Genomic DNA, 65,019 nt, shown 5'->3' with positions numbered 1-65,019 from the left:
TTATGGATTATATGCAGGAACACTCCAAAATTAATAAATGTATGTGCACAACTTTTAAGATATTTTGCTTCTGTACTCTCAAGACAATACCGACAGATTTGCAAAAAATGTTCACTTTATGTCGAAAACCTTAATGTGCATTTAATGTTCATATGTCATGAGAATGAGGCAAACCAAGTGAAACTGTGTGAGTCTGTGCTGGATTCGTGTACCATTGATGCCTTTACTGAACTAATAAGGTATCCAATTGAGGAACAGTGTGTTCGCATATTTAAACTAGCGACTGAGAACGATGGTGAAAAATTAAATAATGTCAGGGTGGCATATTTCCTGAAACAAGCATTAAATAGAAACGTGGCGAGTGTGTTATAGCTTAAATAATATATTTTTTTGACATTGTGTATTTAATGTCTACTGAGCATTAATTATTGCAGCTATTGTTGTGTTTCACTACAGTATATACATGAGCTTGTTGATAAAATATAAATTCAGTTGCATGTACTATATTTCTATGACATGCACACTCTAATTGTTTTTGTTGTTGCGTAAATGCTTTATTTATCATTGAAATATGTGTTGTAAATACGTTCTGGTCTTCATTACTGGAGGAAATAAAAGTATATCATGCCAGTGAAAAACTACGATCAGAGCAGATGGTTGCTTTTTAAACAATGCTGAAAAAAAATCGAAACGGAAATAATTGAATGTAGTGACTCGATCTGTTTATTTATATCCTCTACGCTGGGAGCTATGAGAAACCTTACAAACTCTCTTGTTGGCAGGAAAACGGAGGTGGAGGATAAAGTGAGGCATATGGAGGTATTTCTGGATAATTAGAAAATTATCACTTTCGCCGCTGTCTCAACCAGAAATGACGTCATGGTGCTCGACGATGTGCATATCCCAGACGACAGATTGGTGCTAGATGACGATTGCCTGGAAAATGTAGACACTGAATCTCACATTGAAGGAAATCCTATCCATGTGTTAGTGACACATCGCAGTGACGACAACTTCCGCTTAGTTGAACGCAAGCGCGTGTAACGATACTGCAGTTATAGGTTAACGTTAATACTGATTGACCAACGTGATTGAGAGTAAAGGACCTGGTCTTAAATCTATTTTGGTGTTTCCATTAAGAGACAATCGTCTGCGTGGCCTAGTGGTTAAGGCATCCGCCTTCGGAGCAGGAGGTTGTGGGTTCGATCACTGGCCGCGTCATACCGAAAGACCCTTAAACTTGGTACAAGTAGATCCCTTGCCTGGCGATTGGCAATTAAAGGGTAGTGCATGGAAAGGCGGTGTTCTCAGTTCTGGTTCAACCGAATAAAATTATATCCCGTGTATCAGTGCTTTACACCAAGCACGTAAAAAACCCCAAGAGGTCTCATCGCAAAGGACTAGGCAATCACACTCGGACCTCTTGTATCTCACTCTGTTTCTTCAAGTCTTCCAATGTCTGGATTCGACTGCGAATTGCTGTCACATCTATATCATGTCACTTAGGCCACTACTTTTATATAAATTGGTTTACAAAACCGGCGGGTCTATTTTTCCGAAAAGTACAAAAAAAAAAAAAAATGAATTTCACTTTTTTTCCAAATTATTTTCCCGACCGTATTGATTTTGGTGCGAAACGAAAGAAAAACGAACGGTAAGAGTACGAATGCAGTCGATTTTGACTGGTTTGTTGTTCCGTAGCCGTATTCGCCAATTTATAGTGATATTATGTGAGCCAGTCAACTGTTATGGCAGCGCCGTTGGCAATGGCGGAATTGACGATAGCAGTCATTCTTTGTATGAAATAATTAATTAAAATATGCAGGAGCTGTTAAAATAACAACAGCAATAAACATTGGCAAATTTAACAGCCGACACAAACAATAGCTGTCACGTGATTGTTGTTTTTCCCCGCAAATTTAGGTCATGAAAATATTGTTGTTTATAGATAAAGAATAAAAGTGTCAGCGGCTGCCATCGAATTAGTGGACACAAATATCTGTAAATTATGTGTGAGAAAAACATTTTATAACATTTTATGGTTAAATATCAAATAACAGTGCACTAAGTGGGAATGGTGAAATCGAAAGTTAATTTTCTAAGTTGACACCGGTGACCTAGATTCACAAGTTCGGTCGGTGGTGTTTATGGATTTTAAATCACAAAATGGTTTGGAAATACTTGTCATTGAGTCAATGTAAAGCTTGTGTTTATTTTAGATTACATGTTTATTCATGTTTGGGTTAATAGTAGAGTAAACACAATGAAAGAGTTGAACACATGTGTCAATGCCAGGAGTTTTGTGCAAAACCTTTAGATAAAACAACACGGAAAACTATTTTGAATAAGTCCATTTCAATTTGTAATGAACTTGATATTTCACTATAAATGAGATTTGTTGTTGTAACCAAGGAATACTCTTTAAAATGAAAAATAAACAAGCATGAAGTATAGATAGATGCACTGTGAACGCATGTTTACACAAAATGGCGGAGTTGGGAGAAGATGAAAATGTCCTATACATAATTATGGATTTCTCTGTTACTATCATTGGTACATAAGGCCACTCCTTTTTTATTTTTTGGTTTACAAGAATTTTTGGAAAAAATGTCCACTGGGTGGTCGAAAAAAAAAAAAAAAAAAAAAGGAAAAAAGTCACAAAACATACTCTTAAAAGGGTGAAAATCAGAAAACAACATAAACACAGTAAAAATTTATATCATTTACTTGTCATTTTAAATCCTTAAACTGCTATTAATGCATGTTTTAATACACTCAAAGTTTCAAAGTTCTTATTAAACACACAGTTTAAATCTTACATACTGTGCATATAAAACATCAATGATATTGACTATAAAACATGTTTACATGTATAAACTACACTTTTAATCAAAGATACATTGAATATCACTCAGCAAGACATTTGTTTAGCTTTAAGAGTATGCTAAAGCAAAAGTGAATGCAGAACACTTAAAAACTTACCAATATTAAATTGAAAAAAACGAGGAGGCGAATTTTACGCATTAAAATACACAAAAATTGCGCTGTATTAAAACAATACATAACATTTTCTAAACATTGTTTAAGTTATTTTGATATTGGATTTTGTCAATAAAGTGAAATAATTACCAATTTTGTTAATAAGGAGGTAGCATTTTATAAAGACATTTGAGCTTTAATATTGCGAAAACAATTCCTGAAAAACTAAAAACCAAACTAGACCTAGATTTGAGTATATATAACCTATACCATGAGGGGTCCTAGTTGTGTGTAACCCGATCCATGCTAAGTCCGGATATTTTCGGACCGGGATATTTACCATGGGATGTTCACCAAATCCATTTCAAATTCAAATCTTGCAGCAAATTACCACATCAGTACATAAAAAAACACATAGCAAAATATTAAATCTTGCATGTGACTTAACTTTATGTACCAATGATAGTAACAGAGAAATCCATAATTATGTATAGGACATTTTCATCTTCTCCCAACTCCGCCATTTTGTGTAAACATGCGTTCACAGTGCATCTATCTATACTTCATGCTTGTTTATTTTTCATTTTAAAGAGTATTCCTTGGTTACAACAACAAATCTCATTTATAGTGAAATATCAAGTTCATTACAAATTGAAATGGACTTATTCAAAATAGTTTTCCGTGTTGTTTTATCTAAAGGTTTTGCACAAAACTCCTGGCATTGACACATGTGTTCAACTCTTTCATTGTGTTTACTCTACTATTAACCCAAACATGAATAAACATGTAATCTAAAATAAACACAAGCTTTACATTGACTCAATGACAAGTATTTCCAAACCATTTTGTGATTTAAAATCCATAAACACCACCGACCGAACTTGTGAATCTAGGTCACCGGTGTCAACTTAGAAAATTAACTTTCGATTTCACCATTCCCACTTAGTGCACTGTTATTTGATATTTAACCATAAAATGTTATAAAATGTTTTTCTCACACATAATTTACAGATATTTGTGTCCACTAATTCGATGGCAGCCGCTGACACTTTTATTCTTTATCTATAAACAACAATATTTTCATGACCTAAATTTGCGGGGAAAAACAACAATCACGTGACAGCTATTGTTTGTGTCGGCTGTTAAATTTGCCAATGTTTATTGCTGTTGTTATTTTAACAGCTCCTGCATATTTTAATTAATTATTTCATACAAAGAATGACTGCTATCGTCAATTCCGCCATTGCCAACGGCGCTGCCATAACAGTTGACTGGCTCACATAATATCACTATAAATTGGCGAATACGGCTACGGAACAACAAACCAGTCAAAATCGACTGCATTCGTACTCTTACCGTTCGTTTTTCTTTCGTTTCGCACCAAAATCAATACGGTCGGGAAAATAATTTGGAAAAAAAGTGAAATTCATTTTTTATTTTTTTTGTACTTTTCGGAAAAATAGACCCGCCGGTTTTGTAAACCAATTTATATAAAAGTAGTGGCCTTATGTTTTGAAGATGTTGACATGCACTTAGATGAAATTGATGAAATTTCTAATTGTATTAAGTGGAAAAGGTAAATTTAGACCACAGACAGTTGTATGAATATGCGTTGATGACTGATTTGGGGTGATTGGATAAATCATTGCTGGCTTCAAATGGTGTAGATATGTTCTATGATTCACAAGGTTATTAGTGAAAATGCAAGGAACACATTGCCTTTTAAGAAGTTTAGGTCATTCCTAAAACCATATTGAGATGGGGAACTGGCCTTTTTACATAATGATATGCAGCGGTTACGTGATGCATGGTGTAGGGCAGGGCGGCCCCGTGATACAGCAGACCATATATATGTAAAATATAAAACTGAGAAAGCGTTATTTAGAAAGAGACACAGATTTTATGTGGAATACTATTTACTTGCTTTAAACAGTAAACTAGAATTTTCAGCTAAGAAGGACTCGGATTACCTTTGGAGAACTGTTGCTTAAAAGATACCATCAAGGCTGAAGTAATGGGGTGGACTGAAATTCAATGGCTTTGTGTATAGAAACCGGTAGGACATGTTCGAACAGTGGGGATACTACTTTATACTACTACTGACACAGACTGTCAGATTAAACTAGTTTTGGGTGTTTATATGTATGAAAGACTAATCTCTACAACCCATCCGGCTATTCAGTATTGTCCTAAATGTCTAAAAAACGTTTACTAGTAACTAATACTTCAATACATGTGTGAATACCTTTCACAATAAAGTTATATTTCATAATTGAATTATATTTCGATTAACTAATATTTGTCAATGTCTTACACCTCTTATATGTCATGAGCCTTTAGTTTGATTCCCCTTGGTGAATTTCTAAGCCTGTCAGGGATGTGTAACAACACGGTTCCCCCCAGAGAAAGTGTGACGCTGTCATGATGTAACGGGATTGCTCCTATATAATGTTTGTAGTCCCGTAGTGGTATTTGTCGAATTGTCTGGTCGTTTCCTTTGTGACAGATCTTTCCTGTCCATACCCATACTATTTCGGACTCTTGTATGGTCATTCAAATAATACCGAACACAAGCTTATTCATTTTTGTAAGGTCCATATTATGTATATAGGGGTACCTTTGAGTTCCTTTCGCCGTTTCAGCAACTCCTTTTTTTCATTCGTGAGAAATATTTCATATTGATTGGCCTTGATCTTTCTCCATGTTTCCCCCGGTCGATGAACTATATCAATGTTACTTTTCGACATACTAAGCCATTTTATTTTATCATTCAGGGTGTAGACTATGAGCTTTTATCTTTCAATCGGTGTTACAGGGCTCTGCATTAGTGTTTCACATCATTTGTTCTAACAAATAAGTCATGTTAACCTCATATCGCAATCACATCTTCAATTCTTTGCGTCATCGAACTCATGTCTCGACACCTATTTTACCATTCCCACTGTCTCTCAGCACTTTCAGTGCTTTGATTACATCAGGGATCACCATTGGAGGTTGTCAGTAAATTGACATATGTAGTCTTAAGCTCAGGTGGACCGCTTGTGCATGCTACAACAACGTTGTCTGGTCAAGAATATAAGGCATTTTTTAAAGTAAGAAAATACTTGAATAATTTTACTAATCTAGCACCTTTTTAGACCTTTTTATTATATGGTTAAAAGTTTTGGGATTTTCAAAATGATCGGCAATTGAAAGGCTACAAGCCCAATTGATAGAATATGTACTCTTTGTTAAAACAACAATACAGAACGACTCTGTATATGACGAGACGGGCATGCTAGATCTATTGACGTATTGTTTTATAAACATTGATAAATACTAATTTAAAGACTTAAGCATGCCGAATTATAAATATGTAAGAGTTATCTACAATGTAAAGCTTGATGGTGGTTGTACATTTTCCAAACATAACAAACTGGGAAGTAAAATTTTAAATAATGTTGACTTATATCAGGATTTTATCACGTGTGACTTGACAAGGAGTTGGTGATTTTAATGTAACTTATTAAGCGATGAATACGAGATGTTAATGATTAAAATTTAAACAGGACCTGGATTGTTAGACTCTTTAAGAGCGTTATTTTACAGAAATATTTCTAATTCTGAATTCAAAGCCTACCCTAAACCAGTTGAAATTATCGTCTAAATTTAGTAGTTTGTAGGTGGAACTATACAACGTTTGAACAAAGAATTCGCCCACTTTGTAATTTCTTAGAAAACGGGTTTCATTCCTTGATGGAATGCAATCTATTTAAAAGTGTAAGATCTAAATATATTCCATTATTTGTTACACTCACCCCAATATGTATTGAATATAATTGTTGAATAAAAAAAGCTAAAGACTCTTTCTATTTTCGTGTAAAAAGCATTTGCTCAGAAAAAAAATAATTTCGTTTCCTTCATAATGATTTATTATATAAGTAAGGCTCGCAAACTTAACAAATTTTCGTTGAATAACACTGCATTATATGAGGACTCGTGACAGATCCTATTGATTATTTTTACTTTTACTAACTTTTTGTTCAACACGGACATCACAGTACAGTGTATTGCGGTTGATGTGGGAGAACTACTGGTAATTATCTTGGGGTTTCCAGTCCTTCGTAAATTTCCTAGTGTCATCTTCTCGTGAATTTGATCAACTATGTGATGAAGCTACATTTTAGAATTGGCTAGTGCATACATATTCATTAAATTGCATTAAATCCAATAGTTTTCGACTATTGATGCAGACAATGAAATGAAACAAAGGGCAATAACTCTGTAATAGTAGTAAAGGGGGTATCAATTTTTAAATTGTTACCGTTCCATTATTTAGGTACGCTGTAATTTTGTATGTAAAGTAACTTCCGCCGTGGTGCGAGATAAATCGCTAAACCTAAAACTAGTCTTTTCCTCTCTTTTTAGGTAAGTTGTGGCCCAATTATTAGTTAAATCAAGAGTGTGTTGTTTCTTTGGTTCATGCGATATATTGATTTAGAATTACATTACCAAATATTGAATCTCTGATCGCTTGTTTTACTGTGTCATATATTTCCGCGACCTGTATACGGGTACATTATTTTCAGTTAAGAATGGTCACCCATGATTGGTTTAATGAGGGAATTGTTTGTTTAATTAGTGTTTGTATGAAGTTGAGTTCTCAAAATTGTAGTTGTCAAGTTGTACATTTTTGTAGAATGTGGAATATTCAATTTTGGTTATTAATCTTTATTACATTGTCTTTATGTAATGATGTGTTACTTTGATATCTTAAAACGTAAACAGAAAGTGCCATATATGTTTCTTATGTGCCATATATGTGTCTTTTAGAAATTCTATGGAAGCCCGTAAGGACCATACAGTATATTGTTATTACTATATACAATTTAAAGTAAAGCGATACAACACTTCCAAATTAATTTGAGTTTGTCTAGTCAATTTTTGAGATTGTTTCGAATTAACTAGTCTTCAGGTTGTCAATTTTTAAGATTGTTTCGAATTAACTAGTCTTCAGGTTACCATTATTTAGGTGCTAATGGAACAAACTATTCTATTATAGTATGTGTGTTTTTGTTGTAAAATTGTGTATGAAAAGTAACTTCCGCCGTGGTGCGAGATAAAACCGCCAAACCTAAAACTAGTATTTTCCTCTCTTTTTAGACCTGGCAACAGTTACCGTTCACTTCAGTTTTATTTATCATGTCCAACTAAAGAAAATGAATTGAGTAATTGTGACGTTATATTGCTGAGAAGAAAAACTAACAAGGGTCAATGAATTATAGAAGACAGAGTTAATGTTCTTTTACAACGCACTTCCTTTAACTGTGCGTTACCATTCCACAACTACCATTCCTTAAATAAACGGCCCTTCGGTAATTGCGAATATTTTCCATGAACGCAACATCCTAAGTTGATTTTATAAAGTTTTTTAACAAGTCAAATACTTTTAAATGTCACCAAGACTGAAATGTGATCAAAATTTAACGACTGATCACTTTTCAACGATTTTTGGATCAAAACTTAATGTTGATTTGTAGGCAGGGTCAATTCTCAACGTTGACTTTGTGGTTACAAATTTATATTGCGACCAAGTTTAGTAAAGTAAATAAGAAATGATTATGCGGATATGACGCTAAGGACGACGACGCAGGAAAAATATGAACGCTACAGTCTGCCATGGTACGAAGGATGACATGGAAACATAGTAAGTATACATTCTTATCGGAGAAGGGGTAAACAATGGCATGGATACTTTAATTATGTATATTAATTAAATCAAATGTTTTCACCAGCTTTGACCGTTACTGCCTACCTGCGATTGTTTCAATCATATATTTAATTTAAAAGATATCGTGTTGAATTAAAATATTTTATTACATGATTTTTATACATAATCAATACATTAGAAATGGACAGTAAATGATACTGCTTTAATAAGAGAAGTTATTGGTCCTTTATAAATTCCAAACCCTTATATTAGCTTCTTGCACAGCGTGAAGACTGTATTATTTATTATACAGACTGTGAAGGCAACAAAACTTAAACCGGGCTTGGATGAACGACTTAAAAGCACTTATGTATACAGGTAATGTATATCATATATAAGTATTGCACTAGTTCCCACCAGCTGAGTATCTCTGAAGAAGTATTTCATGACAGGAATCACAAACTCGCACCGGTTTGGATGAGGAAGGGTGAGGCATTTTATTGTCAGAACACTCCGCGCAGAATATCTCTCCACAGTTACGGCAGTGGTGCTGAAAAATGTACAAGATTTAAGCGTTGTTGTAAATACCCAATAATAGTTTCGAATTTAAAAATCAGATGATAGCAAAACTAATCATTCTATTTCAATGAAAGCAATCTTAGATTAAAATGACACTTAACAGGACGGGGAGGCGTGAGAATGTATGTTTTGTTTTAATCTTAAACCCGTTTCTTGGTTAAAGATATAAAACCATGATTGTGAATCACTTATATGTGGGTATGGATACACACCTTTCTCCTGGCTACAGAGAAGGCCTTTTCACATTGTTTACAGTTGGTCACCTCCTTGTCGCTAGCCCATGTGGCCTCCTTGTTCACCTGCTGTAGCTCGCGCAAATCTTCCACTCGAAGCTTAGACCTGCAGATTAGTTTTATTGTAAAGGCTTAAAATGTTTAATTATATTAAATATGTTATAGCGTTTAACTGCTTTGCTTCAATCAATTATGTTTTATTTAATCAAATAGGGCCAATCGTACTGTAACCGGGATGTCAATTTCGACTCAAATGAGTATGTGCATATACAGATTTCTTGAAGCGAGTGAATTTTAATCTACAGTAATTAAATACAATGCACAGCATCAATCACTCTTTAGGTATTTTATACGTTTCTGGTTAATCTCATTTACAATATGTATAACATGTACTTTCCGTTCGTATAGAACAAGCGCTTCTCGGGAAATTTACAGTCTAGAGCGTACTGCACGAGCGAACGAAAATACGTTTAATCTTTATGTTAACATTTTGCTCTATCTGCTATATATATATATATATAATTTTATTTTGTTTATTTTTAATTTTTTCACCTAAAGTTAAGAAGATAAATCTGATATCTGCATTTAACGCTTGTGGAAAGCAAAGGTTGACATTTAAAACGTCGTTAACAATTGCCTTTGCAATGACGTCGCATACGCCTACTCTAGTGCAGCAATGAACTATTTTGACAAAAATGTCGCAACAATATATTGATACATTATTTCTATTGTCTGCTCTATTTGAGTATGACCTCGAACAGGGAAATCGTAACCAATATGACGTTCATTGCGAACGCGCTTCTGAGTAGCCACCTCACTTGATAGTAGCTGAACACTGCAACACACGTGCACATAGTCCAAGTGATGCTTAATCTTACTCGCTAAGATGTGAGCCAAGTTCGGCCAGAGTCTTTTCCTGTTCTTCACACGTGCGCTGTAACTGCCTGTATTCCCTTTGAAGTGTCTCGTGGGCTTGCTCAACCTACCCAGTGAAATCAAAACAACTTTCAAAGTAATTGGTATTTTCCGTGCTATTTATGGTCAATACGTGTTCTAGATATATAACAATCAGGGCGTCAACATGCATATATTTAATCAATAGTACGTTCTTATAAACGGCGCAAATTCTATTTTTGTTAACGAAGTCTCTTCAGTAATTATACAATCATTTTATTATGCATGAAAATATTTTGATTGTTCAATCTGTCAGATGATACTGTACCAATGTATACGCACAGTGAAAAAATAGCGTTTCAGACGGTATAAGTTGTGAGTAAATTCGGGATTGTTTCGAGCACAGGAAACACGCATACGAAATGCTCGCAAAGGTTTGATTTGAAACTCCAACATACTGTTATGAATATATTTCGATGCATGTGTGATATACCTGTGATTTTGCATGCAGTAAATCTTTATTTGTATGTGGCATGTCCGTGCTGCTTTGCATGTGGTATGTCTGTGTTGATTGGTATGTGGTATGTCAGTGTTGTTTCGTATGTGGTATGTCTGTGTTGTTTTGTATGTGGTATGTCAGTGTTGTTTCGTATGTGGTATGTCTGTGTTGTTTTGTATGTGGTATGTCAGTGTTGTTTCGTATGTGGTATGTATGTGTTGTTTTGTATATGGCATGTCGGTGTTGTTTCGTATGTGGCATGTCCGTGCTGTTTTGTATGTGGTATGTCAGTTTTGTTTCGCATGTGGTATGTCTGTGTTGTTTCGCATGTGGTATGTCAGTGTTGTTTCGTATGTGGTATGTCTGTGTTGTTTCGTATGTGGTATGTCAGTGTTGTTTCGTATGTGGTATGTCTGTGTTGTTTTGTATGTGGTATGTCTGTGTTGTTTCGTATGTGGTGTATCTGTGGTGTTTCGTATGTGGTATGTCTGTGTTGTTTCGTATGTGGTATGTCTGTGTTGTTTTGTATGTTGTGTGTCAGTGTTGTTTCGCATGTGGTATGTCTGTGTTGTTTCGTTTGTGGTATGTCTGTGTTGTTCCGTATGTGGTATGTCTGTGTTGTTTCGTATGTGGTATGTCTGTGTTGTTTTGTATGTGGTATGTCTGTGTTGTTTTGTATGTTGTGTGTCAGTGCTGTTTCGCATGTGGTATGTCGGTGGTGTTTCGTATGTGGTATGTCTGTGTTGTTTCGTATGTGGTGTGTCTGTGGTGTTTCGTATGTGGTATGTCTGTGTTGTTTCGTATGAGGTATGTATGTGTTGTTTCGTTTGTGGTATGTCTGTGTTGTTTCGTATGTGGTATGTCTGTGTTGTTTTGTATGTTGTGTGTCAGTGTTGTTTCGCATGTGGTATGTCTGTGTTGTTTCGTTTGTGGTATGTCTGTGTTGTTCCGTATGTGGTATGTCTGTGTTGTTTCGTATGTGGTATGTCTGTGTTGTTTTGTATGTGGTATGTCTGTGTTGTTTTGTATGTTGTGTGTCAGTGCTGTTTCGCATGTGGTATGTCGGTGGTGTTTCGTATGTGGTATGTCTGTGTTGTTTCGTATGTGGTGTGTCTGTGGTGTTTCGTATGTGGTATGTCTGTGTTGTTTCGTATGAGGTATGTATGTGTTGTTTCGTTTGTGGTATGTCTGTGTTGTTTCGTATGAGGTATGTCTGTGTTGTTTCGTATGTGGTGTGTCTGTGATGTTTCGTATGTGGTATGTCTGTGTTGTTTCGTATGAAGTATGTCTGTGTTGTTTCGTATGTGGTGTGTCTGTGGTGTTTTGTATGTGGTATGTCTGTGTTGTTTCGTATGTGGTATGTCTGTGTTGTTTTGTATGTTGTGTGTCAGTGTTGTTTCGCATGAGGTATGTCTTTGTTGTTTCGTTTGTGGTATGTCTGTGTTGTTCCGTATGTGGTATGTCTGTGTTGTTTCGTATGTGGTATGTCTGTGTTGTTTTGTATGTGGTATGTCTGTGTTGTTTTGTATGTTGTGTGTCAGTGCTGTTTCGCATGTGGTATGTCGGTGGTGTTTCGTATGTGGTATGTCTGTGTTGTTTCGTATGTGGTATGTCTGTGTTGTTTCGTATGTGGTATGTCTGTGTTGTTTTGTATGTTGTGTGTCAGTGTTGTTTCGCATGTGGTATGTCTGTGTTGTTTTGCATGTTGTGTGTCAGTGCTGTTTCGCATGTGGTATGTCTGTGTTGTTTTGTATGTTGTGTGTCAGTGCTGTTTCGTATGTGGTATGTCTGTGTTGTTTCGTATGTGGTATGTCTGTGTTGTTCTGTATGTTGTGTGTCAGTGTTGTTTCGCATGTGGTATGTCTGTGTTGTTTTGTATGTTGTGTGTCAGTGCTGTTTCGCATGTGGTATGTCGGTGGTGTTTCGTATGTGGTATAGCTGTGTTGTTCTGTATGTTGTGTGTCAGTGCTGTTTCGCATGTGGTATGTCGGTGGTGTTTCGTATGTGGTATGTCTGTGTTGTTTTGTATGTTGTGTGTCAGTGCTGTTTCGCATGTGGTATGTCTGTGTTGTTTTGTATGCGGTATGTCAGTGCTGTTTCGCATGTGGTATGTCTGTGTTGTTTCGTATGTGGTATGTCTGTGTTGTTTCGTATGTGGTATGTCAGTGTTGTTTCGTATGAGGTATGTTTGTGTTGTTCTGTATGTTGTGTGTCTGTGTTGTTTCGTATGTGGTATGGCGGTGGTGTTTCGTATGTGGTATGTCTGTGTTGTTCTGTATGTTGTGTGTCAGTGTTGTTTCGCATGTGATATGTCTGTGTTGTTTCGTATGTGGTATGTCTCTGTTGTTTCGTATGTGTTATGTCTGTGTTGTTTTGTATGTTGTGTGTCAGTGCTGTTTCGCATGTGGTATGTCTGTGTTGTTTCGTATGTGGTATGTCTGTGTTGTTTCGTATGTGGTATGTCTGTGTTGTTTTGTATGTTGTGTGTCAGTGCTGTTTCGTATGTGGTATGTCTGTGTTGTTTCGTATGTGGTATGTCTGTGTTGTTTTGTATGTTGTGTGTCTGTGTTGTTTCGTATGTGGTATGTCTGTGTTGCTTTGTATGTTATGTGTCAGTGCTGTTTCGTATGTGGTATGTCTGTGTTGTTTCGTATGTGGTATGTCTGTGTTGTTTTGTATGTTGTGTGTCAGTGCTGTTTCGTATGTGGTATGTCTGTGTTGCTTTGTATGTTGTGTGTCAGTGCTGTTTCGCATGTGGTATGTCTGTGTTGCTTTGTATGTTGTGTGTCAGTGCTGTTTCGCATGTGGTATGTCTGTGGTGTTTCGTATGTGGTATAGCTGTGTTGTTTTGTATGATGTGTGTCAGTGCTGTTTCGCATGTGGTATGTCTGTGGTGTTTCGTATGTGGTATAGCTGTGTTGTTTTGTATGCTGTTTGTCAGTTTTGTTTCGCATGTGGTATGTCTGTGGTGTTTCGTATGTGGTATAGCTGTGTTGTTTTGTATGTTGTTTGTCAGTTTTGTTTCGTATGTGGTATGTCTGTGGTGTTTCGTATGTGGTATATCTGTGTTGTTCTGTATGTTGTGTGTCTGTGTTGTTTCGCATGTGGTATGTCTGTGTTGTTTCGTATGTGGTATGTCTGTGTTGTTTTGTATGTGGTATAGCTGTGTTGTTTTGTATGTTGTTTGTCAGTTTTGTTTCGCATGTGGTATGTCTGTGGTGTTTCGTATGTGGTATAGCTGTGTTGTTTTGTATGTTGTTTGTCAGTTTTGTTTCGCATGTGGTATGTCTGTGTTGTTTCGTATGTGGTATGTCTGTGTTGTTCTGTATGTTGTTTGTCAGTTTTGTTTCGCATGTGGTATGTCTGTGTTGTTTCGTATGTGGTATGTCCGTGTTGTTTTGAATGAAATACGTCTGTGTTTTACATACATGTGTATGTAGTATGTCTGTGTTGTTTCGTATGTGGTACGTCTATGTTGTTTCGTATGTGGTATGCCTGTGTTGTTTCGTTTGTGGTACGTCTACTTTGTTTCGTATGTGGTATGTCTTTGTTGTTTCATATGTGGCATGTCTGTGTTGTTTCGTTTTTGGTACGTCCTCTTTGTTTCGTATGTGGTATGTCTGTGTTGTTTCATATGTGGCATGTCTGTGTTGTTTCGTTTGTGGTACGTCTACTTTGTTTCATATGTGGCATGTCAGTATTGTTTCGTTTACGCCATGCCTGTGTTGTTTCGAATGTGGCATGTCTGTGTTGCTTTGTATGTGGTATAAAGATGTGATGTTTTGTATGTGGTATAAAGATGTGTTATTTCGTATGAGGTATGTCAGTGTTGTTTCGTATGAGGTATGTGTGTGTTGTTTCGTTTGTGGTATGTCTGTGTTGTTTCGTTTACGACATATCAGTATTGTTTCGTTTACGGCATGTCTGTGTTGTTTCGAATGTGGCATGTCTGTGTTGCTTTGTATGTGGTATAAAGATGTGATGTTTTGTATGTGGTATAAAGATGTGTTATTTCGTATGAGGTATGTCAGTGTTGTTTCGTATGAGGTATGTGTGTGTTGTTTCGTTTGTGGTATGTCTGTGTTGTTTCGTTTACGACATATCAGTATTGTTTCGTTTACGGCATGTCTGTGTTGTTTCGAATGTGGCATGTCTGTGTTGCTTCGTGTGTGGTATAAAGATGTGATGTTTCGTATGTGGTATGTCTGTGTTGTTTCGTATGTTGAGTTTCCTTGTTGTTTAGTATAGTGCATGTCTGTGTTGTTATGTATATGGTCTATCTGTGTCGTTTCGTATGTTGTATGTCTGTGTTGTTTAGTATATGGTGTATCTGTCTTTTCGTATTTGGTATATACGTTTTGTTTCGTTTCTTTGTTGTTTTGTATGTGGCATATCTGTATTGATTCGTATGTGGTTTGTCTGTTCTGTTTTGTGTGTTGTACGTCTGTGTTGTTTTGTATGTGGTATGTCTGTGTTGCTTCGTATGTGGTATGTCTGTGTTGTTTAGTATGTTGTATGTCTGTGTTGTTTTGTTTGTATTATGTCTGTGTTGATTGGTATGTGGTATATCCGTGTTGTTTTGTATGTGGTATTTCTATGTTAATTTCTTTGTGGTATGTCTGTACTGTTTCGAATGTTGTATGTCTGATTAGTTTTGTATGTGGTATGTCCGTGTTGTTTCGTATGTGTTATATCCGTGTTGTTTAGTATGTGGTACGTCTGTGTTGTTTTGAATGTGGTATGTCTGTGTTGTTTCGTATGTTGTTCGTCTGTTCTGTTTTGTATGTTTTATGTCTGTGTTGTTATGTATGTGGTATGTCTGTGGTGTTGCGCATGTAGTATGTCTTTGTTGTTTTGAATGTGGTATGTGTATGTTATTTGGTATGTGTGTGTTGTTTTGTATGTGATATGTGTGTGTGTGTGTGTTTTGTATGTAGTATGTCTGTGTTGTTTCGTATGGTGTATGTCTGTATTGTTTCATATTTGGTATGTAAGTGTCGTTTTGTATGTGGTATATCTGTGTCGGTTTGGTTGTGATATGTCAGTGGTGTTTTGTATGTGGTATGTCTGTGGTGTTTTGTATGTGATATGTCTGTGGTGTTTTGTATGTGGTATGTCTGTGATGCATCGTATGTTGTATATATGTGGTGTTGTGTATGTTGTATGTCTGTGTTGTTATTTATGTGGTATGTCTGTGTCGTCTCGTATGTTGTAAATAAATATGTGGTGTTGTGTATGTTGTATGTCTGTGTTGTGTATGTTGTATGTCTGTGTTGTGTATGTTGTATGTCTGTGTTGTGTGTTGTATATCTGTGTTGTGCATGTTGTATGTCTGTGTTGTGTATGTTGTATGTCTGTGTTGTGTATGTTGTATGTCTGTGTTGTATGTTGTATGTATGTGTTGTGTATGTTGTATGTCTGTGTTGTGTGTTGTATGTCTGTGTTGTGTATGTTGTATGTCTGTGTTGTGTATGTTGTATGTCTGTGTTGTGTATGTTGTATGTCTGTGTTGTGTATGTTGTATGTCTGTGTTGTTTTGTACGTTCTGTGTCCCTCGATTTATGTCTTTATGGTTTTGACCTTGTGCATTTGAACGCATTCATCGTTAATTTTCAGGTTGTAAGGTATGTCTCTATAGATTTCTTTTAATTATTAGTTTATATTCCATTTGAAAGTGACACAAGCCCCACTGTAGATAATAGCGTAGGGCATGAAAGCTCGTTAAGTCGAAAAAGCTGTAAAGGTTCTTTTATGAATTCCTTATACATATATAACAGTATTCATCTGCCAATCAACTCATTACTCCCACCTGCCGGAGCTGCTGAAGCTCCTTCTGTTGCGCTGTATATTTGGCCTTCTCTGTATCGAGATTTTTCTGCAGATTTCCGCGCCACTCTCGTTCAATCCTCAGGTCGGTCTCCAATGCTGTTCTGCCAATCATTTGAGAGAATATCACACCTTAGTTACAATATGTGGAATAAAACAAAACCGAATTGTAAATACTGAAAAAAAATCAAACATTTGGCAGATATTGCGTTATGCCGGGCATTGGGTGTTTAAGAATCATAGAAGGCCTACATGTAAAGCATGTATTGAGTCAAGTTTAAATATTTTAGCTCTTCCGCATTGCACTTCCTGTAATTGCTATACATCTTAATGTCTGTATTCCAACTTGCATTTTATATTTGCAATACTTTTTTATTAATGGTTCGGACAAGCACCTTCCGCGCTAATGAATATTGAAAGTGAAAAGGGGTGATAATTCAGCAGTGACTCAAGGTAGGATTACGGTATAGTTCTTGTGCACTGAATTTGTACATTGCCCTTATTCTTTGTCTCCAGTTTCAATGAAATATCAGGAGTAGTTTTAAAATTATTTTCCGAAGCAGGGTGTACCGGACAGACTTAGGGACGGGCGGACAAAGGGGCAACTTACCATCTGCCATCGGGAAGCATATACACCTATTGTACAGTTAAAACTAGGGATGGCAACGAGTAGTAAAATTGGTACTCGAGTACTCGGACAATCTTTCGATCGAGTACTCGGGTACTCAATTACTCGGATACTCAATCACTCGGATAAAATGAATTAGTTTTTTGGGAAAGACTAGATCGTGTATACATGTATCATTCATGACGTATATTGTGCGTTGGTCTTATTATTGGTCATTTTCATCTTTAAATAAGACTTTCATTATGTATTTTAACAGAAAATATAAAAGGAAAACAAATGCTGTTTCATGGTTTTAATTTTGTCGTTTTCGTTTCACTTTAATGATTTTATATATAAGTATGCACTCAATCAGAATTACAATGATCGAAAATTATAGCATACATAAAAATAATGAACAGTACTATTGTTGTTTACCTCATTAATATTCATAATTCTTGATTTAAGATATCAACCATTCAATTGTGATAATCATTGCAAAAATAGTTAAAATACGCCCATTAAGAAATCAATGCTCGTAACGGTTGCTACTCGTTTGCTTGTAAGCGCCCATTGTTTGGTGAAAGGTCTCTAATTGGTATACAATAGAATTGTGTAGGTGAAAGTTCCGCTATTAAAACTTCGCTAATTGACATCAGTGCTAATTGGAAATTGGGGCCCTTTGTTGACAGTTTGCAACTTACAACTAACTTATTAAGGTCAATCTGTGTACACAGTGGGGATTAGAGGGACCGTAAATATTCCTCTTGGTAACTAACCAGATCTGTTACTTCGTCTGTAAATCATGTATTTTGTGATTTTTATAGATTTTTTTGATTTTTTTCCGAGTACTCGAGTAGTGATTTGGTACTCGAGTACTCGGACGCTTGATCGAGTACTCGTTGCCATCCCTAGTTAAAACACTTACTGCAATTTCCGTTAAATAAACACATTGAAATAATAGCCATTTAACAACCAGATAATAACTAGACGCCTTATAGAATTACGAATGACAATTTTCCTCCCAAGTATAACACATTCGCACATACCATAGAACATACCATAAGGCGTCGACCAAACTCACACATCAACACTATCATGTAAACTGGTAAGTGAGAATATGATATATCACCATTAATTGTGCCCACTGAACGACTATTCTGAATACTGCCCTTCAACACTGGGATTGGAAAACCTTGACAAAATATTTTACTTTACCACAATTATTTCAAAGAACAAACCCACCAATCCTATATAGTCTTACTGTCCTTCGGTATCCCCAGATATCCTATATAGTCTTACTGTCCTTCGGTATCCCCAGATATCCTATATAGTCTTACTGTCCTTCCTCACCACCACTATATAGTCTTACTGTCTTTCCTCACCACCAGATGTCCTATACAGTCTTACTGTCTTTCCTCACCACCACTATATAGTCTTACTGTCTTTCCTCACCACCAGATGTCCTATACAGTCTTACTGTCTTTACTCACCACCAGATGTCCTATATAGTCTTACTGTCCTTCCTCACCACCAGATGTCCTATTCAGTCTTACTGTCCTTCCTCACCACCAGATGTCCTATTCAGTCTTACTGTCCTTCCTCACCACCAGATGTCCTATACAGTCTTACTGTCCTTCCTCACCACCAGATGTCCTATTCAGTCTTACTGTCCTTCCTCACCACCAGCTATCCTATGTAGTCGTGCTGTCCTTCCTCACCACCAGATATCCTATATAGTCGTACTGTCCTTCCTCACCACCAGATGTCCTATATAGTCTTACTGTCCTACCTCACCACCAGATGTTCTATATAGTCGTACTGTCCTAACTTACCATCAGATGTCCTATATAAACTTACTGTCCTTCCTCACCACCAGATGTCCTATATAGTCGTACTGTCTTTCCTCACCACCAGATGTCCTATACAGTCTTACTGTCCTTCCTCACCACCAGATGTCCTATATAGTCTTACTGTCTTTCCTCACCACCAGATGTCCTATATAGTCTTACTGTCTTTCCTCACCACCAAATGTCCTATATAGTCTTACTGTCCTTCCTCACCACCAGCTATCCTATATAGTCGTACTGTCTTTCCTCACCACCAGATGTCCTATATAGTCTTACTGTATTTCCTCACCAACAAATGTCCTATATAGTCTTACTGTCCTTCCTCACCACCAGCTATCCTATATAGTCGTACTGTCCTTCCTCACCACCAGATGTCCTATATAGTCTTACTGTCCTTCCTCACCACCAGATGTCCTTTATAGTCTTACTGTCTTTCCTCACCACCAGATGTCCTATATAGTCTTACTGTCCTTCCTCACCACCAGATGTCCTATATAGTCTTACTGTCCTTCCTCACCACCAGATGTCCTATTCAGTCTTACTGTCCTTCCTCACCACCAGATGTCCTATTCAGTCTTACTGTCCTTCCTCACCACCAGATGTCCTATACAGTCTTACTGTCCTTCCTCACCACCAGATGTCCTATATAGTCTTACTGTCTTTCCTCACCACCAGATATCCTATATAGTCTTACTGTCCATCCTCACCACCAGATGTCCTATATAGTCTTACTGTCCTTCCTCACCACCAGATGTCCTATATAGTCGTACTGTCTTTCCTCACCACCAGATGTCCTATATAGTCTTACTGTATTTCCTCACCAACAAATGTCCTATATAGTCTTACTGTCCTTCCTCACCACCAGCTATCCTATATAGTCGTACTGTCCTTCCTCACCACCAGATGTCCTATATAGTCTTACTGTCCTTCCTCACCACCAGATGTCCTTTATAGTCTTACTGTCTTTCCTCACCACCAGATGTCCTATATAGTCTTACTGTCCTTCCTCACCACCAGATGTCCTATATAAACTTACTGTCCTTCCTCACCACCAGATGTCCTATTCAGTCTTACTGTCCTTCCTCACCACCAGATGTCCTATTCAGTCTTACTGTCCTTCCTCACCACCAGATGTCCTATACAGTCTTACTGTCCTTCCTCACCACCAGATGTCCTATGTAGTCTTACTGTCTTTCCTCACCACCAGATATCCTATATAGTCTTACTGTCCTTCCTCACCACCAGATGTCCTATATAGTCTTACTGTCCTTCCTCACCACCAGATATCCTATATAGTCTTACTGTCCTTCCTCACCACCAGATGTCCTATATAGTCTTACTGTCCTTCCTCACCACCAGATGTCCTATATAGTCGTACTGTCCTTCCTCACCACCAGATATTCAATCCATTTGGCACGAGTCGTTTCACAGGTGAAACATCACTTTACACAGACCGAGAAATTCGTTTTATTTTCTTTGTCAGTAGTGCCTTATTAGCGGTACAGTTGTTTAAAAAAATACATACCTTTTATATCAAACACAAGAAAGAATATTTTTGAAACGGTAACATAGGCATGCATGTAGCAACTTGAAGTCATATAAGGAAGATCCTAGAAAAGTCATCATTATTTACAAAAGCGTATTTACAAATTTATATACATTCTTTAAAATCAAGTCGATGCCTTCGTAAGTTAAATACTTAAGCTGAACAGTTATTATATATGTAGCAAAAAAAACCTTTTTATAAAAACACACAATAGCTGTAGATTCTATTAGATATTTGCATTGAGTAACAACAAAGTGAATTAAAGTTACTACTTTTTCAATGTCCTTCTTATTTCAAAAGTTATCACAACATATTGTTCATGGATTGTCTAAAACATTTGGGCCATAAAACTAACCTTTTGGCATCTTTATCCGCGAGGGTTTGGCCGAGCTTTCGGGCAGTTTCTTCTGCTGCATTCTTGTCACTCTCACATTGTTTCAGTCTAAAATCACAAAAAATACATCAAGGATCACAACAGTTCGCTTACTTTGTCCACATTGTTGGCGACTTTTTATGAATATAAAACACAGACGTGCAAACAATAATAGAAATTTATGAATAAAAATCAAAGGCCGTCTGTTTTGTTAAAAATTAGAAAAATTAATGGTACAAAACATATTTAAATTGTATCATTATTGAATAGTACTCTTACAGAGTGCGCTTTTGATAAAAGGACTGTTGCTTTGTACGCAGCGCTCTTCAGCTATCCTACCGAATAACGCTTTTTTGCTGGCCTACCGAATAACGATCTTCAGCTGTCCTACCGAATAACGCTCTTCTGCTGGCCTACCATATATTGCTCTTCTGCTGTCCTACCGAATAACGCTCTTCAGCTGGCCTACCATATAGTGCTCTTCTGCTGTCCTACCGAATAACGCTCTTCTGCTGTCTTACTGAATAACGCTCTTCTGTTGGCCTACCATATAGTGCTCTTCTGCTGTCCTACCGAATAACGCTCTTCTGCTGGCCTACCGAATAACGCTCTTCTGCTGGCCTACTGAATAACCCTCTTCTGCTGGCCTACCATATAGTGCTCTTCTGCTGTCCTACAGAATAACGCTCTTCTGCTGGCCTACCGAATAACGCTCTTCTGCTATCCTACCATATAGCGCTCTTCTGCTGGCCTACCGAATAACGCTCTTCAGCTGACCTACCGAATAGCGCTCTTCAGCTGACCTATCGAATAACGCTCTTCTGCTGGCCTACCATATAGTGCTCTTCTGCTGTCCTACCATATAGTGCTCTTCTGCTGGCCTACCATATAGTGCTCTTCTGCTGGCCTACCATATAGTGCTCTTCTGCTGGCCTACCATATAGTGCTCTTCTGCTGGCCTACCATATAGTGCTCTTCAGCTGACCTACCGAATGGTGCTCTTCAGCTGTGCTACAGAATAACGCTCTTCTGCTGTCTTACGGAATAACGCTCTTCTGCTGTCGAACGGAATAACGCTCTTCTGCTCTCCTACCGAATAGTGCTTTTCTGCTGGCCTACCGAATAACGCTTTTCTGCTCTCCTACCGAATAACGCTTTTCTGCTGGCCTTCCGAATAACGATCTTCTGCTGTCCTTCCGAATAACGCTCTTCTGCTCTCCTACCATATAGCGCTCTACTGCTGTCCTACCAAATAACGCTCTTCTGCTGGCCTACCGAATAACGCTCTTCTGCTGGCCAACCGAATAACGCTCTTCAGCTGACCTACCGAATAACGCTCTTCAGCTGACCTACCGAATAACGCTCTTCTGCTGGCCTACCATATAGTGCTCTTCTGCTGTTCTACCATATAGTGCTCTTCTGCTGGCCTACCATATAGTGCTCTTCTGCTGGCCTACCATATAGTGCTCTTCTGCTGGCCTACCATATAGTGCTCTTCAGCTGACCTACCGAATGGTGCTCTTCAGCTGTGCTACAGAATAACTCTTTTGCTGTCTTACGGAATAACGCTCTTCTGCTGTCTTACGGACTAACGCTCTTCTGCTGTCGAACGGAATAACGCTCTTCTGCTGTCGAACGGAATAACGCTCTTCTGCTGTCTTACGGAATAACGCTCTTCTGCTGTCTTACGGAATAACGCTCTTCTGCTGTCGAACGGAATAACGCTCTTCTGCTCTCCTACCGAATAGTGCTTTTCTGCTGGCCTACCGAATAACGCTTTCTGCTCTCCTACCGAATAACGCTTTTCTGCTGGCCTACCGAATAACGATCTTCTGCTGTCCTACCGAATAACGCTCTTCTGCTCTCCTACCGAATAACGCTTTTCTGATATACTGTCGAATAGCACTCTTCTAATGTCCTGCCGAATAGTGATCTGATGTATTACCCCATTGCGCTCTTCTGCTGTCTTACTGAATTGCGCTCTTCTGCTGTCTTACCGAATTGCGCTCTTCTGATGTCTTACCGAATAGCGCTCTTCTGATGTCTTACCGAATTGCGCTCTTCTGCTGTCTTACCGAATTGCGCTCTTCTGATGTCTTACCGAATTGCGCTCTTCTGATGTCTTACCGAATAGCGCTCTTCTGCTGTCTTACCGAATTGCGCTCTTCTGATGTCTTACCGAATAGCGCTCTTCTGATGTCTTGCCGAATTGCGCTCTTCTGCTGTCTTACCGAATTGCGCTCTTCTGATGTCTTACCGAATAGCGCTCTGCCTACCTAACTCTCCCTTGGTATCATTATATATTATATAGGATACCAGTAGAACGGCCATACTTGAAGCTTTTGTATTAATGTAACTGGAACTTAACAGTAATACAAACAAGAAAAGAAGCTCACTTTTTCTCATTTTCCTTGAGAACGGATACAAGATGATTGGTCTTCTCCTCCAGTTTACTGACCATCTCAGTTTTGTGTTTTAGGGAAGTATCACAGTGCTGAAAAGAACATACCGGCTGATGAAATCATTTAACATAGTTACACCTGAAAACAGAAAAATACACAAGAAATTGTCGTTTGGCGAAAGCTACAGGCACCAAGAGGCAAGCCACTTTTTGGTTAATCTAGATTTCTACTCACTCTCTTGCCGATAACGAGCACATCTGATTACCGCTGACATTGAATAGTTATCACACGTTACCCTACATGGCGATTTGGTTTCTGTCTTCGCGATTTTTCAAATTTTGGATAAAGATAAACGCAATTTCATTTTTAATATAATATTAAAAATGAAATTGTGTTTATCTTTATCCAAAATGTGATAAACTAATAATCTAAAATAATCTAAAATCATTCGCCTCATTTAAAACCGATTTAATAACTTGACATTCAGGTCAAAATAATGTGTGTAAAACGTTTTTTAATGACGTCATCATTGAGACATACCTTTCAACGAGTTCAGAAAATGTGTTTGTAAGCGAGCCGTTTGCGAACAAATATGAGCCGAATCAAAGCAACCCCATTTCCCTCGCTACATACATTGCAATTTTGTACCGAAGTTGTTCGTAAAGGATGTGGACAGAAACAAATTCATTCCATTTACAACATGTCGTACAATGTTTGGAATTAATGAAAAATGAATCCAAACAATTCTAACTTAAAACTTTTCTATGTGCAGTTTCCATCAACCGCCCACTCGGCACGGAGCACAAACATTTCATGGCACCGTGAAATATTTAATGCAATTTATTTTGAAAACAGCTATCTGCCCATTTACTATGCTTTATCCTAGTGTGCGTTTACTTCATCATTGTTTATTATGAAACAATAAAGATCAGTTTATTGTTGCGCAATGTTCATGAAAACCCTCTAAAGTGCATCTACAAACAGTTTCAAACTGAAATTTATGATCTATATTAGAAGATAACATATGCACATCCCTATCTCATATAGCAATATAGCGAGAATATCGCTGGAAGCGATGGATTCTCCCCTAACGCTCATTTTTTTTTAAAGGCAGAAATCGTAATACGATGTACTGGAAGAAGAAAGATAGATGGTTGAAGCATTATGCACGCAGATTAACAACAAAAACACCCACAACATCAGATTCAAATTAATACGCGTCTGAATCATCGAGCTCAAAGGTAGACTTCTTTTTGTAACGCATGCGCAAAGGATGCATGTCAGGCAATATTCAACGTGTTTTAGGGGGGATTTTTCGTAGTTCTCGTACCTCTCCTTTGTTTTGTAATTTCCATTTTCAGTGTTGAGTCTGCGCATATCGTAAGAGTTGTAGCTGGAGTTGTCGTAAGAGTTGTAGCTGGAGTTATCACAAATATTATGATTTACTTGTAGCTTAGTCTAAATAAAAGTATTACCTTTTTAACAATAAATGACTGAATGGCCATATTTAAGTTTCCGAGCTATGTGACGAATACCTGTGATTCAACTTGGAAATATGTAGTACTATGGATGAACCACTGGCCTTAGATAACAAGGCCCGATTACTATGGATGAACCACTGACCTTAGATAACAAGGCCCGATTACTGCGGATAAACCACTGACCTTAGATTACAAGGCCCGATTACTGCGGATGAATCACTGACCTTAGATAACAAGGCCCGATTACTTTGAATGAAACACTGGCCTTAGATAACAAGGCCGGATTACTGTGGATGAACCACTGACCTTAGATAACAAGGCCCGATTACTATGGACGAACCACTGACCTAAGATAACAAGGCCCGATTATTTTGGATGAACCACTGACCTTAGATAACAAGGCCCGATTAATATAGATGAACCACTGACCTTAGATAACAAGACCCGATTACTGGATAACAAGGCCCGATTGTTACGGATGAACCACTGACCTTAGATAACAAGTCCCAATTACTATGGATGAACCACTGACCTTCGATAACAAGGCCCGATTTACATAGATCAACCACTGACCTTAGATAACAAGGTCCGATTACTGTGGGTGAACAACTGACCTTAGATAACAAGGCCCGATTAATATAGATGAACCACTGGCCTTAGATAACAAGGCCCGATTACTATGGATGAAGCACTGACATTAGATAACAAGGCCCCATTATTATGGATGAACTACTGACCTTAGATAACAGGGCCCGATCAATATAGATGAACCACTGACTTTAGATAACAAGGCCAGATTATTATGGATGAACCACTAACTTAGATAACAAGGCCCGATTTCTGTGGATGAACCACTGACCTTAGATAACAAGGCTCGATTACTGTGGATGAACCACTGGCCTAAGACAACAAGGCCCGATAACTTAAGCGTGTAGAGTGGAAATAGGTGTGCCACAAGAAGTCATGGTAGCAGTATAATCATATGATAAAAAACAACACTCAATGGACACAACTGATCATCGCCGTTCCGATAAATACGTCGTTCTGTGAATGATAAATTAGTACATTATTGAGTAACAAGTTACGTTCTTAGGCTATGCTGCCAATGCAAATTCATTTCGGTAGGTCTAAGCCAAGACTGACGGAAACAGTAGGGCCCTAGGGAAAATTAACAGTCGGTTATGAGTTCTGTTAGACCTTGTATCAAACATAATCATCTAAAATAAACAAATATGTTTAAAAAACAGCTATCACTGTTATCGACCTAAGCCCCCGAAGTGCCAGACTGATAAAAGACAAGAGTTAACATAAACTATAAGCATATATGCAGGACCAAATGAATGCCTCAAGTGTGGTGGAGCGATAAACTAGAGGTTAAGATCTGTGACTTGCACGCGACACATCCACAGGTAAGCACGTCAGCACCTGCGTCTTCATCCTGATATGTCGCCTTTATGTACTGACCATCTATGTCATGTTATTTCACCCCCTTACATAACAAAGATACAGTCCGGACATGAAACTCTATATGCTATTGGCATATAACCTTTAAATGTCACCTTGACCTTCAATGTAATGACGTTGGTCTTGCGCGTGAACAAACGATTGTGACATATTATCTCCGAAATCCCTTCTGCCTGACAATGTTACAGCCCTATGTATGCATCATTACATTATTATTATTATTAGCCACTTAGAGTGACCTTCAACCTCTAGGTAGGGAATTGGGTCATGCACGTGACATTTCTTATTTTTGTGACAAACATCTGTGTCAGTTCTGTTTTACAAAATCCCTCAAAAAGTTACTGTCTGGACACGACCATCTATCCTCTTTGTGAATACATGTTTATACATTATTCCAGAACGATTAAATTAAAAGGGTGACCTTGACGTTAGGTAGAGGGACGTGGGTCTTGCGCCCGATATGTCGCACAGAAAACGGTGCTGTCAGATTTAGCATTCTAATTCATACAATATTTCATGTGAATATATTATATATATGATTTAAGCAATTCTTGACTTTAAGTCTGTGCCAAGTGGTAACAGTGTTGCATTCATCAACACTGCCAACTATCAATTTGAATTAAACAGAGGCTACAGTGTTCATACGCTGTATGTAGTATGTGTTTTCGATGGTTCGCTCTTCCAGGATGTTTTAACTGAAGACCGAATTCTTACTGCATTTAAATCATCTACATGTCTATCAATAAGTTGACCGTGAATTGAAGGTAAAAAGGCAAGGCACACTGCTATACATTACCAGGATGTATTTGTAATTTTAAACCTTCTAGTATTTTTCTGTTGCTTTGACATCTAAACCAAGTCCATGTGACCAAAATTATTTATAATAAGGTCGGTTTCACTTTTAAAGGAATTTATGTAATTAAAATGTACACAATTTGGTGTCAAATTTTATACCACATATGAAACAATACAATTGTGTTCCCTTCACTATAGTTCTCTCTTAGTTTTCATGAAATAAGCACTATTTAATACTTTCAAATCTAAGAGCTTGACGTGATAAAGTTTCGCCGAAAGCCCCCCAGTTTGTTCAAGAAACAAATACGGTTTAAATTGTGAAGAAAGGAGTAGGAGTATGCTTTTGGCACTCAATAATTGCTGCTCCTCTGTTTTCGATCACATTCAACATGCAACAAGTCACTTTACAAGTGTTTTAAGCCTTAGGAGTGGCGCTACCAGTAATATGTATCGAAACTCATAATTTATAAGGCAATTTAATTCCCAGGGGCCACATTGTGATGCGTAGCAATTTCCTAAAACATTGTAAAATCATTTTGAGGCAGATGTTTTGTCTGTTGAAGGAAATGCAAGATGAAGACTATGGACGTGTCGCTACTATATAAGACCAAATGTTGGGTATTCGGTGGAGTTTAAATCAAATAATTCGGTGTATCTGAAGCTTTCAAAGGTAAGAAGTTTTGCACTTCATAACAAAAAGTACTTTACAGATTTAAATCAACAAATTAATAATTTCATTTGAAAAAAAATCATTTGGTAATTCATCTGAGAACTATATCATAATATTGAACACTTTAACTTTTTCGGTAATATACTACACGTTGCCTTTGATAAATTCCTATTGTGCTGCCTTGATATTATTGTGATAGAGGATATCTTTGTATTTAACAATACATTATTACGAGTTCTGCATATTTCCTTTTAAACAGCAGGTAATGAAATGCATCAATAAGCCCGACGTGCTAAACGAATAGGGGACTAATTGATAGAGCCGCGTGTTTTAACGATCATTTAATTTCACATTTCACACGTGAAAGGGATGGGCAAGACAAGTTGCTCAGTTAATTAACTTATTCATGAAAAGTTCGCTGCACACCTACGATAGTATCGCACATTATTGTTACATGTTCACGTATAACAGAAAAACTACTGATCACAAATCGCTGCAATATGATTTGTTTGTCATTCGATGTTAGCACGTCTTACAATTTAAACCGTAGCGCTGTCTAAAATAACGCTTGCGACAACAGAAAAAGTAGGGAATGTCGAGAGATTTTTGTACAGAAGAAGAGAGGTTGCTAAGTTAATTAACTTATTCATGAAAACTTCGCTGAACTCAGTATTATCGCATATTAATATTCCATGTTCAAATGTGAAAGAAAAACTAAACCTGGTCTCAAATCAATGTAACATGATTTGTTTGTCACTTGATGTTAGCATGTTTGTGTAACGCTGTGTAAAATAACGCTGCGTCGACTATAAAATGCGTCGAGGTTTCTTCCAAATCGGATTCTTTATCGCAGAGTTTCTCATACCAGTGTTTTAAGAGTTAACAAGATTTTAAACTAACCATACTTCACTGTTTGGAAAACGGGTTTTTGGATTTCTAAATTTTAAAGGGTGGGTGATATGAATACAAACTACATATAATTAGTAATTAGTTCAAATAATTATTTTAAAATTCAACTTTAATGAGTTCCTGCAGAAGTTTCAGGGATAATAAAATATAACAAACGGGCGGCATTCACGTTCTCCGTAATCTTATGCCTTATTCTATTAAGAAAGTGTAATGGTGAAGGCTAAAATACGATCTAATTATATATTAAGTAAATAATGTCTTATAATTATATTCCAAACATTAAAACCATGCACTTTGAAGCAATAATAATTTCTTTGAAGAACTCAAAACAAAATTGTTTTCTTTAAATAAAATGTGTTGTTTTCTTCCTAACAAATGGTTCCTGTGCGATATTAATAACACTTCTTAAGTCACTTCCTAACTCAACTCACTTTCCTAATTGAGTATCGCTTTAGTCATATGAAATAAAAAATCAAGAATTTCCAAAATACATTATTCTCAGTGACCTTATTGAAAAAAGCATACATAAATGTTAAAAACACTTCTACATGTCTTTTAATTTGGCTATTAAAATGCATAGAAATCGACTTAAGTTAGGAAACGACTAAAGTTGCTTTATGAAAATCGCCGCTGGTATTTAAAATACGATATGAATTGTTTCAGAAGAAGCGAGCATGAACAGCTACGTCCCAATAACCGCCTTTGTACTGATTGTAATGGCGTGCCTGGACTTCGGCACAGTTGAGGGACAGAGTTATCACTTCAGCAATGGTTGGAACCCGGGCAAGAGATCTTCAATGTCAACTGAAACCTGCCACTTCAGAACAGATGTTCAAACTCTAGTCTTCAAACTGATTGAGGTAACGTAGTTATTCAAATATATTTATATGTAGTGCAATGGTACTGTTTAGTAGTAGGATACGCCTCCCATTTCTTGTCCAACATCACTTCCTCATACTTTTAATTTTGTAAAGCGTCAATTTTAGTTCGCAAAATCCAGATACCCATTTGAGAAAAAAAACGACACAAAGTCATTTCGAAAAAAAACACCACAATACCAAACTTCACTAAGATGATAGATGTGTCAACTTTAAATGTTTAATGAAGGAAACATCTTTCTTTTGTGTGCAATGAGGAACGCTCCTCACAAAAACATATTACATGTGTCAAGTTCTACCCTTTTATTAGTTTAAATATTGTAAAATACAAAAAGTAAAAGACAAATTGTCGTGATACTAACGGCCAAATATCGAACTGTAAAATGAATGCTAAGGATCACATGACGTGTTGTTTTGTTTATTCCATTGGTATAATTATAGCGTCTTATTGAGTTATATGTGAATAAGCCTACCGATGTCGGGTCAACACCGCATCGTTGTGGTCTCTCAAAAAGCATCGAAAATTGAAAATATTTCAGTTTATTTGTTATATACTTAGTATATGTTTTTGTTTACGCCAGTTACGGACCACAAAACCTAAACGCACGCGCACCGTTAAAAATGGCATGGCCTAAAATACTGAAAATTGGTTTACCTTTAAACAGCATTCTTATATGAATTATTTCAGCTAGTCTGTACTTAAACCACATTTATATACTTTTGTATACTTAATATTGTTTGTCGAAATTATTTATATCACGTGTGTAGATTATTTACAAAACAATACGATTAAACTATACACTTGTACATCACTTGTCATTGTTCCTCATTTCTTTATATTAACTGCAAACAAATTGTTAATTGAATATTAAACTACGCATGTCTTTTTAAACGTCTTTGAAGCATTTCAATGGCAACTTAACTAACCATAAGAACGTGCAAATGTTTTAAGGATGAAGTTTTACGGATGCTCTCAGACCCCGCCTGCTTCGGTGGATTACCATCGCTACGCAACCTGGTAAGGTGTTGTGTTGCTGTTTTAAGTTTTGTGTCTCTCGTTAAGTGATGGTTTTGTGATGGTTGGGCTTTGAACTTGTGCCATTAAACAGGGTCATCGTAAATTGGTTCGCTTCTGGGCTAATCCCCGAAGTTTTCATTGCATTAATAATAATAATAATTATTATTAATATGTTAATGTTTTGGCATGAACTAATTCAACGTCTGTGTATGTGGGTCTTGAGAATTTAAGATACTGTTACCACAACGCCCTCCTTCCGTAACCATGCAACCGTAACAAGTGAAATTTAAAATTGCAATATTCCTATCAGTCAATGTATCACTCCGCGCTTTGGTAAACTATTTTACTGCAACATATTATTTACCATTCTTACTTTGGTTTAACGATAAAATTTGTTGTTGTATTACCTTCATGCATTCGGAACTCCTCGGCCATTTTTGTCCAAAATAACCTCGGTTGTATGCCGGTACATCAGTTGAAGTAGTTCGTACATTTTTAATTATATCATTAATGTAGTTTTTTAGAGTTGTATTTATTGATTTAAGTTTAAACTGATTGCCAGTGAAGTGTATTATTGCAAACATAATAAAGATTCCCAAGAGTTTAGTCATAAGTTTAACTGCTAAATAAAATTACTACGCGATCTACTTGCATGCAGCGGACTTAAACGTACCGCTTTTTGAGTATATAACCGTCCAAATACATCTGAGGTTGTTTTCGATAAAAATGGCCGAGGAGTTCTGAATGAACATGATGCCGCCACGGATACAAGAAAAGTGTGACGTAGCGATTTAAAAGAAATCAAGTTCTATAATTTTGCAATGATTTGTCTTCGATCTGTTGTATATGTATTATCAAACGGAAACGAGGTCATTAAACTTCATTTAATCTAAATCATGTGACCTAATACATGTGCTTAGCAGAAGCTAATGCTACATTGGATAAAATAATATTTGTTTAAACTAGCCAAAACTATATATTTATAAGATAGCAAGAAATTATCTAACTAGCACATTTCATGATCTCCTTGAGATTGTTTGGGTACTATCAAACTACGAGTGACAGATTCATGTTTTTCTTGCTATTGTGAGCCAGTCTTATTGTCAGTTTTAACATTTGTATTTTCATTCTTTTTGGTATATTTCCAGTTAAAGAAAGACATTGGTTATCCACCGATAGATGAGAGGAAGTAGAGAAGAGAGAAATATAAAAGCCGAATAGTCTACAGGAACTCACCATACAGAAACATGATCTCAAAAATGTGGAATATATTATAACTAGTCCGTGATAACATAACCTTAACGCACGGTTAATAGAGTAGTGTATTAATATTACTAAAAAATACTAATAAATCATATACTAATGAAAGGATGTATTCATATGCATAAAATAGAATGTTATAAAGAAAAATTAAATTCACCAACTTCAATTGTTGTTTTTTTGTGTTTTCAAAGGAGAGCAGTTTGTTTTGGGAACGTTGTTTTTTACCAAAATAATCAGTATGTGTTGTATTCGCTGAATAAATGCAGTTTTATTGAGGCATGATAATCAACTTCGACGCCTTAAAAAATCTTACAAATGAGCAACATGCAGGTACCGGTTCAGCTGATATTTGAATATAAAATCATCAAGCTGTAAATAGAATCATTCGATTTTCAATAGCGATGTTAATATATATTTTAGTCAAAGTTTTCATGACGACTTACCATAACGAACTTGACCACAACGTCCAAAAGCAGAAACGTTCAATGACTGAACATCAAAACGTTGAGATCGACCTTCCTATACACTACAAGTGATCGCTTATTTAACAATACATTGAAACAAATAAAACATCTCTTCCCACCTCTAGTATATCGTACATCTGGAGGTTGATGTTTTTGACGTCCTCTAGTTGTTTGCGCAGGCCGATGATGGTGTCCTGCTTCTCATGAATGTCCTTTTCAAGCAACTGCAGGGCCATCTCTATCTCCTGCTTCATGCTGATCTGCAGCTCCATCTCCTTCTCAACGTCCTACAATAACAAAGCATTTATCATTGTACTTGGTCTGGCCACACTTATTCCAGTCCTGTCTAGGGACGGACGGACAGTGCGATTAATCTATGTCTATCCTTGGGTGCATAAATCGCGCGGTCGCCACAAAAAAGAGCAATAATTTAATACAAGCCAGCTGTTTTAGGCAATAACGTTCCCAGAAGCCTTATCTGACGAAAGTTAATCGCAAAGCGTAGGCAGTAAACGGTGCTGACGATGGCCACGGATATATGCATATCCGGTTAATAGTTGGATATATTTAATTTAATCATTGATATTATTCAACAGGTCACGCACTGCCATCAAAGGTAAACATCTCGTCCGGCAAGAAATCATTCTCGCTTGAACTGTAATCGGTTATGTGAACTGACAAGCACAGAAATATGAGAGGTTCAACTAATCTAATAGACCACCCATTGTGACAATTTTGGTGGACGTTAGTTTGTGGAATCAATGCTGTATTATTTTATACGTTCAAAAGCGTCTTGTCTGGAACATATATGACCAAATATGCCATAATTTTAATCATAAGCGAATTATATTCTTTTACATAATATTACAGTAGTTTATCATTGTATCATAATCATGCATAGATTTAAACGGAGTAAAAATGACGAAAAACTGAAACCAACGAGTCTGAGTTGTATTTCCTCGTCTAGTCTTTTCTTCACATCGGCATACATCTCGTCCAGACCCGCCCTCGACTGCTGGTACGTCTGGCGCTCAACATCGATGTCCTTCTTTGATTCCTGAAGGAGTTTCATAGATATGTTACATGTAAGGAATATATTAATAGATTGCAGCATACGCTGGTGGTTTCGAGTCCATTCTTGTCTAGAGAACTTTTCGTTGAAATTCATCGGCTCTATGTTCTCTGTATTAAAATGATTTAAAATTGTGTAAGGCCAGTTTTAACTACCTAAAAACGTTCATTGCCACAATGGTCGAAAACAAAAGGCGTAGTGTGAAACGTATCTGGTAAAAACAACGCTGTTAGCGCCGGCTTCTCATCCATTGAACCCATCGTACACAACACTGTCAACGCATGCTTCTCGTCCTAACCCATCGTACACAACACTGTCAACGCCGGCTTCTCGTCCTAACCCATCGTGCACATCATTGTCAACGCATGCTTCTCGTCCATTCAACCCATCGAACACAACACTGTCAACGCCGGCTTCTTGTCCTAACCCATCGTACACATCACTGTCAACGCCGGCTTCTCGTCCTAACCCATCGTACTCAACACTGTCAACGCCGGTTTCTCGTCCTAACCCATCGTACACAACACTGTCAACGCCGGCTTCTCGTCCTAACCCATCGTACATATCACTGTCAACGCCGGCTTCTCGTCCTAACCCATCGTACTCAACACTGTCAACGCCGGCTTCTCGTCCTAACCCATCGTACTCAACACTGTCAACGCCGGTTTCTCGTCCTAACCCATCGTACACAACACTGTCAACACCGGCTTCTCGTCCTAACCCATCGTACACAACGCTGTCAACGCCGGCTTCTCGTCCTAACCCATCGTACATAACACTGTCAACGCCGGCTTCTCATCCTAACCCATCGTACACAACACTGTCAACGACGGCTTCTCATCCATTCAACCCGTCGTACACATCACTGTCAATGCCGGCTTCTCATCAATTCAACCCGTCGTACACATCACTGTCAACGCCGGCTTCTCGTCCTAACCCATCGTACACATCACTGTCCATGCCGGCTTCTCGTCCTAACCCATCGTACACAACGCTGTCAACGCCGGCTTCTCATCAATTCAATCCATCGTACACAACACTGTCAACGCCGGCTTCTCGTCCATTCAACCCATCGTAAACAACGCTGTCAACGCCGGCTTCTCGTCCATTCAATCCATCGTACACAACACTGTCAACGCCGGCTTCTCGTCCATTCAACCCATCGTACACAACACTGTCAACGCCGGCTTCTCTTTCATTCAATCCATCGTACACAACACTGTCAACGCCGGCTTCTCGTCCATTCAACCCATCGTACACAACACTGTCAACGCCGGTTTCTCGTCCATTCAACCCATCGTACACAACACTGTCAACGCCGGCTTCTCGTCCATTCAACCCATCGTACACAACACTGTCAACGCCGGCTTCTCGTTCATTCAATCCATCGTACACAACGCTGTCAACGCCGGCTTCTCGTCCATTCAACCCATCGTACACAACACTGTCAACGCCGGCTTCTCGTCCATTCAACCCATCGTACACAACACTATACGAAATGAAAGCATCCGTTTCTTCTTCAATATCCAGAAACCTGGCATTGAGTGATCGCTGCTCTTTACGCAATGATGTGCACTTTGTCTTGACTAACAGCCGTTTCCATCCTTGCATGTTACATTCTTTAGATCATTCAAACACTTGTTGACTCCATGAGACCGTAGACTTTGGTGTTAAAGGTTGCAGCGTCCGTAGAACAGCGTCGTTGACTCTCAGAGACTCTTCCAAATTCTTTAGAACGGCGTAAAACACTAAACATCACAAACGTCGAATCGATACAGGTACAACTTGTTATATCAGCTATGATAGTTGGACATTATTTAGCAACTTACTTTTGTATCTGTTTGCGGATACTTTTAGTCTAAAAAGGAACAAAACGAAAATTGTGTAGGCACAAAAATGTAACTAGAGCAGTGCAAATGGATTTAAACGACCGGTAATCTCAGTAGACAAAATGCTAAGACTAAACTATGTGACGTGTTATACGTGTGTGTCTTGTCAAGACTAAACTATGGGGCTTGTTATACGTGTGTGTCTTGTCAAGACTAAACTATGGGGCTTGTTATACGTGTGTGTCTTGTCAAGACTAAACTATGCGGCGTGTTATACGTGTGTGTCTTGTCAAGACTAAACTATGTGACGTGTCATACGTGTGTGTCTTGTCAAGACTAAACTATGGGGCGTGTTATACGTGTGTGTCTTGTCAAGACTAAACTATGTGACGTGTTATACGTGTGTGTCTGGTCAAGACTAAACTATGTGACGTGTCATACGTGTGTGTCTGGTCAAGACTAAGATATGTGACGTGTTATACGTGTGTGTCTGGTCACGACTAAACTATGTGACGTGTTATACGTGTGTGCCTTGTCAAGACTAAACTATGGGACGTGTTATACGTGTGTGTCTGGTCAATACTAAACTATGGGGCTTGTTATACGTGTGTGTCTTGTCAAGACTAAACTATGGGGCTTGTTATACGTATGTGTCTTGTCAAGACTAAACTATGGGGCGTGTTATACGTGTGTGTCTTGTCAAGACTAAACTATGGGGCGTGTTATACGTGTGTGTCTTGTTAAGAGTAAACTATGGGGCGTGTTATACGTGTGTGTCTTGTCAAGACTAAACTATGGGACGTGTTATACGTGTGTGTCTTGTCAAGACTAAACTATGTGACGTGTTATACGTGTGTCTTGTCAAGACTAAACTATGGGGCTTGTTATACGTGTGTGTCTTGTCAAGACTAAATTATGGGGCTTGTTATACGTGTGTTTCTTGTCAAGACTAAACTATGGGACGTGTTATACGTGTGTGTCTTGTCAAGACTAAACTATGTGACGTGTAATACGTGTGTGTCTTGTCAAGACTAAACTATGGGGCTTGTTATACGTGTGTGTCTTGTCAAGACTAAACTATGTGACGTGTTATACGTGTGTGTCTTGTCAAGACTAAACTATGTGACGTGTTATACGTGTGTGTCTTGTCAAGACTAAAATATGTGACGTGTTATACGTGTGTGTCTTGTCAAGACTAAACTATGGGGCGTGTTATACGTGTGGGTCTTGTCAAGACTAAACTATGGGGCGTGTTATACGTGTGTGTCTTGTCAAGACTAAACTATGGGGCGTGTTATACGTGTGTGTCTTGTTAAGAGTAAACTATGGGGCGTGTTATACGTGTGTGTCTTGTCAAGACTAAACTATGGGACGTGTTATACGTGTGTATCTTGTCAAGACTAAACTATGGGGCTTGTTATACGTGTGTGTCTTGTCAAAACTAAACTATGGGGCGTGTTATACTTGTGTCTGGTCAAGACTAAACTATGGGACGTGTTATACGTGTGTGTCTGGTCAAGACTAAACTATGGGGCTTGTTATACGTGTGTGTCTTGTCAAGACTAAACTATGGGGCTTGTTATACGTATGTGTCTTGTCAAGACTAAACTATGGGGCGTGTTATACGTGTGTGTCTTGTCAAGACTAAACTATGGGGCTTGTTATACGTTTGTGTCTTGTCAAGACTAAACTATGTGACGTGTTATACGTGTGTGTCTTGTCAAGACTAAACTATGTGACGTGTTATACGTGTGTGTCTTGTCAAGACTAAACTATGGGGCTTGTTATACGTGTGTGTCTTGTCAAGACTAAACTATGGGGCTTGTTATACGTGTGTGTCTTGTCAAGACTAAACTATGTGACGTGTTATACGTGTGTGTCTTGTCAAGACTTAACTATGGGGCTTGTTATAAGTGTGTGTCTTGTCAAGACTAAATTATGGGGCTTGTTATACGTGTGTTTCTTGTCAAGACTAAACTATGGGACGTGTTATACGTGTGTGTCTGGTCAAGACTAAACTATGGGGCGTGTTATACGTGTGTGTCTTGTCAAGACTAAACTATGGGGCTTGTTATACGTGTGTGTCTTGTCAAGACTAAACTATGGGGCTTGTTATACGTGTGTGTCTTGTCAAGACTAAACTATGGGGCTTGTTATACGTGTGTGTCTTGTCAAGACTAAACTATGGGACGTGTTATACGTGTGTGTCTTGTCAAGACTAAACTATGGGGCGTGTTATACGTGTGTGTCTGGTCAAGACTAAACTATGGGGCTTGTTATACGTGTGTGTCTTGTCAAGACTAAACTATGGGGCGTGTTATACGTGTGTGTCTTGTCAAGACTAAACTATGGGGCTTGTTATACGTGTGTGTCTTGTCAAGACTAAACTATGGGGCTTGTTATACGTGTGTGTCTTGTCAAGACTAAACTATGGGACGTGTTATACGTGTGTGTCTTGTCAAGACTAAACTATGTGACGTGTTATACGTGTGTGTCTTGTCAAGACTAAACTATGGGGCTTGTTATACGTGTGTTTCTTGTCAAGACTAAACTATGGGACGTGTTATACGTGTGTGTCTTGTCAAGACTAAATTATGTGACGTGTTATACGTGTGTGTCTTGTCAAGACTAAACTATGGGGCTTGTTATACGTTTGTGTCTTGTCAAGACTAAACTATGTGACGTGTTATACGTGTGTGTCTTGTCAAGACTAAACTATGTGACGTGTTATACGTGTGTGTCTTGTCAAGACTAAAATATGTGACGTGTTATACGTGTGTCTTGTCAAGACTAAACTATGGGGCTTGTTATACGTGTGTGTCTTGTCAAGACTAAACTATGTGACGTGTTATACGTGTGTGTCTTGTCAAGACTTAACTATGGGGCTTGTTATAAGTGTGTGTCTTGTCAAGACTAAATTATGGGGCTTGTTATACGTGTGTTTCTTGTCAAGACTAAACTATGGGACGTGTTATACGTGTGTGTCTGGTCAAGACTAAACTATTGGGCGTGTTATACGTGTGTGTCTTGTCAAGACTAAACTATGGGGCTTGTTATACGTGTGTGTCTTGTCAAGACTAAACTATGGGGCTTGTTATACGTGTGTGTCTTGTCAAGACTAAACTATGGGGCTTGTTATACGTGTGTGTCTTGTCAAGACTAAACTATGGGGCGTGTTATACGTGTGTGTCTTGTCAAGACTAAACTATGGGGCGTGTTATACGTGTGTGTCTGGTCAAGACTAAACTATGGGGCTTGTTATACGTGTGTGTCTTGTCAAGACTAAACTATGGGGCGTGTTATACGTGTGTGTCTTGTCAAGACTAAACTATGGGGCTTGTTATACGTGTGTGTCTTGTCAAGACTAAACTATGGGGCTTGTTATACGTGTGTGTCTTGTCAAGACTAAACTATGGGGCTTGTTATACGTGTGTTTCTTGTCAAGACTAAACTATGGGACGTGTTATACGTGTGTGTCTTGTCAAGACTAAACTATGGGGCGTGTTATACGTGTGTGTCTGGTCAAGACTAAACTATGGGGCTTGTTATACGTGTGTGTCTTGTCAAGACTAAACTATGGGGCGTGTTATACGTGTGTGTCTTGTCAAGACTAAACTATGGGGCTTGTTATACGTGTGTGTCTTGTCAAGACTAAACTATGGGGCTTGTTATACGTGTGTGTCTTGTCAAGACTAAACTATGGGGCTTGTTATACGTGTGTGTCTTGTCAAGACTAAACTATGGGGCGTGTTATACGTGTGTGTCTTGTCAGGACTAAACTATGGGGCGTGTTATACGTGTGTGTCTTGTCAAGACTAAACTATGGGGCTTGTTTTACGTGTGTGTCTGGTCAAAACTAAACTATGGGGCTTGTTATACGTGTGTCTTGTCAAGACTAAACTATGGGGCTTGTTATACGTGTGTGTCTTGTCAAGACTAAACTATGGGGCTTGTTATACGTGTGTGTCTTGTCAAGACTAAACTATGGGGCGTGTTATACGTGTGTGTCTTGTCAAGACTAAACTATGGGGCGTGTTATACGTGTGTGTCTTGTCAAGACTAAACTATGGGGCGTGTTATACGTGTGTGTCTTGTCAAGACTAAACTATGTGGCGTGTTATACGTGTGTGTCTTGTCAAGACTAAACTATGTGACGTGTTTTACGTGTGTGCCTTGTCAAGACTAAACTATGTGACGTGTTATACGTGTGTGTCTGGTCAAGACTAAACTATGGGGCTTGTTATACGTGTGTGCCTGGTCAAGACTAAACTATGTGACGTGTTATACGTGTGTGTCTGGTCAAGACTAAACTATGTGACGTGTTATACGTGTGTGTCTGGTCAAGACTAAACTATGTGACGTGTTATACGTGTATGCCTTGTCAAGACTAAACTATGGGGCTTGTTATACGTGTGTGTCTTGTCAAAACTAAACTATGGGGCGTGTTATACTTGTGTCTGGTCAAGACTAAACTATGGGACGTGTTATACGTGTGTGTCTGGTCAAGACTAAACTATGGGGCTTGTTATACGTGTGTGTCTTGTCAAGACTAAACTATGGGGCTTGTTATACGTATGTGTCTTGTCAAGACTAAACTATGGGGCGTGTTATACGTGTGTGTCTTGTCAAGACTAAACTATGGGGCGTGTTATACGTATGTGTCTTGTCAAGACTAAACTATGGGGCTTGTTATACGTGTGGGTCTTGTCAAGACTCAACTATGGGACGTGTTATACGTGTGTGTCTTGTCAAGACTAAACTATGGGGCTTGTTATACGTGTGTGTCTTGTCAAGACTAAACTATGTGACGTGTTATACGTGTGGGTCTTGTCAAGACTAAACTATGGGGCGTGTTATACGTGTGTGTCTTGTCAAGACTAAACTATGGGGCGTGTTATACGTGTGTGTCTTGTTAAGAGTAAACTATGGGGCGTGTTATACGTGTGTGTCTTGTCAAGACTAAACTATGGGACGTGTTATACGTGTGTATCTTGTCAAGACTAAACTATGGGGCTTGTTATACGTGTGTGTCTTGTCAAGACTAAACTATGTGACGTGTTATACGTGTGTCTTGTCAAGACTAAACTATGGGGCTTGTTATACGTGTGTGTCTTGTCAAGACTAAACTATGGGGCTTGTTATACGTGTGTTTCTTGTCAAGACTAAACTATGGGACGTGTTATACGTGTGTGTCTTGTCAAGACTAAATTATGTGACGTGTTATACGTGTGTGTCTTGTCAAGACTAAACTATGGGGCTTGTTATACGTTTGTGTCTTGTCAAGACTAAACTATGTGACGTGTTATACGTGTGTGTCTTGTCAAGACTAAACTATGTGACGTGTTATACGTGTGTGTCTTGTCAAGACTAAAATATGTGACGTGTTATACGTGTGTCTTGTCAAGACTAAACTATGGGGCTTGTTATACGTGTGTGTCTTGTCAAGACTAAACTATGTGACGTGTTATACGTGTGTGTCTTGTCAAGACTTAACTATGGGGCTTGTTATAAGTGTGTGTCTTGTCAAGACTAAATTATGGGGCTTGTTATACGTGTGTTTCTTGTCAAGACTAAACTATGGGACGTGTTATACGTGTGTGTCTGGTCAAGACTAAACTATGGGGCGTGTTATACGTGTGTGTCTTGTCAAGACTAAACTATGGGGCTTGTTATACGTGTGTGTCTTGTCAAGACTAAACTATGGGGCTTGTTATACGTGTGTGTCTTGTCAAGACTAAACTATGGGGCTTGTTATACGTGTGTGTCTTGTCAAGACTAAACTATGGGACGTGTTATACGTGTGTGTCTTGTCAAGACTAAACTATGGGGCGTGTTATACGTGTGTGTCTGGTCAAGACTAAACTATGGGGCTTGTTATACGTGTGTGTCTTGTCAAGACTAAACTATGGGGCGTGTTATACGTGTGTGTCTTGTCAAGACTAAACTATGGGGCTTGTTATACGTGTGTGTCTTGTCAAGACTAAACTATGGGGCTTGTTATACGTGTGTGTCTTGTCAAGACTAAACTATGTGACGTGTTATACGTGTGTGTCTTGTCAAGACTAAACTATGTGACGTGTTATACGTGTGTGTCTTGTCAAGACTAAACTATGGGGCTTGTTATACGTGTGTTTCTTGTCAAGACTAAACTATGGGACGTGTTATACGTGTGTGTCTTGTCAAGACTAAATTATGTGACGTGTTATACGTGTGTGTCTTGTCAAGACTAAACTATGGGGCTTGTTATACGTTTGTGTCTTGTCAAGACTAAACTATGTGACGTGTTATACGTGTGTGTCTTGTCAAGACTAAACTATGTGACGTGTTATACGTGTGTGTCTTGTCAAGACTAAAATATGTGACGTGTTATACGTGTGTCTTGTCAAGACTAAACTATGGGGCTTGTTATACGTGTGTGTCTTGTCAAGACTAAACTATGTGACGTGTTATACGTGTGTGTCTTGTCAAGACTTAACTATGGGGCTTGTTATAAGTGTGTGTCTTGTCAAGACTAAACTATGGGGCTTGTTATACGTGTGTGTCTTGTCAAGACTAAACTATGGGACGTGTTATACGTGTGTGTCTGGTCAAGACTAAACTATGGGGCGTGTTATACGTGTGTGTCTTGTCAAGACTAAACTATGGGGCTTGTTATACGTGTGTGTCTTGTCAAGACTAAACTATGGGGCTTGTTATACGTGTGTGTCTTGTCAAGACTAAACTATGGGGCTTGTTATACGTGTGTGTCTTGTCAAGACTAAACTATGGGACGTGTTATACGTGTGTGTCTTGTCAAGACTAAACTATGGGGCGTGTTATACGTGTGTGTCTTGTCAAGACTAAACTATGGGGCTTGTTATACGTGTGTGTCTTGTCAAGACTAAACTATGGGGCGTGTTATACGTGTGTGTCTTGTCAAGACTAAACTATGGGGCTTGTTATACGTGTGTGTCTTGTCAAGACTAAACTATGGGGCTTGTTATACGTGTGTGTCTTGTCAAGACTAAACTATGGGGCTTGTTATACGTGTGTTTCTTGTCAAGACTAAACTATGGGACGTGTTATACGTGTGTGTCTTGTCAAGACTAAACTATGGGGCGTGTTATACGTGTGTGTCTTGTCAAGACTAAACTATGGGGCTTGTTATACGTGTGTGTCTTGTCAAGACTAAACTATGGGGCGTGTTATACGTGTGTGTCTTGTCAAGACTAAACTATGGGGCTTGTTATACGTGTGTGTCTTGTCAAGACTAAACTATGGGGCTTGTTATACGTGTGTGTCTTGTCAAGACTAAACTATGGGGCTTGTTATACGTGTGCTTCTTGTCAAGACTAAACTATGGGGCTTGTTATACGTGTGTGTCTTGTCAAGACTAAACTATGGGGCTTGTTATACGTGTGTGTCTTGTCAAGACTAAACTATGGGGCGTGTTATACGTGTGTGTCTTGTTAAGAGTAAACTATGGGGCGTGTTATACGTGTGTGTATTGTCAAGACTAAACTATGGGGCTTGTTATACGTGTGCTTCTTGTCAAGACTAAACTATGGGGCTTGTTATACGTGTGCTTCTTGTCAAGACTAAACTATGGGGCTTGTTATACGTGTGCTTCTTGTCAAGACTAAACTATGGGGCTTGTTATACGTGTGTGTCTTGTCAAGACTAAACTATGGGGCTTGTTATACGTGTGTTTCTTGTCAAGACTAAACTATGGGACGTGTTATACGTGTGTGTGTCTTGTCAAGACTAAACTATGGGGCGTGTTATACGTGTGTGTCTGGTCAAGACTAAACTATGGGGCTTGTTATACGTGTGTGTCTTGTCAAGACTAAACTATGGGGCTTGTTATACGTGTGTTTCTTGTCAAGACTAAACTATGGGACGTGTTATACGTGTGTGTCTTGTCAAGACTAAACTATGGGGCGTGTTATACGTGTGTGTCTGGTCAAGACTAAACTATGGGGCTTGTTATACGTGTGTTTCTTGTCAAGACTAAACTATGGGGCGTGTTATACGTGTGTGTCTGGTCAAGACTAAACTATGGGGCGTGTTATACGTGTGCTTCTTGTCAAGACTAAACTATGTGACGTGTTATACGTGTGCTTCTTGTCAAGACTAAACTATGGGGCTTGTTATACGTGTGTGTCTTGTCAAGACTAAACTATGGGGCTTGTTATACGTGTGCTTCTTGTCAAGACTAAACTATGTGACGTGTTATACGTGTGTGCCTGGTCAAGACTAAACTATGGGGCTTGTTATACGTGTGTGTCTTGTCAAGACTAAATTATGGGGCTTGTTATACGTGTGCTTCTTGTCAAGACTAAACTATGTGACGTGTTATACGTGTGTGTCTTGTCAAGACTAAACTATGGGGCTTGTTATACGTGTGTGTCTTGTCAAGACTAAACTATGGGGCTTGTTATACGTGTGTGTCTTGTCAAAACTAAACTATGGGGCTTGTTATACGTGTGTGTCTTGTCAAGACTAAACTATGGGGCGTGTTATACGTGTGTGTCTTGTCAAGACTAAACTATGGGGCGTGTTATACTTGTGTGTCTGGTCAAGACTAAACTATGGGGCTTGTTATACGTGTGTGTCTTGTCAAGACTAAACTATGGGGCGTGTTATACGTGTGTGTCTTGTCAAGACTAAACTATGGGGCTTGTTATACGTGTGCTTCTTGTCAAGACTAAACTATGGGGCTTGTTATACGTGTTTTTCTTGTCAAGGTAAACATGTACACAAGACCTGTAAACAGATTTGATCAGTTAAAGCCACGAGGCATAACGCAAACGGGCACGATGACAACATACATATACAGAACGGACTGGTATTATTGTTTTATATTCAACAGAACCGTTGCTTATAATGACATCAACACGAGGAAATGAATGGCGGTGCAATTCGATATCGACATCGAACTTCTTTTCCATATAATGCATCATTTTTGGCAAATGCCATATTTCATACTTTCATGTCAATCCCATGAGACGCGCGATAATGGAACGGTTTTGCCGTATCAGATTGTATGAAATAGTTGTATTGATGATGCAGCAAATTTAGTTTCGGTTCGAAAAGTAACAGAAACGACCTATCCTGATCCTATTTGAACAAGTTATGTCGTATTTTCAACAATAAACAACAAAACCGATTCATTGAAATGAAAATGTACTTTGTTCAATGGGTTTTTTTTGGAACGTTCTGGATACAAAAATTAAGTTTGTATGCGCCTACATCAGTCTAGCTGAGTATCAAATGCGTCCCAACTAATATGAAATTGTTACAGAGGTAACCTGTTGTTCCAGTTAGAGACTATAATACATGGGTCATAACTCTGAAATTATTAATCGTTCTCGCTGGTTTTGATTCGTCGAAAATGCCCATAAACAGCATGAAGATTGTTTGTACAAATATATTTCAAGAGACAAACTCTGAAGACAGCCACCAAACAAAAATAAAAGAGGTAACCAAATAGACGAAAACACAATTGATCCAAAACAGTAAAAGGGTTAGTATGGTGGCATATTACTGCCGTAAGATAACCTGATAGCGTTCGCGAATTTTTTCGTGTCAACCACTTAATTTTTGCGATAATTATCTAGCTATCTAGTTAATATTTGCGATACTTTTTTAGTTAGATAAATATCATATGACTAAAAAAAGGCTTGAAAGTGTCCAGAACTGCCACCTTTTACCCTTTTTAGCTATACAACACTAACAGGTTAACTAGTTATGGTTTGCAAATTCCATTTAGGCATAAGCAACATAATAACTGGTTAACGAGATAAGATTCGTGTTACCAATTATATATAAATGCACTTTTGGCTTTTAACAGTAACTGGTTATCTAGTTATGGTTTGTGAATTCCCCTTAAGAAGTAACATAATAACTGGTTAACTAGATATCGTAAGTGGTTAACACGAAAAATTCACGAACGTTAACAGGTTATCTTACGGCAGTTATATGCCACCATAGGTTAGAAATGTAACATTAAGTTTCAACACCATATTCAACAACGGATGATTTTCACGACAATCTAGGGAAGGGAATTGATTACGAGAGCGGCCGAGAGCTGTAAAAATGACCAAATACATCTCAACGACAATGGAAGTAGCACCAACTGTCGAAGCTATCTCTACCATGTACACACGTGCCGATTGTAAACACCAGTAAGATTGTTCTCTCTTATAAGCTTCTGATTGAATTTGTACGTGATATAGTGTGTGTTCCTTCACTTTTGTCATTCCAGCAGAGCGTAACCATGATGTTGCTGACATGACCAAGATGTTGCTGACATGACCAAGGTGTTGCTGACATGACCAAGATGTTGCTATGACCAAGGTGTTGCTGACATGACCAAGATGTTGCTGACATGACCAAGTTCAAGAGAAGCTAAGAATCCAACCTGCTTCACCTCCAGAAGCAATTGTAATGAAGAGAGAAATATACCATGTATTCCATTTCAGTCACTTGAAAGTTTTGATTGGCGTTATTGTACATATATCGAGAAAAACACATTGGGGCGGAATGAAATTCAGTGTTTCAAACTCTTGAAGTTATTTTGCAAACGGTTGTGTTTATTCACTGGCCAATGGCTTTAAAAACTGTAAATTATTCATATCATTGTCAATTTGAGATATGATTATTGGAATTAGTAACACACAGAAGTCCTAGCTATAAAAAATATGCGATATCACACCAAGTCAAGGTATCACTTTCGACGGCTTGCGTATAGGCGTATTACGAATGTGTCTGCAACATTCAGCATAATTTCTTGATAAATCACCAATGCCTTATACAGCCGTGCAGAAAATATGTTTTACAAGTGGGATAGTAGATATAAACGATGAGTAATTGTTGCAAAAATAAGCTACATGTATAGTCGTACATACATGTAGCTTAGTGTTGAGTAGCTTGAAATGTATATGCTTTGGAAAAACGGTTCAAAATGCGCACCAAGTCCGCCTATATGCGAACTGTTGTATGAAACGTGTTTACGTACTTACTATTGTACACCATTCCTGGTTGAGCGTTTTGAACAAACGCGTTAAAGTATGTAGACCTTTTAGAATGTAATTTTGTTAAGATTTTGCATATCATTTTTTTTAATGGTTAGGTTTTAGGCAAAGACAGGACCAAGGACAGCTGTATGGCAATGCACACATGATATAAAATAAAGTGAATTTGCATATCCTCGCTTCTTTTAAAAAGAAAGGACAGCAGGGTACAGTGCTAACATTCGCTTCGATAAGATCACTTCAGTCTACCCTAGTTACATTCCTATTCACGTGTGCCATTTCATAACTATGTTTAGTTTATGAATGACATCCGCCAAAACAGAAGTGAAAAAAATCGTACCACGGGAACCCTATAATTACAACTCAGTTCAAACAGAGTATTCTACACGTGCGTTCAAGAACCAACCACGACAAAAAATCATATTGAAACTCAACGTGCAAGGAGGCCTCGATCTATTTCATTATAATTATTTTATGCCTTCGTCCGTGATAGATACTTATAAACTACGTATACCATTTCATATTCTTGTCTTCACACACTTCCCGATCTTAGTGCATGACGTACGGTTGTAACTCAATATAGAAAAATATGATACATTACAACAGTATTGCGCTAAACCCTCGGCATACTCGTTTTAAATACTTCAAGCAAGTCATGAGTTTTTATTTTATTGCACAACATATTGAAACAAATACACTTGAAGCATTTGTCCCTAGATTTTAGCATGATTTAAAATTAACATAAGTTTAAACGGTATGATCAACACATGCGAGCTGAAAAAACGTACACGTAGTAGTTAAAACTGGCCTCTTGCAATTTCATCAAAAGCACAACATAGCAAATAATTTAATGGTCCCTTTTACCTCGATCGTTTTAAGTTATTCTTTACGCAATCATCAACTTAAATTCAACAAAAGTTTTCCGAGAATAAAGTATAATTACAATTTATATTACAGCACTGATAAATATATATGTACATATACAATCGGATATGAAATTGTGACTTTGCATTTTCTGCACAACATAAGCAATGAAATGGTAACAGGTAATGCAATTATTTTTGCAATGGATGCTGGTACTGCTGGAGCATGCATTCCGTTACATAGAAAGGAACAGCGACATGTAGGAGTTGGTCAAAGGGAAATAAATACAAAGGCCAGCTACATGTACATGTATATGCAGTTTGGGAAAGTCTAGTTTTTTTCTGGAAACATGTAGCATGTAAGGAGACTTGCTGTACATGGGAAATATAGTGATAGTGTGAGATATAATCAAGTGTGTCATTGTACTGTGCTGGTGAAACAAACATATTTACTGATTTAAAGAGTCCAAATTTTGACCAAAGTGATTCTTTAGGTTTTGTGTCAGATGATTCACTAGAAGTTCGGTGTTGGAATGGTTTCCGCCACGCCCCATCGCTAAACGTCCTAGATTTGACTAAACCTTCAACTTTTTCAACTACTGTCTCAGTTGCGAAATGAATGTTCGGAGTGGTGTTAGGCGTTTCATTAACTGCTGTATCAGTATCAGTAATTGCATTTGCAATATGTTCATCACCTTCATTTGTCTCAGACTCAACTACCTCTCTGTTTTCAACAGACTCAGTATTTTCAATGGGCAAATCTGATTTTTCATTTGCAAATGTGTCATTATCTTTATCTGCTTTAAACGGGCCAGTTTCAGAGGTATGTTCATTACCAATGATATCATAATCATCTTCCTCAGGCATATTTGCAGCAGACAGTTCTTCTAGAAGACTAGGCTGTGTTAAAAAAAATCAAACTATTACTCCTTTTAAACGGGCTGTTTGATTGAATCCATATTATAAATTATATTGTTGAATGAGATCAAATTACCCTTCTGTGACAATTTATAACAACCTTTGATGAATACTAGTTAAGAAATAAATATAGTTGACTTAACTAGACAATATGACTATGTACAATATACTGGCTATTTGTTTGGAAAGTCAACTGTATTTCAAATTACAATTAACTGTTGTTTTGCTTTTCCTTTGAGAAAGATAAGCCGTTTATCATATATACAACCATTTATCTATTTCTCAATTTTGAACACAGTTATATAATAGCTGAAATGTTATAATAATATAATCAAACTATCTAACTTCATCAATTCAGCTTAAAAACCTCCCAAATGAAACCAGCCTATGATAGAAGTAAAAGCATATTGAAATTGACCCAGAAGATTGTCAGAGAAAGGCGTGATGACAATGCATACATTTAGGACAAAACATGCATGTCTTATCATATGATTACTTTGGAAACAACAGAACTTTAGTCACAACAATACTACAAACAAATGAAAGATGCCAATTCAAGTATTGGAATCATTGGAATTATTATTATTAGAGGCCATAAGGTTATGCCCACATTTAGGACACACCTCAATATGATGCTTGTGTACGTGTAGAATGGTGTCACGCTGAGATTCAGCGACATCTTTCTCCTCTTTTAGTTCTATAATTTCATTTTTGGCTATAGCAAGGTCTTCTTTCATTAATGCATTGGTTGTACTGGCCATTTCTAATTTCTGTTGCAAGTTTGCCACTGTTGTGCTGAAAAAGAGATGAATGCATTCATTGACAAGAGGGCCATGATGGCACTAAATTTCTCACCTGAGTGAAATGAATGAGTTAATTGGTTCATGGCAATGCAACTAGGGATTTTATTATGATCGAATATTGTTAAATGTTGCAGTGGTTAAGGTCATACTATTAAAACATTGATATCTGTTTTCAAAACTGTACACATGGTCCAAATTTCATTACTGTAGCTTAAAAAATAATAAATAGGTAAAAGTCACAGTATAGCTCATTCGATGACAACATTATATTTGTTTGCAAAACTGCGCACATGATCCAAATTTCATTGCTGTAGCTTCAAAGATAATAGAGTAAGTCGAAAGGTCACAGTCAAGGTGATCCAAGCACAACATTGATATTTGTTTTCAAAACTGTACACTTTGTCCAAATTATACTGCTGTAGCTTCAAAAATAAGAAAGTAGGCCAAGGCTCTAGGGGCATTATTTGAAAAAACTTGGTAGAGGACCATCATATGATGCTACGTAACAAATATTAAAGGTCTGGGCCATATGGCTTCAGAAAAGAAGATTTTCAAAGACTTCTCAATATAAGTCTACAGAAAACTTGTGAGCCCAATGGCATGGCCTGTTTTGCTCCAAGGGCATGATTTTAACAAACTTGGTGGAGGACGACTGTATGATGCTTTATAAAAAAATCAAGGGTCTGGGCCTAGCAGTTTCAGTTAAGAATTTCTTCTTATAGAAGTCTATAGGAAACTTTTGACACTTTGGCAGGGCCTGTTTTGACCCCAGGGGCCCAATTTGAATAACTTGATAGAGGACTTCTATAAATTATGTTGCTACAAACAAAATATCAAGGGTCTTGGTCTAGCGGTTTCAGACAAGAAGATTTTCGAAGATTTCTCTAAATAAGTCTATCGGAAACTTGTGAACCCAAGGGAGTGAAACCCTGGGCATTGAATCAGGGCTTGGACAGTTTTTTTCATAGGGGCATAATTTGAAAAAACTTGGTGGAGGACCACTGTTTGATGCTACATACAAAATATCAAGTGTCTGGGCCTAGTGGTTTCAAACAAGAATATTTACAAAGAGAACCCCAGGTCTTGGTCAGTTTTGTCAAGGGCATTATTTAACCAAACTTGGTAGAGCTCTAGACAATGTAACACACCAAATATTCAAACCATGCCTCATGGTTTTTGCCATGAATATTTTGAAAGTTTTTTCTTTCGGTTGCCATGGCAACCAGAGATCCGTATGGAATTCATTACTTTGAACAATTTTGAAAGGGCACCATCAAAGGAACACCCCAAAGAAGTTTCATCTAAATTGGCTAAGTGGTTTGGGAGGAGTTGTCCTTTGAAGCAGTTTTTAACCAAAATCGCTGGATGCTGGGGATGGCAAAGCTAGCCCTTACCCTATGTGCTCAGATGAGCTAAAATAGAAGGTTTGACTTGACCTCTGTCTATCTTTCAAAAAAATCTCTCTTATTCATTTATTGTAGAAACAAACAACAAAACTATTTCCAATAGATAAATGCGCATATATAATTTATATGGCTGATTGTTAAAGGTATCATTGTTGAGTTTTAAAGGTGTTATATGATAATATGTTCAATTATAACAAGTACAGCTGAATATGTTATTTTGAAATTTGTTCAAGGTAATACAGATCAGATTGAAGTGTGTCCATGAGACTTCTAGGGCAGAAAAGATTTGAAAGTTAACTACATTCTTAACAAAGTTTGAACCATTGGTCCAATAATTCTGTTAATGTCATTGTTTAAAATTAGAGAGTCAAATATTACTTTCATGGAGTTTCAGCTATGCTTGTTATATTTAAAAATTTGATCACATCATAAAATGTTTCTCCTTTAAAAGTTAACAAGATACCATTAAAAACGTTGCTATGTTTAACAAGGTTCTGATCAATCAGCCTATAGAGTTTGTACTTAATGAATTGCATTTAAACTTTGTTATTAAAACATAAACTAACCCAATAATAATACCAACACTGCTTTTTGTATACAGTGTCATAAAGAATGAATGGAATATAAAACAAATGAGGATTCAATTAATAACATGGAAGCAGAAGATATTTGAATCATTTAAATTGTATTTGTTCATACTTAAGGTGCCGATTTAGTTCCTCCAAGTAATTTTTCTGGTCTAGAATTGTCTGCATTTTCTCTTGCATTGCAGTACTGGAAGCAGATAAAACAAAAAATTATTACAATCAACATAAACAGCAGCACTGAAATCAAATGATGAAGGTTGTCCGGTTAGCTCATTTGCTTTTCAACAAGGCAGCCAGGTTTGATTCCCAGCCTGTGCTTATTTGAATTTGGTTCGTGCTCACCAAATCAGACAAGTGGGTTTTCTTTGGTACTGTGGTGCTGACTGTATAGATTACAGCACATCTGATTGTATTGAGAACAAAAACTGAAAACATAGCTTTGTTTGCTGACAGCTAGGCATTTCATTGAAACAAGTTACTTTATTCATAAATGTTCACTATCACTGTTTTCTATGGGTAACATTATCAACCTGCTAACATTTACAGGTTCAGGATTTGGGTGCAGTATTCACATACACCTCTTTAAGAAAAGTGATATGTAAATGTTGTGAAATAAGCCTTGTTCTGCAATTTTAGCTCTCCACTGCAATTTTAGCTCTCCACCTTTTTTCATCACTACCACAAAGGTAAAAAATATAAGTGTTAATGCTGCCACACACACTTTAGCTGTTGTGAATAATTACAATAAAGTGATATTTGCATGCAAAAGAAAATTCAATTAGCATTGAATGCAGCAATAGGCACTCCCTCAATAGGCACTGCCACAACAGGCAATCCCTTAATAGGCAATCCCTTGAAAACAATGACATTTACTAATATATGAGATTAGAATACACCATAATCTTTCAGCTTCATGTACATTTAACAACTTGCCATAAGAGACAACTCAATTTACCTTCACAGTTTTGGATTACTCACCTTTCAGCCTCAGGGTCAGATTCATCCAATCGTGTGTCCTTGAGATACAAACTGAAGTCTACCACACCCATCTGAAATACATTAATATGAAGTAGTTCAATTAACACATTAATGATAGTGTATCTGAGAATGTTGAAATTTTCTTATGCAAATTCTAATGTGATGTTTTATTATGACCAAATTTTGATTTTAAACTATTGCATCATTACTAAGTAACATGGTCAGCTAAAATTATACCGGTACCCATGAATGAAAAACTGACATGCATCATAACCTGGCAATCATAGATATTTGAAATGCTTTTTGAAACAATCGCATATTTATTAGATTTCTTTTTTAATTTGAATCACAGCTAAATGTATGCCCATTAAATTTAAAACAAAAAACAGCCTTTTAGCCTACTGCATGTAAGTGTATTCTATTGTGTTAATTTGATTATCAAAAAAATACTAACATAAAAAACTACCAGTATTATTAAATGGTACTGGTAGTTTTTTATGTTAGTATTTCTTTGATAATAAAATATAGTATGATTTCAAGATTATGAATAAAAGGTGATTGATAAATCTGTAGGTAGACTGCTGACTTAAATGCAAGAAACACATGTTCTGGGTTAGAAATTGTAATTTCATTTTATCAGTTTTTGCAAACTTAACATACTTTAAATATCATTTAAATTAGCACCAAAAGATAGATAAAACTTTCCACTTATCATCAAATCTGTTCATTACATTACAAATATTTGCATTTTTATATGTACAAAGCGCAAGAGCCATAGTAATAGTGTTTCACACTTATTTATAAAAGCATACCGGTGTGTCTAGGTTTTCGTCTTTGATGCCAAGGTTACAGTCTATAACATTGAGCCCAACCAGCAGGCCGGCAACCACTGTACCCTCGTCCTCTATTAACATCGCACCAGGCTCATAATACTCACTGAAATATACACCATAAAGAGTTATACTCACTGAATTATACATGTACACCATAGTTTGGTCATAACAATAGGTCCAGTAATACAAAACCACTGCCTAAAAGGGCTTGAAATCAGTCCAAATTTAAAAACTGCCTAAATTTAAAGTAAATGTACATGTGTTCTTCGCTACAGCAACCAATAACAGTCAATGGTTCGGTCTCATGTGGTGTTGTTCTTTCAGTGTGTGTTTTTGTACAATTAAGGGCCGACAGAGAGTGCAAAAATGGGTGGGGAAGGTCAAAAACTAAAACATTTAAAACTTACATGTTTAATTAAGTTTTGAGGAACAATCTTTTTTTGGAGTGAAACATATATTATTGGCGACATGTTTTGAGTAAGTTAGGAGTTAAGCAAATTTCACAAAAGAAGATTTCATCAGATTTTGGATAAAAAAGCATTCACATTATTACAGAAAAGTCTGTCATCATTACTACTTTGTTTTTATGTCGAAATGCCCCAGACTACCTATTCAACAATGTCTTTGAGAGATCTTGATATCTTGTCAAATAAGAAAGTTGTTCAGAAAAATAATGAAATTTTGTTGATGAAATTCATACCCGGGTTACAAAAATGCATATAATTTTTTTTTAAATAGCTGCAATAAACACAAAGAAACAAGACATTATTGATTGGGCAGTTCCAATAAATTAGACTAACAAACATATTCTTTTTGTATTAAGACATTTCCAGGAAAACGTAAATGCTTTTTCGATTGGAAACCTGGTAAAATATTCTTTCGTAAAAAATGCTCAACTCCTAATTACAGCTTTTTATGTTGCAACGGATACATGAATCATGCATGTTAAATAACTTCAAAACTAAATAGAAATTGAATTCTTAAAACATTTAAAATGTTGGTCCTTCAATCGACTTTTGCCTCGCTGCCGGCCCTTAAATTAGAATACTATAAGAGTATTTTATGTGTTGTCTGGTGCTGATTGGTTTTCCTGTTTTTATCAGACATCATAATTTGGAGTAAAGTTTGATTTAAAATCTACAATAAAGACATTCTGCTTCTACTAAGTATTCTATAAAATATCAATTTTTTAATCTTGTCCCGTTTAGGCATAAAGGTACGATGGACATTTACAACTGTAAGTGCAGTATTTCAAGCTTAGAAATAGTTTGGTTAGTTGGTTTGGCAGTAAAAATGTACTTATCCACAGTATGCGTCTGCTACTCTATCTTGTTGATATGACCATAAAAATATGAGACAACATTAAACTGCCCTAGGTGGTTAACAGCATGGAGAAATCAATAAGTACTTGCAGGTAAGATATTTCCAGTCAGAGAAAGGCAATAATGATAAAAAGAGACATAAAATAGAGACATATAGTAACATTATTAATAATAAATTAATAATATGTCTCTGTAACGGATTATGAGGCTTACTTGATCTTTGGAATAGTTATATCAACAAAGAAAACCAAGATCTTGAATGATTATGTCTGTGTTTTAGTTAGCAAAAACATAAGGATTTTATTGTCAACTTAAATATTGGTGATACAGAACAGATGGAGTTCAAAATCTTCCCAAAGTGTTCTGCACTTTATACACACAAATCTGCACAAAACTTTTAAAAAAAGATAATTACAGCCTTAGCAAGTAATTCAAAATCCTCATTTTTAATTAAATTTTTATGTAATATCTCACTTAATCTGATCAGATATGTCGCTAATTTTTCCTTAATATGAGGGCATGCTGAAATTGCGATTTTCTGGCTTTAATACCAGCTGACACAAAACTATGTTATACATGTATAATAATGTCTTAGGTGTTACTTACGTTAAAACCATGTCCCTTTTCTCAATGAGGACTTTGAAATAGTCTGCAAGTGTTTTCTGCATGGCCGATAGTCGTAACCACGCTCTCGCCTTGCCAAGTGGCGTCCTGAAACATTTATATTAGTATACAAGTTTTTGGGTTTTTTTTCAAGAAAGAAGCCCCAGACATGTAAGAGGGTGATTGATGTAGCGAGAAACACGCCTGTCCTCACGCCTGTTGAGGCTTGTATAATCAAATTGGAAACAAACAGTAGTATACAATATGAAAATAGTCACTAACTGTACATCATGTAATGATACTGAAACTGATTGTAACTAGCCTAATTTATTAAGATTTCATATGACAATGTTAAACTGGTCTATAAAGCACCCTTGTTTTCTTTACAGCAAGACTGGAAATAACAATTTATAGGCGATCAGGCTTTCAAACGTCAAAAAGGCTTATTACCTACGGGTAATAGTTTTTAAAACAATGCAAAATTCCACTCTATGATATATTATGCAACTGAATTAAGAGCCCATGAGAAGCATTCAGATGGGTCAAATAAAGATAAACATTTGCATTGAATGAGCTAGGCCAGAGGCCTATAACCCTTATCATCTGTACTACATGTATTATTATCCATTAGTCTGCTTACTTGAGGCGAGGCATGTCCCTGACTGTTGCTGTAATCTCGGCGGCCTCAGGCACAAACTTTTCCACCAGCTCCAGTACACACCAAAAGTCACGCCTGTCCCGCAGTATACTCTTTTTTGCTGAATGTGTATAATTATAACATATTGTGAATATATTAAATGATGAACTTGATAACTTTCAATTATGTGGAAAAGAAACAACTGGATTATTGATTTTGCAACAAAGCATTAAGCCCTCTGCTAAAGATTTAAATTCTTGTCATTTCCATAGCGACATATAAAGCCCTGCAATCAGACACCTCGTTAATAAATTTTCCTAATTTGACCAAGGGCAATCATTGTCATTAATGAAACTGTACATTGTTATTACAAACAGAAATTGTGATCCTTTTTTGTATCATGTAAATGTCTTATCTGTTTTTTAAGTTAGACCAAGTTGCAAACATCCATGACAACACCTGATGTATGATAACACAAAGAGTATGACAAAACCTTCACTTTTTTTCATAAAAACAACAACAGGCAAGTTGAAACTTGAATACTCTTTCTAAATTTTGGCAGTTATATGTTAACTAAAATTTAAAAAAGAAGAATAAAAACAAGAGTTGTCACAGAATTAGACGAATGCCTTCAAATGAGACATTGACTTCTGAACAAGGTCGGAACATGAACAAGTTATATCCCAGACCACCTTTACTCTATGTCCTTAGATGCAGAATTACATTGTGAACATTAAACAATAAGTGTGACCTTGACATTAGGGTTAGAACATGGGTCTTCCATGTGACACGTCGTCTTGGTATGTCAAACACATGTTGCAAATTATTTTAAAATCTGTCCATACAAGAGAAAGCTACAGCTTAGACACGACAACCTATACTCTGTGTTCTTATATACAGCATTCTATTGTGAACATACACTTAATGTGACCTTAGCCTAGAAGTAGTGAAACCGATCTTGCATGTGACAAGTTGTATTGGACATATGTGGCAAGATATTTCAAAATCTGTCCATCAAAAAGAGAAAGTTACAGCATGGGACTTGACCACCTACCCAGGACTTGACCACCTATACACTCCATGTCTTTATATGCAGTCCTGCATTGTGATAAACACTAAATGTGACCTTGACCTAAAAGGTAATGACACAGGTCTTGCATGTGACAAGTCAACATGGTATGTCGAAAACATGTGGCAAGTTAATTAAAAATCTGTTCTTACTAGAGAAATTTCAGCCCGGACATGACCACCTATACTCTATGACCTTATATGCAGCATAACATTGTGAACAAACACTAAGTGTGACCTTGACCTTAAAAATCTGTTCATACAAGAGAACGAAATTGAGCCAGATGGATTGTTCGATATAATATGCCCACCTTAAGAGGCATTTCTTTAAGATTTACCTTTAATAAATTGTGACTATTGTTTGCAAATTTCCAAAGCATAACTATGATTGTTGCATGTTCCAGGAGATAATAGAAGAAAATAAGAGCTATAGTTTGTGGATGTTTGAAAGATGCCAAAAATATTTCTCTACTAAATTTCACTTTCATTAGCAAACTTAAAATTTTGGCAGTATAAACCTTTACATCTTTTTCAGAAAACTGATAGGTTTCATATGCAAAGCTTATTGTTTAGAGTGTTTCCAGGATGTGAAAATATTAAATTATGATGTAACTCTCTTCTGAGAAACAGCTTCAATAAACACTCAGGTTTACACACCTACAGTATGAACAGTATATTATATTAAAACAAATTAAAGTGAAGGTTTAAAAATTATCAGATCACCTCGAAAAATAATTTGTGTGAATCATAGCAGATATGTTTCCATGGCATACAAGTAACATAAGATTTAAATGGGTTTTATAACAAATACATCACATTGTGATGTCTTGAGCTTTAAGAACAAGTGTGTGTGTGGGGGGGGGGGGGGGGGGGGGAGAAATCCCTACCAAGAGGGGAGAAATACGAAGATACGAAGGGGCAATGGTATTGACAAGCGTGAGTAAGATCAAGAATTTGCAAAATTTAAAATGTTATTGGCAAAAGCAAATCAATGTTACTTAAACAAGCAAATAAAGCTTTTAGATTTGAAAAACATTCAACTATCCATGCAACTTTCTGAACCATATTTCTTTGTCAATTACGGAACTTAAAAAGTAAATTGTTCACACTTACGCCTGAGGCCATGTCTTAAGATGTGCTCCAGTACAATAAAGAACTGCTGTAAGGGCTCGTGGTCATCATCTAACATGCGCCCATGTGCCATTGAAGAGTCTATTAACTCCTTTATTATCAATTTGGCTACATTTAGTAAATTTGCTCGCTCAATTGTTTTTGGGTCTCGATCTAAACAAAAATAAAAATAATATACAGTACATTTAATATCAATATCATACAAAAACATATATAATATCCATATTCAGCAACAATTATGTAAGTATTATTTATCTCTTAAATCTCACATTTTATCAAATGACTTTTACAGCTTTCATTTCAATGATTTATACTTTTTTTTTATTAAATATCTATAAATAAAATCAAACTCAAATTGAATAAGAATTAAATATTAAGACTGTAAGATTTTGACTACTACAATAAACAATAATCATACATGTGCAATTCAACCCTTTTCAAAATACCACCAACATTTCTAACATGTTCAAGGCTACATAAAATGTTATTTTACATTAATTAATATGATGCACACTTGTAACATTTATAACATACAGCATTTTTATAAGATATAAATAATTTATGTCAGCAGATACAAACCATCGTCCTCAATCATGGAGTTACTCAACGATGGGGGCATTTCAAACTGAACATCACTCAGCTCCCTCAGGCAAAGCCAGTCTCCGTCAACAGACACTCGGAACTTACATAAATATATCGTCTCTTCAGCCATTTTTTTTTTTTCAATATAATCTTATTTGAAGTGAAATTATTTGACAAACGTCTCTGTTTTTGTTATGTCTGACTCGTATTGATTTTAAAATGGACAGACAATTTCTATGTACACAGATATTCCAGAAACAGATATTCAAAACCAAAATCAGCTCGCTTCATGCAAATCCAATTTGTCATGCAGCTGATGGCATCTTATAAAATTTAAGAAATTACCAATAAAGCTCATGTTACCACATTCCAAAACTCAAATCAATACTCTGTTCCACCAATGGGATTGTTAATGGATACCATTTCATAATGGAAAACCAAACATTTAAGACACACTCTGCATGACAAGTCCAATTTATTCTAATTCCAGGAAATCTTGAATCTGCAGTAACACTTGGTCTATGGAGCTCAAACCATAAATCGTTTATACCATCCTCTTGTGTGAATAGTTCAATTGGTGGTAAATCTCATTCATAATTCAATACAAAACAGTTAAATTTTCTACTTTGTTCATCAGTTTAATATATGCTAATTTAAACCCAGGTAAAAATCCTGGCCAGCAAAGAGCCACTGTTGGTAAATCACTTTGATGTTCCAAAGAGCCAATTTAATATGGCAATAATTACAATCTGGTAATAATCTGGTTAATGATGATCATTAAACATTTTCTATGTTTTCATTCTCTGAATGCTCAATTGATGTACACAGTTGTATGTGAACACTGTGTACAGACATTGCATCAATTATTACAATGTCAGATTTGTATGTACATAAAGCATACTAATCCTGTGGCATGTTTCTTGTAAATAATCCAATCTAGTACTTATTTACTCTTTTACAATTCTGAGATATCTTTAAAATATCCAAATATTTGCTATAATTGTAGGTAGCAAATGCTTTCACAGACAGAAAAAATCACAATTCATGAGTGTTTCTGGCATTACTCCCAGAGTTTCACACATAAACTCCACAACAAAATGGCAAAAAGGCATTTGTTGTCCTATTTTTCTAAAGAATTCCTATACATCAGAGACTAAACACCAGAATTAAACAGTAATTTACAATTCCCAAACTGAGCAGCACACCAGAACCATATTGGACATATTGATTGTGGCTGGGAATTTCCAGAATAATCAATGCCTGGAATTTATGCATAACAAGGCATTTCAGCCTCTGTAACCTAGTCGATCAATAATAATATCAAAGTGTAGAAAGCAGCAGTATGGCTAATATAAGTGATTCTGCATTTCTGGTGTAATATCAAAATGAATAATGACAAGAACATACTAATGATCTGTGCTGAATAGTGTCATAATAGTACAATAAATTAATCACTATTAGTTAAATGAAGGACTGTTGTTTGCAAAAATCGTTTTTGTTTCTCTTTCATTGTGTTTGTACTGTATAAGATATTAGAACCTAACAAAAGCTGTCATCCAATTTGGCATTATCAGAATGAATAATAAGTCAACTGACCTCTAAGTGTGACCTTGACCCTGAAGGGCTAAACGCAAAACACCTTCCCATGTTGTTGAACATTTATGTGAATTTGATCATAATTTGACTAAACTTAAGTATGTTACAGCTGAGACATAATTGTAATGGACAGATGAACACAATAAGATGTGACTACTATATGCCTACCTTCAGAGCATAAAACTATCTTAAGTCTGATTGGCTAAAATAAAGTCCCAACAATTGAACATCTTTTAAATATACAATAATTTTATACAACCAATTAAAGGTTCTGATCAATATTCTTGTATAAAATCTCATTTACACACAAATTATAATTCACCCATTTGAATGTTTTTCCAAATATCAACTTGAAAACAGGTTTAAATGTTGTTGACATTTCCTTGCAACAAAAAAGAACAAATTGAAAATCAAAAGTAGGTATAACTCCACCTAGCCCATTTTTAGAGGGCGGTCCAACCCTGCCCCTTTTCTTACCGCCCTGCCCCCTTTTTCGGTAGAGCCTTTTTCACAGATGCTCTTTTAGCTGCTTCTGCAGGGATGTGATTGACCTGGCAGCTGGAGGGCTGAAGCCATTTCAGCCATGAGTTCTTGGGGCACTTATGGGGTTAAAAGCACACTGCCGTAGAAGAAAAACTGGCTTTTCAGAAGCTCTTTTGAGGGTTCATCTGACTTTAATTTGAAGCAAACAGGCGCGTAGGAAAGAAATTGACATTGGGGCCGCGGAACGGGTGGGCACGGGAGGGGTGTCCCCTACCGTCGATTTTTTTTTCAATTTTAGGCATTGAAAGACTCAATTTCCAGTGAGTTCAGGTTTTATTTTAGTGTTTTTATCTAAACCTTTTTCGGTTAAAATAGTTCAAAGATATAAAACTATTATCGTTTAGTAGCATTTATTCCTATTTGTGCAGTCTCACAATGTATGTTAAATAACAAATTAGCGCAGTTTACTTCTTCATAGTAAAGCCATGAGTGACTTCGGAACCATTGCGAGTTGAATGCCATGTGTTCAGTTTCCTTAGTGCCAAACATCTCTTCGGAAATTTAAAACTTATAGGCTGATTTGGAACGTCCATTTTAAAGTCAAACTTTTATGTGACCAGTTTGAAATAATACATATTGCTGGCTATTTCATGACAATTCATTTTTAATGAGTAATTGCAATTTTCACAATAAACTACATTTTTTGAAAGACCAAAAACGATACAAATAATTACCGTATTGTCTTATTGCCTCTTCTTCCACTTTAATAATCTGCCCGGAATGTTTTCACGCCATTCACACGCCAATTAGCTAGATGGTCACATGTTTAATTATGACATGGTGACCTGTTTATTCAATATCGTGTCAGACTGGTATTGATCTATATGCGCGAAGCTTTATTTAAAATGCGATTATTAAGAAAATCGGTATTAAATATTCGGGGCCCCATTGCCGTTACTAGCCAGAACATTGGGGCCGCGACCGCGGCCCCAGCTCCTACGCGCCTGGCAAATTGGAATATCATTAGATCCGCGGAATTCCGCGAATCCGCGGACAAATCACATCCCTGTTCTATCTTATTAGAGCCCTTTTCACTATTGATTTCATCACGAAAGATAGGCAGCTCTTAATCCGCTGTCTCATAATTGAGACTTTAAATTGAGTATGAAAAAAAAAATCTAGACCCCCCCCCCCCTTTGACAGGGGTGGGCCCCTCCCACACACACACACCAACACCCATTCGCCCCTACGTGACTCGTGTAGCTTGCCCTTTTCAAAATCCACCCTGCCCTTTTCAAATTCTGGCTGGAGAACTGACTTACAACCACAAGCACAGATTAACTGACAGACTGCTGATGGCACAATATGCCAGACAGATCAATTTCCTGATATGCACTAAGTGATGAACTAAGATTTGTGCCCTGTTAATTAAAAACAACAACATTCATAACAAAGTTACAGCCCAGACACAATCACCTATACTGTATGTGCATATACACAGCATTCCATAATGATTAACCTATAAAGAGTGACCTTGACCTTAAAGGAAGTGATGTGGGTCTGGCACGCAACACATGAACTTTAAATTATTAAGTTACAGTCTGGATATGTGTTCTTCACACACAGTGCATGACAAAGTAACAGCTACAAAAGGTATTGGATACCAACATATGAAAAAAACACTATTTCTTTAAACTGCCATGCAAGGCTTGGCTTAAATACCCCATTTGGCTGCCAGGCTACAATTCTCCCTTATAAATGATAGTTAAACAAAAACTCCCACAAAATATTCACTCTTTATGACTGTTCAGCATCTTTTCTTCTTTTTTTGTAAAAAATAAAGTAGTGGTCGCTTAAAAAGTAAACATTGTTTACATTTATGAGCAGTCAAATGTAGGTGTGGTGAATCTCAACCTGATGTGGCCTTTTATTTTAGATTTTACCAAATATTTTGTGAACTGTGAGACTATCTAACAATGTACCATGATAATTACAGAAGAAAAAAACACAGAAACAGAAAAAGTAACAGTGACCTTGACCCCCAAAGAAAATCCCATGAAAGGTATGCTTAATCTCTTCCTCTACACAAAGTTTGGTCATGATATGTCCAACCTAACTAAGAATATTTAGTTTCAAAGGTGAGTTTGAGGCCACCCACCCAGCCGCCAGAAACAACGACGAACGTCATTCTAATAATTGGGTTTCACTGTGAAAACGTGGCTAACAAACGGTTACATGTAAAGAATTAGTTTGACTTGCCATTTGTAGAACAGACTGAACATTCACAAGAACTAGAAATGTGTCCATTAGACTAGCAATAATTCCAGAATTGTGCTACAAGTATACAGCCTTTTTGGATCATTGGCATTTTTTGGTCTATATTTGAACTTTATAGTTTTTTGATGTTTGTATTTGAAAACATCATTTCATTGCAGTATAATTTAACAATTAGTCTTTTCGGACCAATAATTAAAGAGTTTGGTATGGTTTAATATGATTGGAGTTTGATTTATAAGCCAAAGTACAGTAGCTTACATGTGTATGTTGTCACTTTCAGTCAAACACAGAAATGCATCTTAATCAATATCTTAGTCCAATTATCAATTACAGATGAGTTATAAATGAAACAAATGTACATGAAATGGATATATAAAAATGAAAATGTTTATGAAGTCAAGGAAATTGATACGGCAGTGCTCAATCTGTAAATTCACAGATTGCAGTATGTGTTAGAACTTTCCTGGACGTGTTTATTACCAGCTTGACCCTCCCTCCTAACAGTTACCTGCGGGATCTCAACCAATATCATGTCACCTTAGTGCAAGAACCCAATATCTGCTTCTATTTCTATATGCAGTTATTGATTTATTGCACTAAGGAGATATAAATAAAGGTCATTCAAATAAACTAGAATTTCAAGCATTTAAATTATGAGTATAAGTCATTGACATTAACAAGACAAAGGCAGGTTATAATTTAGTGTACATATTAGTATATAAATTGGTACGTGTACATTTTGCAAGTTGTAAATGAACACTGTCTTCCACAGTAGTTTCTACAAGTAGCCAAACTAATGAGAGTTTATGGATACTTTTAAATTATTTTGACACTCAATATGTATCCCTGTTATGCCACAAGTGTCCGCCTTTTCGGAGGAATAAATATGTCCAACATAAATATTGAAGAGTCTGAAATATAATCTGAGCTGAACAAATTTGGCTTTGCTACCATTACTTTCACATGTATTCACAGAAACAAAAACTGTGTTTTTGATTGATTTGACCGGAAAAATTATGTGCAACAAAAAAGCCTTAAACAAAATATCAAATTTTATGTGAGTGGTTCATGAAGTCTGTTAAAGTTATTCTTATTGCTTTTTAAGGTGTCCATCAATCTTTTTGTAATTTATAAGAAGATACAGGTGCCTAAAATTCACCAATCTGGGAAAAAGATTCTTCACACTGGGATAACTCTATTATAAATTGTTCAATGAAGTGGACTTCAGACTTGTTGATTGTCAATTTAAGTGGACCATGTCTACAGTTATTTCAGTGACTGTATGTTACTAATGATATAAAAACGTCTGAAACTAGCACTTACCTTAAGGCTTCATCTGTCAGAAGAAAAATAAACACAATACTTACGTCTACGCTTGGATTTTTTCGCAGTAGAGGTAGGTTCAACTGACTTTTCTGAGCTTTCACTCCTTGACCAAAACCTGCCAAAAGCTGCTTTTGCAGAAGAAATAACTGGACTTTGTTCTGGTTCCTTTTCATTTGTGCTTTTATTCACAGTAGCATCAATAGTTTCATTATCTTCCTTTCCTTCCCCAACTTCCAAAACATTTGTGGTCGTATCAGCAGACGCCATTTTGGACATGCGAAGTCATGTGATCATGATATGTTTAAGTAAAGCTCGTTTCACGAATACAGTACGCGAATTACAACTGTTCAATTTGTATTTTTTAATGATGTTTTAAACGATGTTATTTATATAAGAATTTCGATATAGAATTGCGTCCTTTATAAATTTACCTAGGCTACTTTTTAATTTTATTCAATATGTTCAGAGTCAAAGTAATTCAATTTTAATACGTCAATATTTACAATATCAATTCAAAGAATTACGGACACTACGGACCATGGACATTACGGACCAGACATTACGGACCAGATTTAGGGACACTACGGACCAGATTTAGGGACATTACGGACCATCTTCGGAATCTTACGGACCATGATTTAAACATTTTTTTTTTTAAATTAATCACTCATTAGTTTATAATTTGTTAATAAATACTTGAATATGAGTGCTCAGTATGACGTTATATCTTCCATAAAACTGAAAAATCCCGTGAAGTTCGAATAGATCGCAATATAAAATCTTGTGAAATTTCAAAAGGTGTTAAAGACCTATGCATTTATAACAATTATGTGAACAATAATGAACGAAATTTGAAAGATCGGCAGTTAAATCAGTTAAAAGCAACAGAAGAAATATTTTCCAAAACAGTTTATTTCCCAAAATAAATCGAGCAGAAGTATTTTCCAAAACAGTTTATTTACCAAAAAAAATCGAGCATATATTAAATAAACTATGTGTGTTTGTTGCAATTCTTGCAAACTGATGTTTAAAACTGGCAATTTCTGTTGCCTTAATTAGTGTTTATTAGTTATAATTGTACCCGCAATTATCGGCGGTATATAACAAAAGAAACAAACATTATACTGACAACCTTTAATTGGCAATCATAAAAGTGTGAAAACCCATTGTAACGGCGCACTTTCACTGAAACCACGGCTCAATACACAATCCGACTGGTCGGTTACATTGCCATTTATCATAAAAACGATCTTTAAAAGTGCATAAGTGCATAA

General features: G+C 37.0%; 2 protein-coding genes across 4 annotated transcripts; one reads left to right on the top strand and one right to left on the bottom strand.

The window, feature by feature from the left end:
* Positions 1 to 8,816: 8,816 nt before the first annotated feature.
* On the bottom strand, positions 8,817 to 64,236 carry LOC128246860 (RUN and FYVE domain-containing protein 2-like). Of its 2 annotated transcripts, none has more exons than XM_052965356.1 (16): positions 63,787 to 64,236; positions 57,464 to 57,634; positions 55,286 to 55,403; positions 54,649 to 54,753; positions 52,700 to 52,823; positions 51,888 to 51,958; positions 51,022 to 51,096; positions 48,737 to 48,908; positions 33,357 to 33,473; positions 32,536 to 32,703; positions 23,469 to 23,566; positions 21,055 to 21,141; positions 16,683 to 16,803; positions 10,359 to 10,462; positions 9,460 to 9,586; positions 8,817 to 9,218 (listed from the first exon to the last, which is right to left on the bottom strand). In XM_052965356.1, the coding sequence occupies exons 1-16, from the start codon at positions 64,019 to 64,021 to the stop codon at positions 9,075 to 9,077; spliced, it is 2,037 nt and encodes a 678-aa protein (XP_052821316.1). In that variant the 5' UTR covers positions 64,022 to 64,236; the 3' UTR covers positions 8,817 to 9,074. The 2 variants fall into 2 exon arrangements, with proteins under 2 accessions (XP_052821316.1, XP_052821325.1); XM_052965365.1 differs by lacking the exon at positions 63,787 to 64,236 and adding an exon at positions 58,061 to 63,742.
* On the top strand, positions 27,787 to 32,118 carry LOC128246954 (prepro-gonadotropin-releasing hormone-like protein). 2 transcript variants are annotated; one of them, XM_052965538.1, is made up of 4 exons: positions 27,787 to 27,884; positions 29,457 to 29,653; positions 30,624 to 30,689; positions 31,838 to 32,118. In XM_052965538.1, the coding sequence occupies exons 2-4, from the start codon at positions 29,468 to 29,470 to the stop codon at positions 31,880 to 31,882; spliced, it is 297 nt and encodes a 98-aa protein (XP_052821498.1). In that variant the 5' UTR covers positions 27,787 to 27,884; positions 29,457 to 29,467; the 3' UTR covers positions 31,883 to 32,118. The 2 variants fall into 2 exon arrangements, with proteins under 2 accessions (XP_052821498.1, XP_052821499.1); XM_052965539.1 differs by having other exon boundaries at positions 27,808 to 27,884; positions 29,460 to 29,653.
* Positions 64,237 to 65,019: the final 783 nt, after the last annotated feature.

The sequence above is a fragment of the Mya arenaria genome, chromosome 2 (assembly GCF_026914265.1).
Source record: "Mya arenaria isolate MELC-2E11 chromosome 2, ASM2691426v1".
NCBI lineage: Eukaryota > Metazoa > Mollusca > Bivalvia > Myida > Myidae > Mya > Mya arenaria.
Note: the sequence above shows the minus strand (reverse complement) of the source record. Positions and strands in the feature narration are given on the sequence as shown.

What these genes read in the sequence shown, in the direction of transcription:
- LOC128246954 (XM_052965538.1), top strand. Translation starts at nt 29,468, where the DNA reads ATGAACAGCTACGTCCCAATAACCGCCTTTGTACTGATTGTAATGGCG. An exon ending in TAGTCTTCAAACTGATTGAG is followed by an intron (nt 29,654 to 30,623) that starts GTAACGTAGTTA and finishes AAATGTTTTAAG; the next exon opens with GATGAAGTTTTACGGATGCT. An exon ending in TACCATCGCTACGCAACCTG is followed by an intron (nt 30,690 to 31,837) that starts GTAAGGTGTTGT and finishes GTATATTTCCAG; the next exon opens with TTAAAGAAAGACATTGGTTA.
- LOC128246860 (XM_052965356.1), bottom strand. Translation starts at nt 64,021, where the DNA reads ATGTCCAAAATGGCGTCTGCTGATACGACCACAAATGTTTTGGAAGTT. An exon ending in AGGGACATGCCTCGCCTCAA is followed by an intron (nt 54,754 to 55,285) that starts GTAAGCAGACTA and finishes TAAATGTTTCAG; the next exon opens with GACGCCACTTGGCAAGGCGA. An exon ending in CTCAAGGAAAATGAGAAAAA is followed by an intron (nt 21,142 to 23,468) that starts GTGAGCTTCTTT and finishes TTGTGATTTTAG; the next exon opens with ACTGAAACAATGTGAGAGTG.